A 68,014-nucleotide genomic window follows, 5' to 3' on the forward strand; every position below is an offset into this window, starting at 1 on the left:
CAGTTGTGGGCCCCCAGTCGAGGCTGGGGCTTCTCAAGCACCCTGCAGCTGCCTGGGGTGGAGCCGTCCTGGTGCCTACAGCAGCAGAGGAGGAGCACAGCACACTGACACCCCATGGGCAGCCAAGGCAGAGGCAGTCACTGAAAATAGTGGAGTTTCTGAGGTTGTATGGGCTGGCCTTTCCCATCCCTCACCTCTGGGCCTGGAGTGTGAGAAGGTGGCATCTCTTCTGCCCTGATGCCAAAGGAGAGGGGTGTGGAGGAGAGGGCCTGGCATTCTCTGGATGGCCACATTGGGACTGCAGGGGGGTGCATTGGAGGGCCTGTGAGGACCTTGGGTCCTGGTGCTGGGGTTTTGCACCCAGAGGATGGGAAGCCTGATTTGGGGCTGCTGTCCACAGCTTGTTCTCAGCTGCAGAATGTGTGGTTGAAGGTGAAGCCAGGCTTTCCATGGCAGTACACAAAGAACAGCTGGCTATCAGATATGCCTCCTGAGAAGCAGTTTGGACAGATTTGATCTTTGCAGTCTCTGGCATAGCGCTCTTGAAAAGAGAGCTTAGGAGCTGGGGTGTAGGTAGGTAGGTGACTGTTCCCCATCTGTTGACCCTAATGCATCTCAGCAGCATGGAAGTGCCCAGGCTCTACCATCAGGTGAAGAGGAAAGAGAGGTGTTTGTTTTCTGAGCTGTGACTAAATTGCCAATGGTGTGCCAACAGACTATGAAGTCTGTTGTTGAAGAAAGACCAAAGCCAATTGCATTCATGCATCAGGTGATGGCTTTCTGTGCATATGCTAACATGGAACCAGGTGAGCCCAATGTGCCCCTTTTTCCTGGATGTTTCCAGAGTTTTGCTTTCATGCCTTGTCCAGATGCAGGAGACAGTAGCAACTATTAGGCTGCTCCAATGTCTTCTCAAAGCTACGCAGAGGCTGCTCCGTCACACTGCCCTAGGATGCCATGTACCCTGGGCCCTCCCCTGCCCTTAGGCCCTGGGATGGGCCCATAGACTGATGGATGAAGTGCGAAAATGATGAAACCTGCTGCTCACTTGAGCTTTGCCTGTCCAGGTCAGGAACGACCTCAGGTTTTAGGTGTATTTCCATGCCTGCACACAGAGCTCCTACTCTGTTTTTGAGCTTGTTGAGGTGCTGGTCCTATGTTCTTTTACAAATAGGTCTCAGGAGTGGCATTACCTTTTTGTGTTCTTTTAGTACAACCCGAGGATGTTTTCAGAACACCTACTAGCTCTGTGCATCACTTACCATGTCCTTCTTCCAACACAGGAATATGGGCTGTGTGGCAAAATACTGAAATCTTTTTGGAATAGATGCCCAGTCAACATCAATAACAATGTCTTCTCTGAAAGTAATGATTCCTAATTTATTATGTTTGCCCATGACCTCAGGGGTGGATGTTGGTGATATGGCAGTAAAGGTTGAACCATCCTACCACTATTCCAACAACTTTTTTTGCCATGAGAATGATGGCGGAAGAGGGACACTCTGATAGAATGGAATCTGACATTAAAGTGTGCCTGATATAAAGTTCCTCCATGTAGAAAAAGATTAATCCACTGATACTCATCAAAGCCTCCTGAATGTTCCTGGAGATGGAACAGTGGACACGAGCACAGTGAGATGAGGGGTGGTGCATTTCAGCAATGGCAACTGCAACATGAATGGCAAGCTTTGTTTTATATGGCCACACACAGCTGTCATACCACAAAATAAGAGCATTTCAATCAACTCATCCATAGGAATTGGCTAATGGTGGTGAGAATGCTGAAAAATAATGTTTTGTAGCTGAGAACTCATTCTATCAAACTGTTATCACGTTCTCTGTATAAGCTGTAGTTTCCATGGAAATAAATAGAAGGCATTACTTTTGGAACAAAGTACATAAAAATAATAGAAGCAGAAGAATGGCCATTAATGCTATTTCCATGTTCATCTTATTCAGAAAGAGAAAAATAATAATAATAATAATAATAATAATAATAATAATAATAATAATTCTACAGATAATTTTATAATGACACAGAAGAAAAATACTTGACATATATTCTTAAATCAAGTACAAAAGTGCAGCATACTGCTGGCTTATTTCTCTGGCAGTCCCTGAAAAAGAATGAAATATGATCATTTTCACCAGAAAGTCAGTACTCTGGGAAAAGCAGAAATACAGGTGTCATGTGCTGATAAATGACTTCTCTGCAGCTGAATATTTTCCTTTAATGTTATAAGACTTGCATAAGAGCCCCTCTCACTTATTATAAGACCTTGGAGAAAGCTCTGTTTTCACAGCCAGCTTTCATACATGAATCACATCTGCCTTCCTTGCTATAAATGCTGTCATCTATTCACTCTTTTTCAGTGTTAAAAAATGTTATGCTTTTATAAAGAATACAGCTTTTATTTTAATAAAAAAAGATTCATGTTGCAATAACACTTTATGTGAAAAAGCAATATTTGAAATGCATAATTCAAATATATTGAAGGTTGTCTCCTGTGATTTCTACTAAAATAGCTGACTGACTTTCTGTCCCTGGCATCCAATAACCCTTCCAATGGTCAGCAACTAAATACATTTGTTGTGTGCCACTGTAATGAAGCCCACAATTAAAACTGTTTCCAGATAAACCAATTAAAAATTACATTACTCCGTGAATCATTTCTAAGGAAAATAAAATAAAATGAAAATCAGTCTTAAAGTGTACTAATTAGACATTCACTTGGTGTATCCTACAAAAACATAATTCCGGAAAGAACACAAGTCTATTGCCAACACTTATGAAGAAATGCTCTAGAAGGAATACTTGGCACAAGGGGAAATGATAAGGTTCATTAATTGGGAGAGAGGATTAAGCTTTCATGGACAGTACAGATGTAGAGGTGACTTAATTATTTAAAAGGTTATAAAAAGAACTCAATCTCTATTATACCCAATTCGTTTCCTTTTAAATTTGCCAGAAGGTACGACAAGGAAGAGATATTGAATCTTACAGAAAAGTCCTAACCCATGAGGTGAAGTCTATTCTTCAGATCGTGAGAGGAAGGATCACAAGTAACAGTGAGATAATGTATGTGCATCTCAGAAAAACTCTCCCAGTATCCTTCAGAAAGTAGAAATTTCACTTTTTTTTTAGTTTACAATGGCTAACAACAGAAGGTACAATGTACAATTTTAATTTATTGGAAACTTCAGAGTATAATCACACGTGCACATATCCCAAAGATCTCCTTGTTTTCAGTAACATTTCTGTAAGTGAGAAAATGGCATTCTCTCCTCACATAGCTTCTCTGAATTTTTAACATGAATTCTGGGCAAGAGCTTTATAGATCTTGTATTTATTCCTATTTCCAATATTGACATGACTCCAGTTTTTAAATCATCAAAGTAGAATTTTCGGTGCTGCCTTTCTGAAATTTCAACTGATTATTTTTTCCCCTCCAAGTTTTTCTTATCTCAGCTTGAATTATAGGCTTTATACTATTTGTCCTCACCACCACAGCTCCGCGTCTCCACATCTGCCTTGTACAGTAATCTTTACAACACTCTGTCACGCACTGCGTTGCCTTGAGTACATGTATTAACGTGAAGTTCCCTGACATTTTCCAGTTCCCTCTCCAAATTCACTACTCCTTTCCAGAGTAGGATTCCTACATCTGTATTTTCCCCATCCCTCCTGTAGACAGATAAACAACCACTTCTCACTACATCCAACTACACGGTCATCACTAACGTACAGTCCGTATCTCACAAGAAACAATGAGATTAATCACCCAAGGCATCTAATAAAGGTCACTTCGGAAAATGAGACTTGAGCTCTTGGAAAATGTTTTATGTGTGCAGGCTAACCACAGTACTGCAAGCAGTGTCACACTTATCTTTCATAATTAGCAAGAGCTGTGGAGCACAGTATTGATAACACAAACTTCTTGACCATCTTTTGTTTCTGCAAAAAGAAAAAGAAAAAAAAAAAGAGAAAAAAATCAAGCTGCTTTTCTTGCTAATTTATAGCCCTTGCTTCAATCATCCTTTACTAAAAAAGAAATGAAATCACTGGATCATTTTGAGGCAGGTGTTGCTGCATGCAAAAGGATAACTTCATAAACATCTAATTATACCACTGAATAGCTGGTATTTTGAATACTCATATTAAGGCAGAAAAACAAATCTGAAATCCCAGGAGCTTTTATCATCTAATAAGGCCAGTATATTTTCAAGCATCTTCTCTTATATGTGCTCATACATGAATATGTGCCAACATGCACTTGTATAAATCCTTCCTTGGTGAAGGGAAAGCGAATCTAAAATTTTCCATCCGTTTTTCTCTGCCAGCTGGCTGGGTGAGCTGAGGACAGCAGCGAACATATAAGGATTTTTAATATTTTAGAGACATGTCACTTTGAGGAAAAACTTTTCGGAGCAGTATTCTGAGAATCAAAAATGAGATAGACCCTCGTGCATCCAGCAATCAGAGCAAGAGCACAGCAGATCAGCACATTGCCCATTAGCTCCAGTGAATCCCTTACCAGGAACATGAAAATCTTCCCCATGCATTTGTTTACATGCAGTCATGAGCGGTCCTTTTAAAGTATGATTAGGAGGTAAGTAATGCTAGTCCACAGGACCAATATGATCAGAAGATTTCATCCAAACTATGAAGAGCACGCTGTCAAGGGAGATCACAGCAAAGACCTTGAGGCTAGTTCAGACCACCCTCAATCCTAAAACAATGACACTGAATCCTTGTTGTACGACATCCCAAGCAAAGAAGCACAGACTGATTCCAAATCTGACATGTCACAGCACTGATCCACAAAGACTCGGATCCCAGCCACACCACATCAAGTACAACATTCACTCGTGTAGTGCAAGCATGCTGAGAAAAGTCTGGTATATAGGACACCAGAAGAACTAAGCCTCTTAAGTGAATCAGAAGAGGAAAATCAGCACCTGGCTTCCTGAGCTGCTGGGTGCAGGTTTCAAGGCTAACAGGGTACCAGCTGGTTTGTCTAGGACTATTTCTTAGGATGTGTCCACCTTTTGGCACAGAGTGGATGGCAGCTGGAAGAGACAGACTGCGTGACCGGAAGTCAAAAGGTTAATAGTCTGGGTGACACTGGCTGTCAGGTGAGGTCATGCTTTGTGCTACTTGTTGAATTAATTGTAGACTGTTCTCAAGGCTCTCCTTTCCCATTAAATCAGATGGCTTTCAAATAGCTTTCAGCAAATTCCTCAGAGAACGTTCATATCCACTGGTAAAGCAAATCATATTCAGTGTTCTTCCAAGATTTACTTATGCTCTGTTGTGCTGAGCAGAGTTACCATTTCTGATTTTAAAAGTTCTTTACTTTGGCCAACAGAGTCTCAACAGACTACACATATGAAGCAATAACGTTACAGCTTCTGGACTTCCAACAGAAACTCAAAATGAAGTCCTAACGCCAGATTGTGCAGTACATGACCAGCCTGCCCCAAAGACTATTTGAAGCTTTAGGTCAGTGTAAAAAAGAGTAAGAGTTACAGCCAGGGAACACTAATTTTCTTGTTTACTACCTGCTTACACCATTTGACCTATGCTGTTTTAAAGCAGCTCAGGACCCCTGTATGAAATTGCACTTTGTTTCAAAGGGTATGGATACAGAGCTTGCTCACCGAAAGCCAGTTAAACCAGTTACTGTGAAATGCTATTGAGAAGGAAGCCTTAGAGCTTTACCTTTTTCAGACTTTCTAAATCTAAGTGTAGGCTATTGTGAATATGGTGAGGGGTGCCTCCAAGACAGCAGACATCTGGGAAAAAGAGTACATAGGAAATAAATAGTTTCAGTACTGAGGTGTCTTACAGCTTTGGATCACATTCAGCTCACAGGTACTCAGCTGAACTAATAAGCATGCCTCAGCTAGGTTAGTTAAGCATGAATGAAATTTTCCATTAAAATACAGACAGAAACATCATTAGCTGTTTGCCAGTCTATCCCAAGAAAGGAATGTTTTCATAAGGTTCACTCCAAAGCTCTGCAGCCTATGCCTTTTTCTTAGCACTCACAAATTGTGTATCAAACATCTTGGGCTTTGCTGGTTTGGTTTTCCATAGAAGACAGACACTTGATGTCAAAAAGAATCATCTTTTTCCTGAGGAAGACAAAACCCAGGTGTGGTGAATGAGAACAATGCAGGTCAGGCTCATTCTGTCCTTCCACCTCCATTATCAACTAAAGCCAACGCAGAAATGAGATTTATTCCTACTCCACATCAGACCCTTAAAAAGGTTCAAATTCATCATATGTACACTAATATATATTGAGAGAGATGTAAATAATCTCCAGGAAAATAAGTAAATGTTCATTTACTTACCTGCCGCCCAAATTGCGTATGTAATTGTGGAAGCACTGTGGTTAATACTGTCACTCCCCGCATCTCTCCATGTATGTAGTTGTATGCACAGTTGCATGATATGCACTTTTGCCAACTGTTTGTGCATTTTTTGCAAACCTTCTCTATAAAATTCAAGATCGCCATTCAGCAAGACAGAACAAGGCAAGGCGGGTGTCTGCGGGAGGAAATCCCTAGGTACTGCCAGACAACTGCTAATAAGGCAAAGGATTAACAACAATGTCAGGCATTTCATTACTTACTTCTTTTACATGGACCCTTATTACTTAAAGCAAATTAAAAGAAAATCCTACACACTAAAGAGCTGGTTCAATATACCTGTGAATACCAAACGCTGTGAATATCAGATGCTACTCCTATCCATAGGGGTAAAACAAATCTCTTTCAAAAGTCAAGAGCAGGCTGATGACAGAGAGCTGAAGTTGCCTGGCACTGTGAAAGGATTTTGAAAGATTAAATTAAATTTGTAGGTTTTGAAATTGGGTGGGAACTACAAATGGGAGCTCTCATGTGACAACATATCTGGGCAGAGATAACACTGACATCCATTGTTCAGGGAACAGAGAAGAGCTGAGATAAATTATTTCCTTTAAAAATGCCTTTAGAATCTTTCCAAAAGCCAAGCATTCCTCTAAAGTCTCTACTGCTTTGCTTATTCACATCTGTCTTCTGCTTATTACATTAATTTGCAGGATCTAGCCTTTGCAGCCTGTTCTTAGTCCACGGCACAGAGGATTACCTGGTTTCTGCTTTCAGCTTCTGTAGTTTTGCAATACAATCAAAGCAGAGAAGTTGTTTCATCAGCATCAACACAATCTGTGTTGCTGTAAGTGTCCCTAAGGATCATTATTCAGACTCCCAAACCTCCTGAAGCCACGCAGATCAAAAGGCAGAGTAGGAAGGGAGGAGTAAGTTGAAGGTCATTTAGCTCAAAATTGGGAAAATTTTCTTTAAAAAACAAAAAGCAGACTTGCTTTATCTTTTTCACCCTTTCATTTCACAACTGCTACATTAACTGGCAGAATTCTTTTCTAGGCAAGGCTGTTACGAAATTTCTGCAGTGTTTCGCAGTGGATGGTGTGGAAACTGCAACAAAGAATCTATTCTAATTTTCATGTCAGAAATATAATTAAATGCAACCTAAAAGCGAAGAGAGTCTTATTTCTGTACAAGTGCAATAACATACCCTCCCCATTAAACGAGACATCAAGTTTAACTCCTTTCCATCAGTACAAAAACAAACGCCAATGCTGTTTTATTTCTGTAGTTATAAAGCCAAGATAGAGATGAAATTCCAGACGATAAAATGAAATCGTATGGACTATTTCATTTCCTAGAGGAAAGATTTTCATACAGTACATTTCCACTCGTTTCCATCTTCTTCCGCTCTGCAGTACCTTCTCTGTGCTCAATAGGTAGTTAAGCCTTAACTATAAGCCCATCAACAGTACAAAGTATCAGCTAGAATAGTTTGCGGACAAAAAAGTCAATGTACTATGCCTTCATCTCTCTCCCCGGGGCTGCTAAATGTTCACATACTTCTTCAGTAACCAACTCAGCCCCATAATAATAAAATTAAAACTTGTTTCTAAATCTCTAAGTCCAGGTGGTTTTGTTTGTTTTGGGGTTTGATTAATTTTTTTTCCAGCAGCATTTTAATCTTTTTTTTCATTTCTTTGAGATGCTGTAAATATTCCATAAATATCAAGTTGAAAAGCATGAGGTCTTTAAAGAGTTTTTCTGCTGCCACTGCTGATCTAAGTTCCAGTGCAGTGGATTTGGATTTCTGGAAGTCAGTTAGCCAGAGACAAGCTGTCCTTGTCCCTCTTCACAGTTTGCCAGTCAGATAAGACTATGAAAAATTATTCTTTCCTTTTTAATTTTGAGGGTCCTCTTTCCAGTAACAAGTCAAAGAATAATGATGGTACACAGAGCTGTCAGACCAAAGTCTGTGCTGGGAGACCTCAAGAGGAGAGACTGCACTTACGTGTGCGATACATGGAAGAATCATCCAGCTATCCCAGCTACTCCTCCTTGACCAAACAGCTGACAACCCAGCATCCGCCACCTGTAGTTTTCTTGTCCTACACAGATGGAGTTAGCTCCATAGCTTCACTCCTGGAGATCAGTGCTGCAATGCTAAAAATTCAAAGCTCAAGCCCATCTTCTTAAGGAAGACCTCAAGGAGACAACAGTGATTAAGCAGTGAAAAAGCAACTGCGTGATGTACTAACACAAGTAAACCTTTAAATCATAAACGAAAGGCTATGTTAAAGTAATACTGTAGCAGCAAAAATAGGAAACAGCCTGTAGGAAGTGCCCATACTAAACCTTTCCCTCTTTGTGCACACTTCTTATGACCCATTCTGTCATTCCATGATAACCGCTGATTCTCCTGGCATGTCACAGGGCTGCATGCAAAAATCAGGTTCAGCCCTAAGCCATAGCTTTGACATGTTCAAGTAGAACGTTTTATAATGTAGATAATACCTCCTTAACATACCCCTTACCAACACATTAATCTAGGCAGTCTGGTGGTACATTAGAAAGAGCAGTTTAGCACACCTACTTAAAGAAAGCAGACTTACGTACAGCACTCCTCAGAGCAACCATATGTGACTCAATGTGTTTGATTTTAAATGCATGAAATATTGACATGCTTGGCTCCTCCAGCACCTGCTGCTGACTGAACTCCATGCAGCCGGGACATAGGAGTTATCCTCTCAACGGTAAGTAATGTAGGATGACAAGTCAGTAGTCACCAGCCAAAGAGGAGGGTGAGGTGAACAAGGGGATGAGGAAGGACAAGAGCTTCAGTCAGAAAAACAGGCAGAGCAAGAAAGGAAAAATTCAACAGAAATAAAGAAAAAGGAAGGACGGAAGGACGGACGGAAGGAAGGAAGGAAGGAAGGAAGGAAGGAAGGAAGGAAGGAAGGAAGGAAGGAAGGAAGGAAGGAAGGAAGGAAGGAAGGAAGGAAGGAAGGAAGGAAGGAAGGAAGAAAGGAAGGAAGGAAGAAAGGAAGGAAGAAGAAAAATGAAAACCTCATCCCCCCAAACAGTGTGCAAGTACTGCAATTAAACCTGCATTGTTCACAACATGGTAGGTGACACCAGAGGGTCACCCATTCTCAGCAGCACAGGCTCCAGGACTTCTTTAAAAACATTCCTCCTCGAATTCCTGTTTAGCCACGGAATAGGAACTTAAACCATTCCTATTTGCTCTGACATTGGTTCTGCTCTTCTAATTCATATAGCAGCTGTTGATCTATTAAAGGAACAGATGATTAAAAATTAAAAGAATACAAAGGTTGAATGGTGAAAATATACAAACAAGATGGTTTACACAGATATTTTATCTGTTTTTGTTGCCTCTTTTAGGGTAGGGCGGATTCATTATCTCAATTCCTGGCCTACCAAAGATATATTTATTCTTTTTAAAATTATATATATTGACTATTAATTGTAAGTAATATATTCTTCACAAGGTTTTGAAAGTAACATTTGCTTTTCGTTCCCATGGCTCACACTTGATTGTACTGGCAGGAAGTCAAGACTCACAAAGCAGCCTCCTGTCTAATCAAAATTAATATACAGTAATAATTGGAAGGGCACTGGAACAAAACACTGAATGGTGCCAATAAGAAGCAAATATCACACTGAGAGCAACGTGTATGTTTTAGAAAGGGCTGGGGAAAGCAGCTTTATTCTCAGTGTCACAGAAGCAGGCTTCTTTTCAGAACAGGAGCATGAAAAATGGTTGCCATGTCCTTCCCTCCCAGGCTGCTGACTCACACAGGAGGTGTCAGTGAGGCAGGCAGTAAACACACATGGAGGGCGGGGGAGGGTGGGGGAGTCTACATCTAGGGTAGTGAGAAATGAAGAGCTCTATGTATGCATGCACATGCATGGAGGTGCTCTAGGAAATTAAAATCATTTTCTACTACTTTAAAGGTTGTTTTGAACTTGTGCACACATGAGGAATGGAGACTGACAGCTCTGGACAGCGAGCAGCTCTGTCTCTGAGGGGAGAGAGGGCAGCTCCAGCTGAGAGGATGCTCCATGGGCCAGAACTGGTCCATGCTCAGGGTGGGCTGCCCGCTTGCAGCAGGAGTGGTGTCACCAAAGCCAGAAACACTGCCAGGTGCAGCAGCCTTGGTTTTGAGCCACTTCCAATTACAATGAAGGATTAGCTGCCTCTGCTTAAAAAGGAAGAGATTCTCGCTGAAGAAATGGGAAGATGCCTCTAAGTTCCTGGCAGGTGACATCCCAAATGATAGATTGTATTTTACATTAATCAAACTTTGTAAGAAAGCTCATGAAAGTATCTCGATCATCCTCCCTTTCCAATATTGCATTTCCTGTTCAGATCCTAAAGAAGTAATGACTTTGTAAAGCAAGACAGCTAATGCAGGAGTAACTGCTGCACAGATGTGCCCAAGGCATCCGCCCATGAAAAATACAGAAACAAAAAGCTCAAGGGGAAGACTATTAATAAACACAGCACTCCCAATAAAGGTGCCAAAACTGCTGTGGGTTTGTTTTGTTTTTCCAACAAGCTAACGACATTAGTCAGGAGCTCTTGATGGAGACTTAGCAGATATTTCCAAAGTTGGATAACCCAACAGGCCCATCAGTTCAGCGGTCCATGTGAAGTAACTCATCATAACAGTGCTTGCAGAGTGACCGTAGACTTGCACAACACTAACTTGCCACCCACAGCTGCAGGTTGGGAAGAATAACAGGTGGACGAATGAAATTCAATGACAAAGCAGTAAAAAGGGATATGTGAAGTACAGCAGTCCATGTTCAAGTTTTTTTTAAAAGGCTTTTTGGTTAAAAAAAATCCACGAAAGCTGCTATAACATTTCACTGAGTAGCTGGGAACTTTCATTCCAAACATTTTGTGAATCGCTACTAAATGGTTCACTTGTTAAACAAAGTAGAACGAACACAACCACGTATTTCAAATGCCCAAAACCAAAAGGAGACTTCTAGTAGGACCTTGCAACCCCCGGTATGAAAAGATTAGCTCGTCTCTTACTAAACTACACTACACTAGGACTCAAGGGTGATGAATCAAACACAGGACATTAATATAGCAGTTCAAGAAAGAGCTGCAGTACTTCTTACAGCCAACATAACACAGGCTTCTAGTTCAGCCCTTAAGAAAACAAATTTCCTCCTGTCATCACCAATTTTTCTGCTCCTTCCTGATTTTTAATAAAGTTGTAATTCTCTCAAACATACAGAATTTCTCCTCACTTTATGAAAACAAGCCAGCAGATGAATGAGACATCATCACTGCCCTTGCCAGAGGAAAGACTGAAGAGTGAGCTCAACTTATTTGCCACTACAGAATTTGCACAAAGATTACAAGTGGTCCAGCTGTGGGAAAGCCACAAGTCCAATTTCTGCTAGATTACAGTGACTCCTATCACAGCCTTAAGGAGAAATCTGTATGAAACTTGACTTTGTTCATTCAGTTCCTCAAATAACAGTTTGTTACCAGGTAGGAGTGCCCTATCAGAAAGCAAGATTCTCAGAACTGTGATGGAGGCTGTCAGCATGCCCACGCTTCCACCCACCCACAAAACACCCTCAACTCTCAAGGCTTCTGAGTTCTCAAGCAGCATCTACATGCTAATCTGTGAAAAACTGGTCCCTTTTTGGATCATTAGCTACATGATATTCCCCCAGTAGCAAACAAACAAACAAACAACCCCCACAAACAAACAAAATCCCCACAACCAATACAAAATATCCTTTTACCTGAATGAAGGCACAAACGTGTTCATAGCAGACAGTGAAGTCAAAGGAAGCAAGCTGGTCTGTCTCAATATCATCCACAACATTAACAACTTACTTCAGTTATAATGAACCTTCTTCAATTAAACTGCTGCATTTGTTTCCAAGGAGATTTCACTGTGCAGATACGAAGAGTGAAAACACCATTTTTTGACCTGATATGAGACAAAAAAGCTAAAACCCAAAATGGAAAGCTATTTAAAATACAGACAGATAGATATAAATTATTTGTTAATCCTCGGTCAGTTCCATTCAATTTCTCGAACTTTACAAAAACATTTCCCCTTGACTCCTTCTATTTCTCCAAACAAAGAATTTGAGGTCCCTTAAAATAATGTGTTTTTACCACGAAAACTGACTGCAATTTAGGTTATGGAAGGGCTAGCTTAATATAATTATTATACTAATTAGTTTGTAACCTTTAGCTAACTGTTTTCAGTCCCCTATTAATTCAAGTTCTGATTATTTAACAGATGTTCCACTGCAACAAAAATTATTATAAGCTCTTACGTGTTCAAATGTTAAATGCAAACTATGGGTTTGCAAATTTGACTTCAGTAAAAACTACACTTATGTTTTCCATTCCACATTCTCAGAACGTTCAGGTTGACCTGGCAATGGCAAAACTCCCCAAGATACCACAGTCAATGCCATTAAGTTCACAGCTGGTATTTGGAGTACATGATGATATGAGTGTCAAAAAAAGCATGCAAAGCAACTGAATGATGCAAAAGGTGTGCAAAAGGCCTGCTTTTCTGCTGGTTTTGCAAGGGTTAATAAGGACCAAAAATCCAGTATGGCAGAGACAAGGAAATACAGGCAAGACTCCATCTCACAGTCATCTCCAATGATCATTAAATTACATTGTTCTGCAATCTAGGAGACCAAAGCAAAATAAGCCTTTACACAGTAACTGTTTCTTCTCTTTACATGTTCTTAATTTAATAGCAAACAAACAAGGGGTGGTAGAAGATGTAGGGCAAGGAGTAATTACAACAACAACAAATAGGTTTAGGCGCTTACAAATGCAGGATAAGGCATACATATCACTTCTCAATTACTATTCTAATTAAAACAGTAAGTGAATACAACTGGACATGATGCACTAATTAAAGCACTTGCATGCAGTGTTGACCTCAAACACATACACTGGCATTGTTCACAAATAACTGGGGCTCAATAATATATCGAAAGATTATTAAGGCTTTTAGATAAGCCTCATTACATTTAATGAGAGCAGCGTGTAAGAGACAGCAGGATTGTAATGAAAAAACATATGCTTTATCTGCACATCACACAGCCACTGCTACATAGCTGCTTTTTCCTTTTTGCCATAATTTACTGCTAAAGCCAAGCCATCTCCCTCCTCACAGCATCCACCCAATCCTAAAGCACTATGTTCCTTTAACATGGCAAAAACAACAGCTACAAGAGAATTACGCTTCAGAGAACAGCAAGCATGACTTGGGTGTAACTGGCCCTAGTATGATGAAGTGGTTTGCTCATAGCTGCAGTGCACCTCACACTCCTGATGGAGACTCAGGCACAGGCCCTGATGGTGAGCAGTGCAGACACAGGGAGAGGAAAGATGGACTGCATTTCAGGAGCATTATACACTGGATGAAGTCCTTATGCAGTCATACCAGAAACAAGAAACTTCAGCCGACTTTCAAGCTATTTTCTATTCCTGTATTTAAAATCACTGTCATAGTCATTTAACAGTGGTACCTAGAGCTGTCAAACAGTTTGCCTGCAAATGTTCATTTTGTCCAAATGCATTTTTCCACAGGAAAATGTCAAATCTAGAAATAACCTCCCACCTTCAAACAAGCAAAATCTCTTTTCATCCAAGAAGCATTTTTAAATAAAGAATTTAGCTTTGCATCAGAGCAAATATCATTTTGTTTGCAGTTTTGTAAGCCAAGGAAGCACTGCTATCATTTAAGCATTTTCAGTTAAAACTTAATTCCTCATTAAAAGAAGGACAGGGAAAAAAACAACATATAATTCCAAGCGGAGGGGAGATATTTGGATATTTTTCTCCATTTCATCATTTAACAACTACCTCTTCTTTTCACTTCTCAGAGAAATACACATTATTTTTTCAGCCTGTTTAAATCAATACTCAGAAGTTTCCCCAATTCAACATAAGTCAATTTGAGAATCATAAACCAGTAATAATAATAATAAAAAAAGAGTAATAGAAGACAAAAGAGACTTCAAGAAACAGCTGTAATATTGCAGTCCAAAGATTAAATAAGCATCTTACACAGAGTTTGTCATGTTCCATTGGTTTTAGGATTATTTCTTATATATATATATATATATATATATAAAAGACTTCTTATATATATATATATATATATAAATAGATAGATGATAGATAGATAGATAGATAGATAGATAGATAGATAGATAGATAGATAGATAGATAGATAGATAGATAGATAGATAGATGAGCATAAATAACAGGTTTACATGACAGATCATCAGCAACTATAGTTCCACAGTAGAGGCAGCATTCTGGATATATTATTTTCTCTAGGCTCTAGAGAAGTTTCATAGCACACAGTTCTTCGGTGTAGCTGTTCTTCTCTATGGAAGATCGAGGCTCTAGCTTTCAGGATTTCAGAATGGGCGGAAATGGTGAGGAAGACAGAGGCCAAGGGCCCTACTTCATCCTCCTGTGTCTGCATGCCTCACTGCTTAAGTGCTGAAAGATTATTCAATATATGGCTGACACTCTGGGCAAATGCTGCACAAATTCTTCAACAAAATAGTTAAAGAACAAGAAATTCTGCTCATTCCTTTGCCTCACTATTTGTGCTCCTCGCTGTGACTATTCAAGAACACTCTTCCCAATTTCTAATTTTATACATGCAGGAACATATCTGCACTTGAGGCAAACTCAAGAGAAAGGTTAGAAGAGTTCATCCAGGTCAAATATGGAGAGATACTAAATACAAGAGCATTATTATAATTAAAAGTATAAGAAAAGAGAATGCTATACAGGAATAGACTTTTATTTAAAAATCATAGATGTATATGATGTACATCATGCATAACATTGATCAGAATGATTTGTGCTTCACTCATTTTATATATACATATCATTATTATCTTTACTGTTATTTAATTCTCTCTCCCATCACACTGGGAGGAGGGGAAGTGAGCAAAAGGCTGTGTGGTGTTTACATGCTTGCCAGGTTAAACCACAACACAAATCAAACAGAATAAAAAGATAGAAATAAAATTCTAATAGGTGTAGGGTGCTGCTTTGTCATTTAAATTGTGATCCATTTCGTAGAGGTTTAATACTTACAAACATTCTGCAAAATGTCTTAAAATGAATTTCAGATACATTATTTGAGGGGGGAAAAAAACAACTTAGATGTTCTAATTGCATCTTCATTCATCCCTCTCAGAACCAAAACAGAAAACACGTACACATTCTCTTGAGGAATCATAATTCAATTAGTGGTGCTGGCAGTGGGGGGGGGGGGGGAAATGAAAGCTGAATTGTTCTCAGACCTTGAGCAACAACAGGAAATCTTCACATGGAAGGATAGGTGATACTGGGATACACTGTCACTAAAAATAATTGGAGATGTAGAAAAGGCAACAGAAAGCAGAATCCACATTAGCTTACATTTTCAAAGGCAATTAGAGATTAAAGTGCCTAAGGAGGAATAGGCTACATACACTTTATTTAATGAATGAAGATACAAAATAAATAAATAAATAATAATAATAAAGCATGTCACATTGGACATCTAAAGAGGGAAGAAATACAAATGTTCCTTCTCTTGGAAAATTTAAGTTGGGATTCTAGGCCAGTGGAAAAGAATTAGAATATGTAGTAAAGATAGATGATGAGGGGAAATAGTGAGGAGCAGGAATCATTTGTGTTTTACTGAGCTGATGTGGTACCTCCAAAGGACACTGGGAAGGCCAAGCAACTTGAAACAAAACAATGCTGAAGTCCCCGCTACAGGCTCTCACCGCACATCAGTACTGAAGTACAGAAATAACAGTTAAACCTCAAGCACTTTGCATTCTCATTCTTAATTGCATTTACATGTCTGCTGTTTGATCATACCACAACATTCAAAAATATTAAGGAAGATAGGTAGAGTGATGCCTTGAAGTACAATGAAATAATACTTTGAACAGTTATCTTTATGACTGTCATTACCGAATCATGGCCCATGCAGGCATGATTCTTGAAGCACACTGAAATGTGCTTCATGGTGTATGTTGGGAAGGTTCCCACTCAGCTGTACAGCTTCATGGACACATGGCTTTTATTTTTTTCCTCATAAAAGGGAAAATGAAATATACAGTAAAAGTAGCCAAAGAAAGCTCAGCTCTTTCTAAATGCTGTGTGCAAAAAGCTTAAAAACAATTATCAACTCCGCACCCTTCCCTTGTGCCGGTCCCCCCACCCACTATCTGAATGTACTTGATAATTCACCTCTGTGGGGTTGATTGACCATTTCCCCCAAGAAAGAGCAACTAAAATACCCTGAGTAGTAAATTTCCTTTCTTTTTTCATACTGATTGAAAAAGAATGGCCAGCTCAGTTTTATATTTATACTTGTTTTTTTCCATCTTCATTAATGCATTCAGAAAATTCAAGTAAGTCTGATATACTGTAACAACTTCTTGTTATTACTGTCTCTCCATTTATGAAAAACAAAATTGTTATTCAAGGAATTAATACCAATATCCATCAAGGCAAACAAAAGCAAGCCTCACCAACTACAAAAAGGGGGCAGATGACAATCAGAGTTGAACAGCAAGGGTCTCTAATCAAGAACTGAGTGAAATAATCAGAAAGAACCAAGGATTTACTGAACCTGAGGGCTACTGAAGAATATGGCAGATGTGTAGTTAACTATGTCAGTTCACACAGCAAGGAAGTGCACCAATTCCATCGCTGCTTACTCCTTCTCTGCTCACCTGTTGAATTCTCTTGTCTTCTGTCTCCAGATGCTGGCTTAAAACTCCTCCTTTTCTCTCAGATACCCGGTCAGTCTTGTTTGGGATCTTTAGAAGGCATTTTCTCCACTTCAAATGGAATAAAATTCAGGAGAATCCCTGCTTACCAACCAAACCAAAGCACTTAACAAAGAGATCAAGACATCTAAACTTAAGAAAAGATGTCCTCCCGTTCTGCTGTCATACTTACATGTTCAGAATGTGACATAACCTGAAGTACTACAGTCCCAGTACTGTTAACCTGCTGAGGACTCCTCCACAGAGTTCTGATTTCAGGTTCTCTTCTAGGTATTCAAAATGCTCCATTATTTGATCTGCGTATGTTCAGTTTCAGCTTCTTTCTTGCTTTCATGAGAGGTCACAAATTATATTTAGAAATCATTCTCAATAACAAATTTAAAAGTATTAACGACACTATTTGACAGAGGAACATATAGTCACTGCTGTTTACCATACACAGCACAAAGTCAGTCTTAAACAGCCCATCAAAGTACTCAGTAAGAAGCAAAGATCATTCTCCACAATTCTGACCATACAGTGAAGCATTCTAAGGGCAACATCAAGAAAGTCATAGAGAGTACACAGTTTCAGCTGAAATCAGTTATGGATGAGCAAAATTTCACAGGAAAATGATGCCTAAAATCAAGAAGTTATCATCAGCCAACTGCTTAGAGGACTGGCCTGAAATAGCAAGCATCGTTACAGAAAATTAAAACAGGTAATACAAAGATATTTAAACATCTGGTGGAAGCTGGTGAATTAAATTATCATCCAAGATCTTTTCTAGTAATAATTGATACTGTCCAATTTTCTCATCAATTCCTCCAAAACAGCCTAAGGAGAACAACTCAGAAATGTCAAGAAGTGACCCTTGGATAAATCCAGTCCACTTTTTCAAACAAGTTTTCATTTAAAGCCTTACTCTGAGACAGCATTTCTGACATCAGAGAGCACCAAAACTCTTCTCCTGCCTTTGATGCTCCCTTTTGTACCTTCTCGTTTTAATGCTTGGTTCCACTACTTGCCATCACTTGATAAAAATCAATATGAATTTAAATTGGCAGAAACTGGCCTAATATTGTGCAAAGTGAAGAGTTGTAATAGCTGGGCTAAGTGTGAAGTTCTCTATAATCAGGGCAAAATAAAATTGCTGTTCTCCCTTCCCTCTCCCGCCCCACAAAAATATTGCAGTAGTTGTTCTTTAATCAAAAATATTTCTCTTCTGTTTAAAAATTATTTAATTTTTAAAGATTTGCTCATTTTTAAGGAGACTTACAGCCTGAAGACATAAATGGAAAAGAGAAATCAGTACAGTATTGAATTCTTTCTGAACGCTACTGCTTTGTTTACGCTTCTTAATTTATCTTCATCTCTGACTAGATGGATGGGAATGTCACAAGCTATCTATAACAAGTATTTTAAGCCTTCTAAATAGCGGCTGCCTTCAAACAGGATTTTAAAGGGTATTCACTGAACTCTGCTCAGTTCCAACAGGCTGATACTGCAAGCTACTGAATCTTTCCTACTGATCTTTCCTAAACCAACGCAAGCTGCAGGTGCAAAGACCATCTCAAGACCTTGTCCAATAGTCTTCAGTGTGAGAATATAAGACAACAGTCTATCACAGAAAAAAAGTCCACCTAGCATCATAGTTTTGCTCCAACTTGAAATAAGATGTTAATTTGTACATCTCAAAGCTATGGATGATCAATCAATCCTTTAAAAACTGGTCTTGGGTTCCGCCAGCCATGGGTCTAAATATAACCTATGGCACTCCAAGCTCACCATTACTCAACAATACAGTTTGAGGATTTTTTTCTTAGCTTTTGAATGCTATCCCTATGGGCACAGGGCAGACACTTCTCTGCTTCTCAGGAGAGGTGGAGAAGGACTTATGTGCTTTGTGACTCCCCTTCCAATAAATTATTCTCCATACTAATGTTGAAAGAAGCGCTTTGGTAGAGGTAGAATCTCTTTCCCACCCCTCCACCCCCCTTCTATTCTGTGTGTGTCTCTGATCAGCATGATGGTATCTTTGGGCTTTTCAGCACATCTCAAGAAATGTCTGGACAGTGTTCTCAGATAAATGGCTTGATTATTGGGCAGTCCCTTCCAACTCAGGATATTCAAGGATTCTATGAAACTGATGATGTTTTCAATTTAATTCTTAAATACAAGAGTACACGTTATAAATTCAAAATGAACTGAAGTCACAAAGAGTTTTTCCTTCATGAGAATTTAGGATTATTCCACTCCTGCAGGTCCTTCTGCGTGAATTAAGTCAGCCAAGAACAAACATACTGAAGCTTAAAGGTGCAACTTTAAAAACCTATTCTTAAAAGTCTCAACTGACTTAGAACCATCAGTGAACCAGTACAGTACAGATCTAGTTCAGACACATCCCCACCATTCCCACACATACAAGATTATGCTGTTCACTTTTCCTCAAAGATGCCACTATCTCAAAACATTTCCACTTCTTTATCAGCTACAATTTATACAACAAACTTTGCTAAATATCTCCATTTGCATCTGACCTATTTGCAGAACTCTAGTCACACCATCACTAAATATTCTGTTTATTCACGTTGTACGTTTGAAACTTAGCAATGTTATCATTTTATGTGTAATTGCCCTAGGAGGCCTTGCTTCTACAGGTAGTATGAGGAGGTTACTGTGACAGTATGAAAGGTACCATTTGAGCTGTAAAATTCGTTATCATTACTGTCTCAATTCTACACAGAGACAGAAAAAACTATGATCTCTGTGTTGCCCTTTTGGGAAGTGGGATCGGGTATAAGAAATATTTTTTCATGCAGAGGAAGCTTCTTACATTAAACATTTATAGCACAGTAACCAAGAAGTCCATGTGCGTGTATGCATGGCATTGGGATATTTGTTCAGAACTTAAATCAGCAGTTGCCCTTCTCCATCTTACTCTAAAGCTAAGGAAAATTGCTTTTGTCAATAAAACAGGGATTTCAGATTGGTTTTGCAGAAGGAAACATTTTAACGTAGGCAGCAGATCTCTTCATAAGAGCAACTATAAATCTCTGCTACCTGCAAGCAATAATTACTACAGCTTAACTTTTTAGATTCTCTTATGATAAAAAATTGAGCAAAGGCACATTACTATGCTCTACAGACTTGTCCTGTATTTATCTTCAAATAAACAATTTACCCAACTGCTTGGTAGCCAGCCACTGCTACAAAGACAACAAACAGTAAAATTAAGTTATCTGCAGCTCCCTGAGGTTATACCAGAATCCCTTTTGTGCTCGGCTCACACATCACAGGATAGCTGTTACCTACACAAGTAGTATATTTACTTCTAATAAAAAACTGAGAAGGAAAGCACCAGGCCTGTGTTGGAGAGCCACAGCTGAGCTAGTAAGAGTGGCTGCAGTTCAAACCAAATCATAGTATCCTCTTTTCATCATCTTCCTTCTCAAAATAGAGCACCAGCTGCAGGGCTGGGATGAGGTAGAGAACAACATCCACTTTATATATCACAATAAACAGTGGAGATGAGGGGGGTGAGAAGGGATAAGAAAACGAAGAAAGGGTTTTGCTCACTGAGCAAAAGGGGCACACTCATCTATCCCAGCATCGTTTTTTGCAAGCTCCACTGTGACTGAGCACTGGAATGCAAGTCCTTTTTCTTGCTTGCTCCTTCTTTCCCTCTTATAAATAGGAGGAGGAGAAATGACTCTTTTCTCCCCTCTTCCAAGGGAAAATTTCCTGTCTCCTGAAACAGAACTCAGAGGCCCCATCCCTGTTCCCACATCTCTTCTCTCTCCGCTGCAGCTTAGAAAGACCTGTAGCTGCCTGAAGTCCCTTGGGCTCTGCCTTCCTGAGCTCAGAAATGCTTCTGGAATACATTAGTCACCCACCAAGAAGGCTAACGCCACTGCTTGATGTTCCAGGCCAGGTGGCATGAGAGAACAACCTGTATTACCCAAGCCCATAGCAGCAGGTAATTGATATCACTGAACAACCTCAACTACATTAATAGGAAAGAGTAACTTCAAGGACAATCTGAGGTCAGAAAATATAGGGAGAAACCAGATAGAAGAAACCAGAGCAAGTCTTTTCTTTGGTTTAACAACATACAAGAGCTCTTTCCATTTTCAGACTTCTCATTGACAGTGGTTTGTTCAGACTGCCTTCTGTCACCTACCATGCAGTACCTTCAATTCATTCCCATCTTAAATTTCACCAATTACACATAAATTCTCCACTCCTCATCCTTCAAGTTCAATGGCATATGCTCTTTTCCCTCTGAAGTTTATCCTCTCCTAATTAAATCTGCTCTTTTTAATCTCCCTGAGACAAAGAATTTTAATAGCAGCAGCAATGCTGTTACCATACTGGTTGCACACCACAAGTTTTTTCCATTTAACAGCGTGCTACAAGCTCTGCAGTGCATGGAGTGTCTGTAATTTTGTCTTTGTAGTTGGCCACATGCAACAGCTATTCCTCAGGTACTGCTTCCAAACACCATAAAAACAAATGCCATCAACAGAGAACTCTCAAACACTGTATTCAAATCAGCCTCTAATGTGCTGGCACTAGAGTGTCTCTGAGAAAACATCTCTATTTGCTTGTATCATACTTGACTAAGGGAGATACTTTCGATTAAAAATGACATTGAGTGACGGAACCAAAACCAAACCAGGGAATTCAGTTATATCTGAGCAGCCCAGAACAAACTGTTTAAGTCACCAGAACCATTTTCCTACTGCATTCTTAACGCAGAAAAAGAGAAACCGCCCTCAGTGCAAACTGCCTTGGAAAAAAAAAAAAGAAGTTATGACAAAATGTTTAAACCACCTCAGAATACGATGGTTCACTTCGCTAAGCAAAACATGGCAGCTTAATCCAAATTAGGTTCGTGTGGTGAGGAAGAAGAGAAAGAAAGGAACTGGAGCATCAGAAAACAAGAAAAAAAAAAAAAAAAGGACAAAAAAAGAAAACACAACACCACATCTAGAAAAGTGTCCTTTTTATTCATCTTAAATTAAAAGTATACAACATATAAATTCAATTAGCAACCTGAAGCACCCATTACATGCAGATATTATCAATATTGGACTTGCTGTCACTTCCGTATGTCTACTTGGCCTTACTTTCACTCTTCCTTAGTTCACATCTTCTCTGGAAAGAGTCTCTGGATAACAGACCTAGAGAGGACTGGTTTTAGCCCTGAAACAATTTAGGTTCCCATAAAACAAATCCTTTACATCAGTTAGATGCTGTCCTGGATATCCTGCTTATCTATTATCCTCTAAATACCAAAGGCTTTGCAAAGGAGATGACAGAAGTTCACGGCTAGGGCTTATCTCTAAAGTCGGTTTCAGATGCCAGTTCAAGGTCTTGACTTTAATCTTCAAAGCAATTAACAGATGAGCCTCTGCTACACTGGAGACCAAATTGCTATCTATAAATTTCCTAAACAGTTTTGCTTCTTTGGGATGATGCTGATCACAAAGCCCAGACAAAGCTACATGAGAGCTGGAGCAAAGCATTTTCTGTCACAGCAATCTGGCTGCAAAACAAGTCTCCATCAGAGAATTCAGAGCTTCACTCTCCCTTCTTAACTGCCTTAAGCCTATTCCTAAAAAGAATGAAAGAAAAAGCCTCCCAACTTAGCAGTGGCAGACACCAGTAGCTCTCCCCAGCTACACGAAAATATTTTCCCAACCGTATCTCCAAATTAATTAGCAAAAAAAAACCACATTGTGAATTTTTATTCAAAAGGGATAAGAGATTTCTATGGCGTTCAGAAGAGTATTAGCTATTGCTATCACTGCAGAAGAGGACAGAAGCTGAAATCTCAGCTAGCCAGATTTGTATGTTATACGCTAACGTGAGCATTTTCCTTTCTGTTAGCCTTGCAACCTATAGTTTGGAAAACACTATGCTGAGAACTACCTTCATAAAACACATACATTATAACTAAATTTCCTCTTCAAAACAGACTCAGACTACCTCAGCAAGAATAATACATCACTTAATAGCACTCTCCCTCCACCTCAAACACATCTTCCTCCCTGTGCAAAAATGCACATATACTAGATGAATTAATAAGAAAGGAATAACTGTCTTTAAATGTGAGGTTCTGTCCTTTGTGGTTCTTGTATGGGGTGCAGGGAAAAGACAGACACCTGCAGTCCCTGAAAAAGCTGCTGAAATAATGACCACTGACAGTGGGTAGCTGAGTGCACGCACATGGGTGAAAGTTTGAAACTGAACTCCAGAACTCTCAAGCAGGAGGCTGCTACTTGCAAGCTGCAACCACACTTATGATTCATAGAATATCCCGAGTTTGAATGGACCCACAAAGATCACAGAGTCCAACTCTGGCCTCCATAAAGCACCACCCAAACCCTGTGCATGAGAGCACTATGCTCTCATCCTGGAACCCCAGGATCATTTATATCTTTATATCTTTCTCTGACTGTTTCTGGGTATTTTAGAAGTTGCACTGCTGAATAGTAGAAATAGAGATAAAATAGATTTGAGTTATATCCCAATTTGAATCCATGGAAAAAAAAGATAAATCAGGATATGATGAGTCTATTTGTTACAATATATTTGCAACATATCTTGTCTGACTAAACCTAAGCTCTGGGATTAATGTGACCAATAGACCTTTTTACTACCCATCGTTGCCTCCAGCAATTAAGCCTTACTTCCTGTATTTCACTGTCTTTCAATTCCAAACAGAAAGCAACTAACTCTTCTCCTTTGCATTTTTCACTCACTCTTCTACTCTCACCCATGCTTCATGAGAGATGATAATGATGTCCTTTTAGTCATTCTTTCACTTATTTAGTAGTGAAATCTCATAATTTTGTCTCTCAAATGAAGTAGAAGCAATGGTTCTAATATCAATTTAATGGTTGTATGGGAACTGTTGAGTCAGCCTAAATTGATCACCTGAGGCAATGACTGGGGCAGCTGTGGGAGCACAGGTAAAGACAATTCAGCTGTGTGACCAGAAGGGGTTGGAGCCTGGCTGCACCTCTCCTAAGCCCCATTTAAGGGCTGTCTGCCACTGGGGGAGGATCTCTTTCTGGAGATTGTTTGCTTTGGAGTTTCCCTGCATGCCTAGGACATGGGCAAAGCATTTTCATTTAGTTTTTATTATCTCTTTCCACCATGATAATCTTTCTAGTTATACGATCTATAAAATACTAGCCTCACCACACCACTCTGTATATTTGGTGACTGTGCACTGGTTTTCTGTAAAAATCAAGCTCAAGATCCTTTAGTTGTTTAAATACACAAATAAATAATAACATACTGTTGATTTCAAGAGACAGCTTCACTTATAAAGTCTTTTAAGTGGCGCTTCCTGATTCATACTGCTATCAATCATGAGTTGTACTATGGTAGTGCTGATCCTGCCCTGTGGGAATGCTTTCAATATACTATGAAGTCTGAAGATCACATTAGAGGTGCAATAAATTGCCAAAATATGAGCATTATCTTATTGACAGGCAAATGCACGTGGCAACTTGTTTGGTATCAAGTTAGTTCAAATTTTATCTTTGCTTTGGAGTTCACCTAGGAGAACAATTCACAAATAAGCTCATGAAAAAATTACTCTCAAAAAAATCCCCTACTGAAATAATCATTTATAATACACCACACCTAAAGCATGGTATCCTTTCACCTCATGCAGGCTTACAGTCTTGATGGCAGTCAGACAGGCATTTAAGCAGGTGCCTGGAAGTTTGGAGTTGGGATTTGACCAGAACACTATAAAATACAATTTAAAACAATTTCTCGTGTCACCACCATGCCCATAAGCAAAAACAATAATATCACCATTTTTGTGTCCTTTTGCTTCCTTCCTAGGGTGTCTGGCAGCTAGCCCCCTGCATCCTTACTACTCAGCTCCTTGGTTGTGGCTTTGAAGAAACCATACATTTCATACATCACTCTGGGAAATAAACTACATCCAGAAATGTCATCTAAAAGCTGAGGGTTTAACTACTGCCTTTAACTGTCCTTATTCCACAGCTAAAAATGTCTTAATGAAAACAAAAAGTTACTGTATTAAAAATACATTTTCTTCAAAAGAAGAGGGAATTGAGATGCCATCTGCACTACTTCTGGCTGCCGTTCAGCTCCTTAAAATGAATGCCAAATTAACAGCAGCACTTCCCCCTCCCTGCTTCCTTTTCCATCTCATAGCTTGCTTTAAGGTTCATCCAGAATCCTTGGGAAAACAAAGAATATCACCTCTGCAAAAACTTGAGCAGGGTTTGGTTTTTTTTCTTTGCTTAATCTCTATGCCTGTTACAGCTTCCCCACGATGTTCCCAAGATCTTGACTTCCCTGCAGGCAGGTCGTTGGCCAGATCAGGTTGGGCAGATATTCCTGCTGGATTCTGCTATAATGCTGCTTGCAGTTTCTGATCTCAGGCACAATTATTTGGTGCTTGGGCATCTCCTGGCACTGGTCTCCATGCATTTACCTCACCTCCAGGATCTTCCTTCACTTCCTAGATATGTCTTTCAGTCAAGATCTTCACGTTCTCTCTGGGCCTCTTTTTTCTCTCTGGAACCAGCTCTTCTTTCTGGAAACCAGGCCTCCATCTTCTCCAGACCAGGTAGTCTGTGTGCAGAAATGGGATACACAGTGAGCCTATTAACTGGTTGGCGTATCTCTCTGTTTTATTAGTTCCAGGATTCAGGATGTGTTACTTGCACTTGGTCCAGGTGTTATCAGATTTCCAAGCAGTGCTATCAGAACCTAAAGATTCTTTAGAGCTGGAAAGAGGAAAAAATCCTACCAACAGTCCAGACTGAGGTACAACACAGTCACAAGAGACTGGTATTGGCCTGGGAGGATGTTTCACCACTAGGCAAAGCATTGTTTCTATCAGTTTCCATGTTCAGCATCCCAAGCTACAACATTTTGACTTGCATCAGTTCTGTCCATTTGTGATTACTGCAGTCTAGAGCAGGAACAAACCAAGCACAGCATGAGCTTGTAAAACCCATCAATCCCAAGCACCAACTCAGTGGTATCTTCTAATACAACTGAATTAGTTCTATCTGCAAGCACAGAGGTATAAATTTCAAGTTGCCATCTTCCCTTCTTTAAGTGAAAGAAGCCTCCAAGGAGCAATGAAGCCCTCAAATAAACAAAGGCTGAAACACAAACATCATTTAACAGCTTGTTTTGCTGCATGCCTCATGGACTAGCACAGTTCCTGGTGACTTGGTTATCTATCACCCATGGTTGTTACAGTGCTTCACAAAACAGCCAGCTCTTACACAGACTCATAGAATGTAAGATGCCATTCAACATTATCAGCATTTCAGATCAGTTACATGTTAACAATTCATATGTAAAATGATCATAATTCTCCTCATTACACTCTTTCTTGATAGTTTTGGCTAAGAATTGGCGTGAAGGCACTTGGACACAGAGAGTGGGATATTTTTAAGTTCTATGAACATACCTTTTGACAGTGTGTCACTGCAGCTGACTAGTAACACTTCAGCCATGCATACGCATGTTGAGCATTCAAGACATTGGACTTGGTTAAGCTTACAGAAAGGCTGGTGTTGTAGGTGCCTGTAGTTAAAAGCCATCCACAAAACACAAGCTGGTAAACTGGGTACCACCCTTCTCTACAAACAATGCAGAAGTGGGACAGCTGAAGAGCAATGGAATCTATAAGAGACAAACTGTGGTTTGACTCGATTGTCTCCAGGATTTAATAAGTCTTTATCTTATTTTCCATACTCCATTCCATACCTACACTCTCTCAGGCAGTCACACCCCAGTATCTCTCTCCTATTTTTAAACACAGTTGTGAAAAATATCTTAGTCAGCCTACACTCAGAAGGAAAAAAAAAACATGAATGAATAACCTACCATACAGCTTGAGAATTTCAGTGCTACTTGGCAGTCACATATACAGATGGAATAAGAGCTCCTTTAAGTCCCTGTTTACATTATCTAGCAAGAACTCTGATAACTCAAACATTAGAGAACTCACATTACAGAGTTCCTGTTCTAGAGAAAGCTATATTAACTGTTGGAGTATGAAAACTGATCAAAATTCTGAATTTAAAAAAAAAGAAAGAAAAAACAGAATAAAACCCAACAGTTTTCACCCCTGGGAACACATGAAATTGCAGTTCTGAACAGAATACTGTGCTGAACTTCCAGAAGCACTACATCACAACCTCCAATTATTTCTTCTGCGTTTTGTCGAGATCTTCATTATTTCATGACAAATAAGCAGTACTGTATAATTATATATTACTATTATTGATGCCAGTATATGGATAATCCATTATTTTCAAAGTCCTCTAGGGTAATTTCTGATTAGTACTCAATTTTCTCTATTAAATGGTTTGACAAAAGAGCATGTAAAATAAAATAAAATGTTCCTATACTCATAGCAACAGACGTGAAATATTTAAGCTGAAATATACCTCTTAAAAATTATTTTTATGAGTTCAATAATTTTTCTGTGGGAAGTTTTAGATTTCTTTTTTTTTTTTTTCCCCTCACTCCTTATGAAAAGGAATAAAATTGGGTGTTAAAAATAAGTTCTAACTCTTGATGTCCACACATGCTTCCGCAAGGTTAATACCTAAATAGTTCTGACAGCTGTATTCATCAGCCAGCAAGCAAGCAAAGCCAGGACACAGCCACAGTGTACACAAGTGAGCCTTATCAGTGGGCACTGGTCCCTGCTATGTAGGAGGGATTCTGCCAACACAAGGCCTAAGAGGAAGACACCAGCTCCACGTTTGCCCACACATTGCAAGATCTCCCCTCCTTCCAGCCACCTTCCACTAAAAGCATTTTTCATTATAAACTGAGGAACAAAGAGAAGAAGGGAAAAAAACAAAAAACAAAAAGGAGAGTGCAGTTAATATCTTCAGCTGAAGCCCTTCTGCTTGCTTTGTGCTGCATTACCTCAGCATGAACCAAATCCTGCCTATCCCTGGCCCGTTCTCTGCAAATGAGGCACAAAACCCAGAGGTGGTTAATGAATATGCTGCAATTTTTTTTTCCCCAGAATCAGCACAATGTTGCCTGGCACAGGTGCACTTTAACAATGATAAATCTGGAAAGTTCACATTGATTAATTACTCTGATTTTCACATTCACCCATCTTACACAAAGAAAAGGCAAATCAAGCTGTTGGAAGCATCCCTCTCCCCACCTCCCTGATATTTTATGCTACCTTTTTCTCCTTTTTTTTTTTTTTTTTTTTAAAGAAACAAACAATAAAATCCTGTTTTCAGCACCTATTTTTAGCTGTAGCATTTTGGAACATACAAGCAGAATTGGATTCTCTTAAAACACTGTTCTGAAAGCAGAAAAGAAGAATTTAGGAAAGCTTCTAGAACAGTTAACAAGTTTAACAGTTATTTCTTTATGTATGGTGAATGTGCCACCAGCCCACCCTCAGAATATCCAAGCACTTTCCACCCAATAAAGACAAGTATTACCAACTTTCCTAATCGTATGTATAGAACCAGGGACTTTTCAGGTATCAGGTCAACAAACAGCTTGAGGAGTGATTGCTAGATACCCTGCAAGAAAGCAACACCTTTTCAGAAGTAAAGGGGCTTCTGATGTTTCTTCAAAGGGATCAGATTCAAATGAGCTCCACAATAGACCCGATCCACCACCAGATCCTCCCCTACAAAATTCTCTGCACCATTCCACTTGTTTTGATGGTTAAAGCACAGCTGCTTAACATATAAAGAGCAAACTGCACTAGAACCTACTGTGCCTTGCAAAGGCTATCAGAGATCTACCAAGTTATTTAGATATTAAAAGTTTCTACCTTCAAAAAGGAGAGTAATATGATAAATTTTCAGGATTCCTAGAGTTCTAGGAAGAAAAGATCTTTGCATAAATAAATAGACCAGCTGCCTAAGGGATACCAAGCAAGTTCAAAACTGTTACATGCTCTACCATTATTTCCACAAAATAGGACTTTTGGGACTTCGGCAAAGAATTGTTCAAACACTGCTGTCAAAACTTAATCCTGCAAATCCACATCCCACATATCACAGGAGTATAAAAATCAGACCTTTTGATTCAACTGTTAACAACTCCAAGGCCATCTACAACCAGATCTGAAGTGATGCTGTCATCTTCTATGTAACAAGGTAACACTTCTCTCCTGCATGGAGCAAAACATGACAAGAACAGATTGATTACTCTTCTCAAGTTCAAAATAAACAGTACACCAGAGAAAGGCATGTGACTAAATAAAAATAATAAAACAGAAAGCATACTTAACTACTTAACGTTACATGCCTCAATTAAGTATCCTTAGTTAACTGTGGTTTTTGCATCCACTGAATCATCCGAGCCAGCCAGCAGCCATCAGCAATTCAACTACAGACAGCTGATGAATCTGACAGTATCATTTTTATTAGCATAGATATCCAACTAGCAGTATCAGAGCATTCTTCTTGTAGCACAACTGGTCCAACTTGGTAATTCGGAGGAGTGTATTTTGCTTTCCACATCACCACTGCCAGAAGAGAAAGCGAGATAGACAACTACCTGATTTTACAAAATTACAGGAAATAAATGAATTAAATCTCTGAGAGTGCATAGACTGTACAGCCCAGACATTCTGTATTCACTCTAATTAGTTTCTTTGGAGCAGATTGCTTTCAATAAGCTCAAGAAAATTGAGCTTGATTCACTGGAGACAATCTGGGTTCAGTTGTTAACCTTTTAGCCTTTAAATATGGAAGTTTCTTTAAAATTTACAACATTAACAAGTACACTCATCAATAGAAATCAAGGTAGCATCAAGATACGATTTTCTTCTTAATACCAATTCAAAATTGAAAAAAAAATAGTTGTATTTTTTTTACCAATTAACAAAATCAGAATCTGACTGAACAAGACCGGAGAAGAGACCTCAAGTATTTATATGCTACAACCATTCCCAAATTTGGATAGAATCAGCAATACTATTAAACAAGTGCAGACTTATCCACATGCCCCAGGGATGCTGCTGGCCAGTACTTAGTGGGGGATGGAGGCATGACAGACAGACATCCCATTCCTATGCCAGCTGATGTGATTAGGGCTGGCCAGCCTGCCCATTCCTGCAGAGGCTGCATCTGTTCACGAGCGTTCTTGCATTAACAGTCATATTCCTGCTTACCAGCTCCAAGCTCCTTTCTAACTGAGGTAAGCCAAGTCCTGATAATTATCAAGCACCTACAGTTGCCTCAAATGACACTACAAATAGGGAAAATATTCCTGTCACAGAGGTCATAGGGCTGCCAGAATCACGAATAACAATATACCAATACAGTAAATTGTACTAACCGTTTCAGAATTGTTTGCTTTTGAATCAATTCCATTATAACAACACGCAAGAAGAAAAAAAGCAAACAGGAAACCAAGAAGTCCTGCTGACTCAGATGCAGTCAAGCAGGCTTAAGTTTCCCTTTGGGGGAACTAGAATCTTTTGCCTTAGTTCAGAGCAAAGGTATCAAAAGTATCAAACCAAAATTTTAACCTTAATGCAGAAAACTTTATGAAGGAAGTTTAAACTGCATAAAGAAAACAGCAACTTCCTGATGATGCTGAAATTGATTTTGTTCTATATTTGGTGGTTTTCATCCAATAAAATTAAATTGACTTATATTTTCCTCTTCTGTACTCAAAGATTTTAGTCTTTTTAGTCTCCCACAGCCCATTGTGAGCAAAATGAGCTATTAAAATCAATGTTATGGTCATCTATTAGTCAGCTAATAACAGGAGCAAGCAATTATCCAAGGTAAGGAACGTAGCTCATAAAGGAGAAAGTAAAACCTTGCCTATGATTAGATAGTAACAGGCTGCAAAAATATTATTTTACAGATGCCAAGAAATAGAGCTTCACTCTAAAAAAAAGTTAAGCACCTTAATGTTACCCATAGAAGAGAAGCCATTAGTTGCATTACTTACAAGCTTAGAAATGGAAGAGATGTGGAAGGAGTGTTATCTCTAATAGTGATTAGGTTCATGGGATAACAGGAGGGTTCCTCTACTACTTTTAATATTGTCCAATAATTCACAGTTCTAATGTTTTTCTAACTGTCTGATAGAAGTATTCACCTCATTAATCCAGCAGGAAACTAACGCAATAAATGCGACGACTGGTGTTCTTCTCTGCCAGTGAGCTCAGTTAGTTTATTACAGGGTCAGAAAAGCTCAAGAGCTGATGCAAGGAATATGCAAGCCCACCACAGCAGGACCCACAAGATGAGTGGAAAAGGAGGAACCTCCCTTTAGTAGTCCCCAGCCACTGCATCATCCCTGCCATACTGCCTAACCACACTCCTGCAACTTCAGAGTAAGGATGGTTTCATCTCCAAAAAGTTTAATGTCTAGAGAGCACTAAAAATATTTGTGCAGTCCAGCAACAAATCCAGACACTGTGTAGGGACCACAAAATATCTGATCAGAGAAGCACTGCTGAAAATCAGAATTCTAATAAATTCTTCTAATTCCTGAAAATAGCTGTCCTCAGGATCAAATAGAATTACATGATAATTCAGGTGAAGATAATGTAGGAATTTTTGCCAGCTTGGTAGATGAGCTGTCCAATGGAATCCAAACATATCATAAGTAACAAGTGAAACTGTGTGTTTTCCATACACTTTGTGGTATTACGCTATTCTTTAGGGATGAGGAAATAGCTCACCCTGACATGCAAATAAGCAAGTGCCACACAATGGTGAAAGCAATGAGAAAATGAAGGCAAGTAATTTACAAGTGATTTAAATGGATTAGGAGCAGACTCCTAACATGTAATCACCAAAACAGACCTCTCTCAATCAAGAGCTGTGACATGAGTCACTTAATCGACACTATCTCAAAAGCAAGGAGAGGGGTTTGAAGCAGAACAGTCCTTCATAGGTGCAGTGATAGTTTTCTCTAGAAAGGATGCTAATATGCAGCTTCAAACAGTAAAGCAGAATCCCACTATAGAAAACAGACAGACAGCATTATTTTCAGTCCTTCTTATTATGAACATATTTCCAAACACACTAGAGAAGAAGGGGAGAGAAGGCTCCTATTAACTGACAGCTTGCTAACAGTAAAGTAATAAAAACCAGATACTAGTGATGAAAAATACTTTGGAAAGCAGGAAGAAGACTGACACTGTTTGGAAAACTAGATTTTATTATTATTATTATTATTTTCCTTAAGTGAAAAGCCTGATTTTTGTGTTTTTAAGAACGCTTGCTGCCCTCGGCTACCAGCTAAATACAAACATCATCTCATTCCAACAACATTTTCCAAGCAGGAAGCACCCACATATCAGCAGACATAAGGCAGATTCTTTGGCAATCTGTACAAAGCAGAAACAACAACAATAAAAAAAGAAGAAAACAACCTTGAAATCACCTTTAAAGGTAAGAACTGCCAGCAACATAATGGGAAAATCTAAAAAAGAACTGGGATATCATTAACTCATTAAGGTTTGACATTTGGCACATCTTGTGCTTTCCTTTGTAAAGTAACTTTTCTCAACAACCTAGAAAAAACTGAAGCGAGTGAATGTTACACTGAGATCATCAATTTTCTCTCCTGATTTCTGAGTATTTAGATATGAAAAGCCTATTCTGCACTAATACGAGCTTTCACTTCAGTGCTACACAAGCGCCCAAGAACACTGTCATGACTTAAATGCTATTGTCTCAGAGGAAGTGTCAAAGACCTTGACCCATTCCAGCCAAAGCATGCTCTCAAGACAGGGCTTTTAAAATATGAAAGAAAGATGTCTGGATCCTCCATACATGCTTGTCTATGGCAGTTAAGGGTGGAACAACATATTTTTTTAGTAGCTGACAATTAGGCCACAGACTCTGCCTCCTGCTGTTTCTCACTATTTCCCCTGTCTTAAAAAGAAAACAACACATGTATTTTCAAAATATATCCTTCTGAATTGAAGTGAGGTCATCACGCTAGGCCTGCAGGCAGCCTGAGAAAAATAGTGACCCAGTAAGCTACAAGCCCTCATACCGATTTTTTCAACTCTGGTCTACAATGGAAAGTTACGCAGCTGTTTATGACAGCTATCCAGTGTCAAACATCACTTGACATTCAAAGCGATGCTGTAAAACTTTGCCAACTCCTAAAATATTCCACCTTGAAGATGAACACCGTGCAAGTCTGATCGCAATCAAGGTGGAAATACATCTAGCAAGCATAAGAAGAACATTATTAGAAATACAAACTTCTTCCTTCTAAGGGGACAACTAGGAAACCCTCAGGATCCCTCTGAGTACATCCAAGAGGTAGTTCTGAGTTTTCAGGACATCATTTTCCTGCACAGATTGACAATGCAGAGCAGTTACAATATGAACAATAAATAATTCATATTTGTTATCCATTTGGCACAAAAGCTGCTGCGTGGACATTGTAATGCTTCTGGCTGCACTTACAGACAGAAATACCCATTCCTTTAGGTAACTTTAAGTGTTCAGCATGTTTGTGGATCACAACATCCAGAGTTAAACATGAAATATCAGAAGTTACTTCTGGGGGACTGAGTCATTCCTCCCACTCCCTCATCACAGCAGGATCCAGGGGAAGATTTTGGTGGCAAATTGGTGAAATCAATCAGCTGACTGATGGCACATGCGAGCCTCATGTAGTTGCCTCAGCCTCCTGTTCCTGTGGGAGTCACCAGGTGGCACCGTGACACAGGTTTACAGCATCTCTTTTCCAGCACCTGAGTACAAAGCTCTACTGCCCTGCTATGGGATGTTACTCCTCCAGAGAGGCTTGTAACAGGTGAAAGAAAATCTTCCTACTTAGGTTTCCCTAAAACAGATCAACTTCACAGGTAAAGTTGTCTTTTAAAATGGCTGAAATTCCTGCAACGTCTGTATTTACTTCCATCTTATTTTAATAAAAAATGAAAATCCTATACAGATTTTCCTTCTTAATTCGCTAAGACTTAAATGCTAATCACAATTACTGAAAAGCATTATAAGTTGGACCTGACTAAGGGAGCTGTCTGAATACCTTACACACGATCCAGGCTTGATCCAGGCTTGATCCAGGAATGGAAGAATTATTCACTGAGCCAAACTGAACAAAAATATTATCGAGTAAAGCTCACAGGTTTTCAAGAGCAATTTACTGACCTACACTAATGCTGTGGGCTTTGCTGACCCATCTATCAAGCAAGACCCAGAAACAAGTTTTTCCCAAAATTTTTTGGCAGGCAACAAGTGACAGAGTAGGAGGTGATTAATACTGGCAGAGGTAGAAAGAGTTGGGTTTCTGTAGGCAATAAATAAATAAATGTCTGAATTAAGAAACTGCTATCCCAGAAGTATGATATTTCAAGATGGCATCTAATAACCAGGGGATTATAAAGCCTCAGTGAACTGCCATACATTAGATCATGAAATGAGCATCTCCTTCCAAATGCAAGTTAGATATTTTCCTTCAAGAACAAATATCAAACACAATAAACATGCCTGCATAAGAGTTGGACTCCCCTTCCAAGTCATTCCATTTGAATTCAGCCATATAAAGAAACTTCCTATTCTTTTCAGGGGCAACAATCAATATTGCCTGTTTCAATTAATCAAAAGCTGAATCAAATGGAAAAGTTTCACTGGTGTTGACTGACAACTGATGACTTTCTTATTCCTCAGACACTCCATAGAGGAAGCGAGATATAGGAAAGCCAGTCTTCTTTATTCTTACTTTATTCTTTTCTGGAAAAAAAGCTTCCTTTAAAATTGTTTATTTGAACAGAATTATATATGCTATTAATAATAATCATGTCATTCAGAAGAACCAGAATAATGCCATAGAACTAGGGAAAATGAAAACAGATTATTTGAAATCCAAACACATGAAGAAAGTCATTAAAGTAAAAATATCTCCTAGCAAAATCTCTGTTTTTATTAAAGGCATAGAAATAGAAGTGCACAGCTTAAAATATTGTATCACCACCAGTTAATTTATCATGTAGTACTTTAAATAAGAAGATAAACAAATGAGATTTAAAGAGCAATACTTTGAAGAAGCTGATGTGGCCTTAAAAGTCTATCTTCTATCATTACATTTTTCCTTTAATAAAATTCAGGATGGTGGAAATAGTTTGATTTTTCAAAACATGAGATTGTAAGTGCACTTACATATCAATATTTGTGTTCAAGCATACCTCAGTTCCTCTGCTTTCTTACTTAACCAAGAGTATTCATGTAGTTCAACCAAATATAAATTATTTTGGCTTTTAAAAGGAGATTGCCTAAGCTCAGTAGTGAGCATCTGCTTCACATGAGACTTCCTAAAAAGAAAAATATTCCTAAAGAAAAGAGCGACTTGATTATCTTCCCACCTTATTACTATGGATGCAGCTCTATTTAGACTTGAACAAAGCAAAATGAAGATTTGTGTGCCTCCGGTGGCGCAGCGGTAGAATTCCCGTTTGCAACACCAGGGGGCCCGGGTTCGAATCCCCCCCTGTGGAGCAGGGGGTAGAAGTGCCGCTCTGCTACACAAAGGGCTCGAATCCCGGGAGTTGGACTCGATGATCTCTAAGGTCCCTTCCAACTCGCACAATACTATGATACTATGATGATACTATGATAGCAGCTTAGTTTAGAATATCACATTGAATAGGGAAAAAAAAGACAGCACTAAACTTACCTCATTTTTAGTTGTTCTTTTTTTCTTAAGTGAAGGTAAACAGCTTAGGCATTTCTGACGGCATTTCTGAGGGCATTTCTGCCCATTTCTCAGAAAAAGCAGAAACAATGGCAGATAGATGTTTGATCATTGCATTTTAAGAAATAATTATAAGCTATATTGAAATGAGGTCTCTATGTGCTTTTGGATTTGTTTGGTTTTAGTTTTTTGAGTATTCTTTTAGGTTTCTGTACTGAGTTGTCTATTCCAGATAACATGAGAGCCAGCTAAATGGCTGGATGCTTGGCATTGCAAGAAATAAGCCTTGCTCCGAGAACCTCTAAGATCATGAGACACAGTAATCAACAAAGCACACCGTTCTTGCTTGAGGGACTTGGAATGTTTTTCTAAAATTGTATCATCATCATCATCTGAAAAGACACGACAGTCTTCATTCACATTGGCAATATATATATTTTGAACAATCCCTCCAGAGGGACAGAGATCTTCTGGGACAAGCTGCTGTTCAGTTTGAGCAGTAGCATCAAAGCTAAAATCCTTGATGGGAGATAAGAATTCTCTCACAATGATCTCTAGGACTTGAGCTTTCTCTGGGTCTGTGCTAATCAGGCCTAAACTCGTGTTCTCAAGCTGCAGGAAAAAAATCAGTCCCTAGAAAGGAAGATACAAAACAACTCCTTTAGGGATCCCTATATCCTGGAGTCATTTTCTTTGCTCCCCTCCCATTTCTCAAAAAGAAAATAATCGATTTATCATTACATATCCAATCTAATAAAAGAAATACCCATCAGAAAAACTAAGCAATGAGGTTCCTGTCCTCATGTTGGGGAAGCTATTGCCAAATTCAATTTGGCAGGAGCCTTCCAGGCAGGTAGCTGTGTGACTACATTTGGCTTCAGGGCCAAAACACATTAACACCAACAGAGCACAGAGCACCAAGGCATTTAGCCTCCAAGATTAAGTTTCCATTTTCCCTTGTTTTTACCTGAGAAGAAAAAAAATATTGACAAGAGAAATCTTCCAGACAGACAGCCATACCAAAACATTTCATTTAGGGTTGTTTTGAGACTGAGTTCATAACAGAATTTATTTTGTCACAAAGGACTCCAAGCTTTATATAGGACCTAAAATATGCCGCGGGGAAGAAAAAAAGACAAGAGTCAAAAATTATTAAAAGTTTAGATTTCACTTTCTGCCAACAGTGAGTCCATTTAGCAGAGAAGAGTAACTCAAAGATAACGTAGAATTGAACATGGGACAAAACAAATACCTGTAGTGGAAGGCTCTCTGCCTGACGGGCAACTGTACAGGAAGATCTAAGATCCAGAAACAAACCCATTTTGGACAAGGAATAAAGCCCAAATGCTAAGTAGAGCACATTTGCCACAAACATTTCAGACTACAAATGCAGTGCCTCTGGTTTTGTCTGCGCTCAACATGCCTGTACATCAGTCCTCTTTCTGGCATTGGCTCATTGTGTTTTGATCATGGTTTATTTCTATACCCACCGCTGTCCGCTGCTATTGTCCCCTCCCCCAAATCCTGGTGAAGGACTGAGACAATACACATTCACTGACAAAGAACTGAAAATTATCAGTCTTGAAAACAGTATTGGTGACATTTTCTCTGGCATATTACAATGCCAATGGAAAGCATGCTGTTCTGGTAAATACAGAAGGAAAGGACATTTTAACAGCTGCTCTTTTTTATTTTTGAATTTTCACCTCAAGCAGTGCTCTGGCATTTGCATTTAGCATCAAGCACTGGCAATTAACCTGAATGAGGCTACCTTCCCTCTGGTAGCAGACAGAGAGGCAAGAATCACTTCATGTCAATGGAACCAAACATTTGGAGAACAGCTTTTAATCAAGATCGATACCTATAATGAGAAAAGGGCTTAAAAACTAGCAAAGCAATAACGCACATATTAGCTTTTTGATTGAACATGCTGATAACCTCAGAAAAAACAATTACACCAGCCAACCTGGAAAAAACATAATGGGACTGCGGCCCTCACAAGGGAGCTGATTCAACCAGTCCCAAATCTGCACGAAGGCAGACACCAAAATACTTACGCATGCCCAGCTACATCATTGTTCTTTCTCCCAATGCATTTCAGAGGCTTATTCTCCAAAACATCGCTAAAATTTTTTCTTCTTCCCTCTTTAAGGCATAATTGACTTCTCTAGACAATATACTTTTATGGTAACCATTTCCTTTTGTAGGCAAGTGAATAACTACTGTGTTTTCATTTCTAATGTATAATTTCAGACCAATAATCCTTCTGGGAAGCTTTTTAATAAGACACAAGATTCCAGAGGAAGAGAAAGCAGTAACATGAATGGCCTACCCTTATTCCTACTGTTGTACTGTTTTAGCTACAGTAGGAGACATTTAATGCCCTCTGGGTTTAATAACTTATTTTACAATTTCCTACTAACGTGTACCAAGTAATACAGCTATGTCAGGATCATTAGAAATTATTAATTAACAGGGCTACTTGAACTGCCAAAGTTGATCTGAACCACAGATCCCAACTCAGTTCTCTCCCAAGGCATAAATCAAATCTTAAATATGCAACGTCCCTGCTTTTGCACTTTTCCCCCACAATTCCTTGATCACATAAGATTCCTACTGTTTGAAGTCTCTCTTGGCTCCAACTGGGAAGAAAGGAAAACACACAGTTCTTCACAGCTCATCTTATTGAGTTAAATGCCATGAAGTCAAGTAAAAGCCAGCAAGGTGTTCCAATAATCTTCTGCCAAATTTTTTCATGGAAGTAAGTAGCTTCCCAGGAAATGTTTTGATTTTCTGAGAAAAAAAAAAAACTTAACTAGAAAATACACAACTCATCTCGTAAATACAGTGAAAACAATTGCAGTTCCATTAATTTCTGTCTGCAGCATTTGGCTAGTCAACATTAGAGATGCACATTCCACGCAACCCAGTGGTGACAATCACCTCAGAAGCATGACATCAGACAGCCACACATGCCTCAGAGATTTAGGATGGGACTTGACAACTTGGGAACAAGACAGCAATCCAGGCCTTAATCTCTTCTCAGGACTTGCTCATGCACACAATTTCAGTTCCTTCCCATATTTTACTCCCCACTACTCTCGCTTCCTTGTTTAAACAGGGCTCCTTCCACATACATGCTACACCTGAGTATATACTGAGCAGTATCTACGATGCTTCTTAGAACTGAATTACACTTCTCTTGATATGTTTGTCACATGAAGCACTCTTGCAGACATTCAGACAGGTAAAAGATAAGAGGTACAGGCAAGCCTTACGTTATTACAGTCATGATTACCTCAAAGGCAATTAGTTTGCTATTAAGCAAGCAGTTTTCAAGGAGCTAACATTTCACTCTGAGCAATATCACTAACAAATCTCACCTTCACTGTTTTCACATGACCTTTGGAAATTTAGTTAGGAAAGTTTAAGGAGGTAATGATGATAGAGATGCAGAAGGCTGTCCTTGGCACCCAGCTACAGCTCGAACTTGATTCAGTGCCCACATTGTGACCAAGGGGCTGGAGCTGAGCTCTGACTCCATGAATATCCCTTTCTGCCACCTTCACCAGCAGCCAGATCAGATATCATAGTTAACAACAAACAGAAGCAACAGTTTCTCAGGCTTTTTCCACCATTTTAAGTTTTTGCTCAAGTGCAAAACAAGTGAGAACAGAAGGAAGTGTGATAAAGTCAGTGATCTTAACAGATACTAGGAAAAGAAAAAAGCCAACAACCAAGAATAACAACAACAACACCATGCCGTTTTCTTTTAAAGAATATGCTCATAACCACTTAGTTTTAGAGAAGTACATGCCCACACAATGTTTCATGATTGTCCTGTGCACCAGTAATCTAAAGAATCTTACAAGAAGTAGTGTAATACTTTTTAACTAAATAGAGAATTCAACAGATAAGTAACATAGCAAGGTTATATTCAGACTTAGAAGAAACACACATATCAAAGCTCAAAAATATCTCATGTTCTCCAGCACTTCAGAAGTGGTCTGGGATAGTTCTGCTTACAGCCACAGGTCTGAACTGCTCATTAAAATTATTACTACAAACTATATAGCAGGATTTACGCTGTTAGTTTAATTTATCATTCTCAAGTTACGTACAGATTTCACTGAAATTGGCAAAGAAATAACACAAGCGCAAAAATCACAATGAAGTTTGGTTCTGTTGACTTCTCGGTATTTATTGCATGAAGAGGTAAATATTGACAAAGATTAAGGAAGATTAGAGAAAGGTTTGCAAGTCAATACGTGCTTGAAGGAAGAGAACACCTGGTATTTATTCAAGTTAAGTAAGTTATCTAAAGAATTTTCTGTACTTTTTGTGTGGCAAGGTCAGTGCTGCCTTACAAAGGACCATTCTTTGTTATCTAGCAGCTCATTTGCCTGTAACCAATGTTTTCTATGTTTTGGAAAGAAAAATAACAATATCCTCCCTCTAGATGCTTACAGAACATCAGCCTCTTCTTGCCTCCAAGCCAAACAGCATGTGTTCCCATGTCTGTATTTCTGCTGGCACTGTTACTATCACAAGTGCTGAGGAATTCTTAGTTTTTAAGCAAATGCTAATTTTCATCCAAAACTAACAATTTTGGTACACCTCTACAGGCAAGAATATATATATATATATATACATTTTCAACAAAGAACAAAAATATAAGATTATTTTTCTATCTTCAGCAATAATAAATAATAAAAAATTATTATATTATGGGAAAAAAAAGAAAAGAAAAAAAAAAAAAGCAACATTAAAAAAACTCCTCTCCATTTCCTTCAGCCATGAACTTCATGCATTAATCTCACCTCTAGTCCTAAGTTACCAGAAATGTCATAATGTCATGTTTCTGCTTTGAAAGAGTTTTGTTTATCCCTTACAGCTAAAAGCTACCTTTTGTGCAGTTAGAACAGGTGAATTGTCAGTAATGGCCAAGAACAGATCCACAAGTATGGGCTTAACTGCTAAACAAGGACCAAATTTGCATGAACACCACACTAAAAACACAAACACCAGAAAGCAGCATTTATGAACATTAATACAGAGGCTGTCATCAAATATATTAATGAATTTCACATGTATTTGAGGTGACTAAAAACAAGGTAGCTAAATAGGGGATACTAAAAGATTTCAAGATTTGTCATCAATATAGAGTTACAAGAACAGAGAAGATACTTACCTGTCTTATCTTTACTAATCACAATTATGAAACCTAAGTAAGGGAAATCACCAACATTTGACCTATCTTTGGCTTCTGCCAAATTTTGTTTACCAATCCTTGCCAGGAACATCACTCACTACAGGGTAAGGACAGTGGGTTCAAGAAAGGATTCTTGAGCCTTTTCTTACGAACAATATTTCAACTATAATAAAACACTGAGAAATGACAAGATGAATTTCAAGTAAAGATAAGGTTATAGCATCAAGCTTCAACAGCTTATTGTAAGAAAAAAAGCAATAGACTTCCACCTAAAAATAATACAAGCAGGACATAAAAACAAGGTATTTTTTCAAACTAGGAAGAATTTAACTGAAGAAAATTTTAAGGGTCCCTTTTGAAATAATTTTTGCATTACTTTCAGGACAGCTACCAAAGAAGCAAACAAACTGTGTAGGTATAGGGTGTATATAAGCACTCTTCTTCTACTGCTGACATTGTTAGGGGCAGCTCTACCCCGCTAGAATAGAATGGAAGTCTTTTTGGGTTAGTTGTTGATTTGTTGTCAGCTAAGTTTTTGTTTACTTTTTTCTTATTTTTAAATGAGAATAGATTCAAGCCAGGTGCCTGCTTTTCCCTGGTGCTTTCCCCCGGTTCTTCTCCTTCCACTGATTGCTGTGACCTGAAAAGAGGAAGTCCTGTCACTGGGAAAGTGACAGAACTGAAAACATGAGCATCCTCATCAACTACTATACTATACATATATATACATCAACTCACCTACTATACATATATTGGATGACATGACACTTCACAGGTTAAATAAAGCTATTAAACAACAAAATAATTTTGTGCACAATTATGCGTGGCCCAAATTGTTTATTCCTTCTGGAATGAAGTTTGAGTGTAGGTTGCTATGTATGAAACAATACCACACTTTGAGCTTCACAACACACCTATTTAAGATCGTAAAGGGTTGAAGAGGAGTTCCAGGACATCAGACAAACTTCACATATCAAAAGTAATTTAACTAAAGGTCAAAAGAACCTTTCTTTCAGAGCTTTATAACTAAAGCTCACAAGTTTTGCCTATATCTTCAACACAATGACCTCAGACTATCTTAGAATAACAACATATATATGTGCCTAGACCTATGATGGCTACGTGAACAATTTCAACAAGGTTTTGGTTTGAGTCTCTTTGAAACTGTTTATCCTGTGAAGTAATTTGGTTCCTCCACTGATAAGCTTATGGAGAAAGTGTCACTGTTAAAATAGACACTTGCCATAAAATAAAATGCTTTTATTGTAACTCATATTATTCAAGTTGGCACCAAAATACTGATTAAGAACAAAACAAAAGAGCTCACTAGACAACATGCTAGATGAAAATGTCAGGACACGTTCCAAAAGCAGCAAGTGAAGCAAACGCTTGGTGAGGAACCTTTTTCAGACACACGTATTTAGACTACTCAGTGAATTTTCTCTTACAGTAGTCACATCACATTGGATGTTGTTAAAATATACTACAAAACCATCATGCATGACAAAACGGAACAGAAGTCCACTGAAATTGCTACAGTTCAACTAATGAAGAGTGTGTGTACAACTTCCCAGCTCTACTGTTCTCAGCAGAAATTCATCTGCTATAACCCCTTACCATCATCCCAGCAGGAATCTACCCTTCCTTCTTTCTTTATAATACCACCAACCCATCCACTTTACCCAGACACACTACGTATCTCTCTTCATCCTCCACGTAATAGCATTAACTTACATCCCTCAAACAGGAGAGACTTGCACCAGCCTACTTTAATAGTCTGCCAACCTACTTCAGGCAACACAACTGCCATGTCCCAGCTTCTCTGGTCTCATTTCAGCCACTAAAACACAGGCAAGCTGTAAAAACCTGAGCCACTTCAATATATTTCCTTTTCTTTTTGCTCTCTGCCTGAGCTCTGCATACTGAAGAGGCAGCTAACAGCCACCAGCAATCAGCTGTGCACCACCTGCTTCTCTAATCTCTCAACTATCTTCTTTGGATTAAGAAGAAATTTGATGCACCCTCAACCCGGTCTGGAATGAAAAGATGGCTGGAGACGTCACAGGAACATGAAAGAGTCACCACTGTTCCCACAGGCAAGTAATCAGACTCTCAAGCCCTGGTACAGCCATCATGTTTCCACCTCAGAGAACCACCCAATCCCCGTCAGATACCCTTTGCAAACTCAAGTGGAACAAGTAGGATGTCCTAGAACTTCAAAATCCCAGAAGGATGGAGATTTACCAGCTAAGTACACAAGTCTGCTAAAACAGAATACAGACATAGTGAGCAACAGGGTTTAATTCAGTTTAGTAATTATTCCACCTGTGGCCTAGGGTATTAATTCTGATAGATGAAGTCTTACAGAACAAAGTCATTACAGATGCCTTAGAGGTGAATGCCTACAAAGTAAATGGCAACTGTAAATCCATCAGTATCTAATTGTTGCAGTCTATATTGCAGTGTCTTTTTCAGCCTGACTTCTGTTCGTGTCAGGTTTCCTTTCTTCCCCCTCAGTCAAAGATTTACTTTTCCCAATAATTAAATTAAATTAGATAAATTTGAGCCTAACTGAAACTAATTTTGTATAATATCCCAAACCATTTGCATGAGGCTTCTAAAATTCTCCAAGCTATTTCTCTAGGCAGTGGGGTAGCTAATTATCTACTTCTCCAAGCAGCCTTCGAGGCATCACAGATCATTTGTTTAGAAGACGGAACAATTTCATTCCTTTGGAAGAAAAAAAAAAAAAAAAGTGCCCATTACAATCTTAATGCATCATGAAAATTCCATGTTTCCACAGAGATTAAATAATTCATCCTCCCTGGAATACATTTGATCATATAATAACAGGCAGACATGATCATTATGCCTTGAATATCATCATTTAGGAAATCAATTCCTGAACTTTTGGGATATGCAAATCCAATTGAGTCTTGAACTGTGAAGCTCTCAAAATGAACTCAGACTTTTGTCACCATACAAATAGTCACCTTTTGGTTGAGCCAATTTATCTTGTAATCTCTCACATAAAATTGTTTCCATCTAGCCTAGTAAGACACCTTTTTCCACAACCAGCTGGTTTACAGAAGATAAACTAAATTACTTCAGTACTCTAATTGTGACCACTGTTCAGAAAGAGTAAGGGATTACAAAGAAAAGCTGAATACAAAATTGCTGTTCACAGATAGTCTCTCTCCATATGTCCCTGGAATGAAGAGTTAGCCACTCAAAGTCAACCCACATTTTACTCCCTTGCAAACACAGCAAATTCTGACCAGTGTTGCCTGTACTGCTCATTCCAGCATGTGCATGGGCTAGGCTCCTATCTGCCCACACGTCTGCATCCTAGTAAAGCTCACAGAAACTCAAAACATCCAGATCTCTCTTGACTATTCCACTGTGGAGAATTTCAACTCCACAACAAAAGAATGAAAGCAATGTGATGTGTTACTGAAGACAAGACACACACATTCACAAACACAGTGTCTCAAGTTCGCAAATATAAAATTATTTGTACAAGTTTAAGACTACAGTTCTTAACATTACTTGACAACTGAAGTTTTCAATTTTCATGTTATTATATTGTTTCTGCAATCTACAATTAAGCACAACTCCAACTAAAGTTTGTATACAATATCTCAGAACATATCAGAGAACCCTCAACCCACAGGTAGCCAAGGACTGCTGGCTGAGGTCAGTACCCCCTTCAAGACTTACGTACGCTAGGAAAAACAGAACCATTTGGTATTGATGCAGAGGAGTTAGTTACACTTTAGAACACACCCACTGTGTGCTCTAAAAAAACAAATGTACTTGTTTTGAAACCAAACTAAAAGCACACTATTAAAGCCTATTTTGAGGGGAAGAGCATTCACACCCAACACAGGACAAGAGAAATTTCACACAGCAATTCTCATCAGTATTTTACCCTTCCCTTCCATGTCTGCAATACCCCAAGAAAGAGCTCAGGAGAAGCCTATTCATAACACAAGACATGAGGGATTCATATCATGAAGCCACAGTGCCAATTTCTCTTCGTGCCTCTCGTTAGCAAGAGATTAAACCACAAACGATTCACCAAGGAACATTACCACATTACATTTACAACCCAACAAAAACAATTTCAGTTCCCTGGAGGGCTCGGTTACAACCCTTCAATTAAGCCACAATCCCAGTCTCACATCACATCTGCTTAAATGACTTCTGAAGACGGACACAAGTCAACACACAACTCTCTGGTGCTCAATTCTTTCCCCTAAGTCTCAAATTCAAGCACTAGCCACGATATGTGAAGTACAGATCTTAAGAGTGATGTCTATAGATAATGCAACTTTGAAGTTCAATGGTCTTAAGAGCTGAATAAATCTTCTGGTGTCAAATAATTCCTAAAACATCCCAGAAAGCTATTGGAATAGTTAAAAATCCTTGCTCAAACTCACTTATTACATCTAAAATTAGATACCACTTGACTGGAATAGGCTTCAGAAAAGTAAGATGTGAACAAAACAGTGTAAGCACATTTAGATTTCTTCGAACTACTCTGATCTAAAACGTAGGTTGTATGGCTCTCATTGTCAAGCTTTTTATAAGGTTTCCAATATTATATGAAAAATAGCAAGAACTACAAATACCAGAAATATTTGTAATTCTTAACACCTTCAGTGCTAATAAGTTTTATTCCGTAAGATAATTATTTAATGAACTTTAGCTTAGTGTAATACTTAGTCTAATAGCATGTCCAGGAATCATCTAAAATAATAAGTGTCAAAGCGGGTGACAGATAATCACTACAGGAAAGTTCATACACAAAGAAAATTAAGTGTAAAATATAAGATATGGATAAAATAGTATTGTTACTCTATGTCCTTATGGGCGTAATGAAAACAACATGTGAAATACCTATTTGATCGATAAGGAAAATTAGAATAAGGGAGTGATCATAAAAGATGCATCTTAAATCAGGAAGAAAAGGAAATACTTAATGTATCAGACTTCAGGTAGTCCGCTGCCAAGTAGAAAGTTTCTTTAGAAACAGTACAGTAAGGATAGTAATTAAAGTAATATTTGCAAGTACGGTTTCCAAACCGTTGTAACAAAAAAGATGCATAATTTACTTGCACTGAATATTTTTTGCAATGCAGATGTCAGATTTGTGCCACACTGAATTTATTCACTACCCTTTTTTTAAACCTAGACTTATACATTTTCCATGAAGTTATTTAAATACCACCCCAAGATGCAATGTTAGCTCTGTGTCTGCAAAGATTTTTTTTTTTTTTTAAAGTGTGAAACAATTAACATATTCATTAGGGAGTAGAATAACTGCAGACTTCAGGTGAAACACTAACATAAGTATAACCAGAACTAAATTGCATCAAAAGGTGCTAAATCCTGTGCGTGTGAGTGCTATAGCATCACTAAGACTTACATAAACAGCCAAGTGTTCTCAAGTCCCCAGGAGCTTTACAGCCAAGACAAGTCTGATTTCTTCGTGAGGACATCATCCAAAAGGGAGCCACCGTGAGGGCACAGAACTGAAGAATAAATGAGAAGAAAGAAGGGAAGAGTTTCCAGATAGTAACTTCTGACACATACAGAACAGTTGTTTTGCAAACTGTATACAAATTTCTTGATTAACTGCAGTTTCCTCCAATCCTACCTTGTAAAATAAACTATGAAATCCATGCACAATAAACCTCCGAATGCTACATGCTTACTGGAAAAGCAGTCTTGATTATATAGTGTTTCCCACAGTAGAGACATGGCATCCAGAATAACAGTGTGGGAAAGAACAGCACATTAGAACACATCTGATCTGTTCATCTGATGTATTCTATCAGATGTCTTCTTCCCCCTTCCCCATTTAAAAAGCAATCAATGCAACTTCTGTCTGTCAGTCTCACTACTGCATAGCATCCTAGCTACTGAACAGGAAAATTTCAGTACAGCAATTCTGTCAAGTTTAGAGCAGAGAATTAAATGATTTTAATTTTGCTGTTACCATTGAAGTCTTCCTTTATTTGTGATTATGTGCCTTGTCTTTACTGGAGTCTTCTTGACTGTAGTTTCTTCTAATGAGGAAAAAAAAAAAATAAAAAAAAAAAAAAGTCTTATTAACTGAACAGCAATAGCACAAAATTCGTAACAACTTGACACAATAACTTGACACAGTAAAATTAGATCATAAACATTTTTAATTCAAATTGTTCACAGTTTTCCAGGGAGCACAGGACAGAATGCTAGTAGCTTTTTGAGATGTGCTTCCATCACCATCCCTGGAACTGCTTTCATTTCAATAAACTGAATTTTTCCAATGAGCTACAAATATCTCAAAACAGACAGTCTTCTCCTCTAGACCTAACTTAACCCATTAGCAAACTTGATGAGTACATTCTTAGTTTTCTCCTAGGTTTTGGTGAGCAGTGAAAACAAAAAATAAGATCAATGTCAAAACCAGACCCTGAGAACCTCCACCAATAACTTCCCTCACATCTTATAGTTTCTTTCAACACAGTTTCTCATCTCGAGTCACTCCCAACAAGATATTTGTACTAAGCACCCTCCCCTGCAGCTCAGCTAGCGCTTCCCCTGTATAGCATCAGATGCTGCTGAAGTTGGGTCCAGTAAAATCTTTTCTTTGCTCACAAGACAAGCACCGTGGCTATGAGAGAGATAGAGGGCACATCACAGGAGGTGTTGGCAGGAAGAAAATTAAAAGCCATCATACCTGACCCTTGTGGGACCTTACCTAGAAGGTTATATACAGCTTTTTTATTTAGCCAAAAGTGGAGGAAAAAAAAAACAAAACAAAACCAACACATTTTGTCCAAAATGAGAGCTCTGTATCATGAGAGGAATAACATTTTGGAATAGAGTTATAGTTGGAAGGAGGGAATAAAAAATAATTTTATGTTGAACAGCGTCATTTGTAGGACACACAATCCAGCTCCTGTCACAGCTAAGAGCAGAAGGCTCACTAGCCCAGTTTCTTCTACTAGTTGCACTCATTCTTTTCAGAGTACCTCAGTGCTAACTTCACATCCAATGCAAGTCAAGAGAATAAGGGGCTCATTTGGTGGTCTACTGCAGACAGGACAAAAGAGGAGAAGAGAGATGGGGAGGAGGCTTAACTGGGGCACAACAGGATATTTTGGAGTGTCAAGAGTTTGTTATATTGTCATTCTCATGAATGCATTTAACTTAAGTTAAAGTAACGCAGAATTACTCTAAACAACCAGGTAGGTTAAAGTCATTTGAACAGGTGCAGCACTCAGAATGTTCCCAATGTTTTGTGGAAGGTGGTTCTCTCTTATATCTCGAATTCCTCCCCTGAAACTACATGAAGTAATTAATTAACAAATAGACTACAGCTTCGATTCAATCATTCAAAAATAAGTTGATAAAAATCATTTCCTTAACTCCAGTATAAGTATTCTGTTGACCTTATACTCCTCTTTACTTCTTTCTATTATGATACTTATGGAAAGAAAAAAGGAGAGAAAGGTTGAGGTTTAGCCTGTCAGTATATCCCACTTCTACACATCAGTATCTCTACTAACACACGGTATGGCTGCTATAAGCTTAGAATGGAAACACGCAACACTTGACAAAGAATATTCCCACACCAACTTCACGTTCCCTCTGCTTGAGTAAAAGCAAAATAACAGACAGACCTTGGAACAAACATCCTACAGACACTGTTCCGGACCTGCATGAAATCAAGTCATCAAAAAGAAAAGAAAAAAAAAAAAAAAAAAAAAAAAAAGGAAAACAAAACCAACATGTTTTACGTTAAAATAAACCACTCACTCTTCCTTTTAGAAGAGTCAACCTCATGGGCTCATTGGTCAGTGCACTCGCCCAGAATGCCAGTCAGCCACACCAAAATCCCTGCTTTACCTGATTTAGTACCAGCTCAGTGCTCAAGGAAGCATCCAATCAAGTCATTCCATTTCAGGTAGTGTTTAGTTATTTGCGTTGAATAAAAAAAGCAGACGCCCAAGTAAACATCCAACAGAGCTCTCACTTCTGTTGTGGGTGGTCAGAGTACAAATTGGTGCACAAGGATAGAAGAGTTCACTAAGTAAGTGGCTATCAACTGTTCTGCCTCTGTCACGTTGGCTGAAAAAAACATCACAAAGAAAATTTCCTTAGAATGGAAATACCATTAAAGGCGCCAATTTCCAATGGAAACAGTTCATACAACTACTGTCAACCAAATCTGGAAAAAAACAGCTACAGTATTAGGAAAACTGCCATTTAAATCTTGGCCAGCTGTTGTTTAACAGTAGTGAGTACCTGAACCATACCTAACTCACTTCTTGAAGACTGCAGAAACAACAGACATTACTGACAACACTATTTAGTCAGTATGTGACTAAAGACAAGCAATGGTTCTGTTTTAAACCAGAATCTTTGATCAAAACAACACAATTAAACACAAGAGAAAGCCCATCAGTATCTACTACAGACTTGCAAACCTAAAGTAGCACTGACAGGTCAGATTTATTGAAGAAATTTGTCAGAAAGCAAGATGTGAAGAGTCCTGGAGCTGCTCCTCACATAACAGACTTTCCTTCATAAATTAATCCCCACCCCCCACCCCAAGAAACGAAATTATCTAGTCTACATACATTTGCCATAGAACAAATGAACACAGGCAAACATTGGCATCTGAGTCACTGCACAAGAGGCTGGCTCCCTTGTTTGGAAGCATCAAAGCAACAATGCTGTAGAACACTGGGGGAAAGGCTTGTTATGTTTCACAAAACCTACTAGCCCAGAGACAACAAGCATTAAGCTGTTTGACATGAACAAGAAACAATCTTTAATAAAGTAAGGCTTGCTTGCTTTCTCCTAACAAAACAACTAGTTACCTTTTCCAGAGACAAATTAGGAGATTTCATGGAGAGACATAGCAAGACAAGTTTGAATACTTTCATTTTCTTTAAATATGCAGAGTCAGGGGACTCACTTCAATACCTAGCAGTGACCAAGTCAGTTCAAATATTCCCATCTTTATACGTATTCTTGTAAAATACTTATTTTCCTGCATTAGAAGGCTGAAAGAATCATTAAGGATCACTATATGAAGCCCTGCTGTTTGTTAATAAAGATTCTTATGAGAGAATTAAGTACACTACTGTGCAGAAGCCAAGTTCAACTCCTTTTACTCTCTATGGCATACTTGGAGAAATAACATTATTTCCTCCCCCCATCTTTCTAGCACAATTAATCTTCCAATAATACAAAAAAGAGAGTACTTACCCTGCTTTTTCCTCTCCGGAAAGAAGCACAAAACAGAAAACTTACTAAAATATCAGCTTTTAACTTCTTTTGAAAGATTGTTACAAATTTTATCGGGTTCCACCTAATTGTCACTCACTACAGCACATTCCCAGCTAACACGCTGAGAAAAGCTTACAAAAACAAAGCCACAAGAAACAATTTGCAACAACTGACAAGAGAAATCGACTAACGAAATTCTGCTCATCTCATCTCCGAGACAAATTTAATTGCTGGTGGTGTCACGGAATAAAAGGAAATACAAGGATGAAAAATGATTTCCCTGTTTGGGAACAGGCTGGACGCTAGCGCGGGAGATCTACGTTCATTTCTCTTTCTGCTTGTATACTTTCTGATACAACTTGCAGGAAAACTATTATTTGGGTTGGGGCAGCAACGCAGTGAAGCAAAGGTTTGTTGTGTTGGGTCCCACGTGCCACTCTTTGAAATTCCCATTGTTTATAAAAAAAGATAATTAAATACACCAATCTCCAAAGCATATTCTGAATATTAATTAGCCAACAAATTTGGAGCACTTCGGGAATGAAAAGTGGCGTGCATATTCACTTCTTTGCACATACAAAAAGCATTCATTTTTAGATCTGTAGGAAAAAGAATGCATTAAGATGTGGAATCCCAATTATTAAGCCTTTCTGCTACAGCAGGTTTTCAGAGTTATTTCAAGAAACAAAAACCATAGATTGTTAGTGTAGCTATTACAGAAGACTGCAGCTCCAGAGGTCAGAAATAAAGTACAGAAGCTGTTAAAAATAGCGAGTGAAGACAAATTAAGTTTGGAATAATAATTGGGAAACTTTTCTGGGTCTGTACAGAAGAGCAAGTTTATCAGTTTTCTAACCGGAATAACACATGATTCAAGAGAAGTCTAATTCAGCATATTCAATTCTAAAGTGAACAAATTAAACTATAATTAACACTCTTCACTGAGTTATGATTGTTATGTGCCTGAAATGGTTATGAGCACATCAGCTCCTTCAACTATTTCTCTATATAAAACACCATCACAGAAGTATTGAGATGGTAAGGGACCTCTGGCAATACAGTCCAACCCAACTGGCTGACAAGGGTTAACAAGAGCAAACTGCTCAGGACTGTGGATGGATTTTAAGAAATCTGAAGTTTGGAAATGCCTCAGCTTCCCTGGGCAATCTGTTCCAGGGTATGACCAAAATCATTATGAAGTTGTTTTTTTTCTTATATTGAAGCAGAATTTCTTGTATTTCAGTTCATGCCCACTGTGTTTTGTCCTTTCACTGGGCACCACTGGAACAAGTCTTTCTCCATCTCTTTTAATCCTTTCCATCAGATACCTATACACATTGATAAATTATCCTCCCCGTCTCCTTGTGTCTCATCTTTTACAGAATAAATAGTCCCAGCTCTTCCAGTCTCTCCTCATATGAAAGGTGCTTCAATACCTTATTCATCTTTCTTGAACATGCCTAGGGAACAGCCTTCCAGATGCAGACTTTCTAGAGCAGAGCTAAAAGAGAAAAAAATAAGCTCCTGTGAAACTCTGGCCACAACCTTCCTACTGCAGCCAAATATACTGTTAGCTGCCTTTGCCACAAACAATGCAGGCTGTATTGCTGCATAACATCAACTACCAATGTGTTCATACAAATGGGGCTGTTCTTCCCCAGATACAGGACTTCCTCTTGTTAAACTTCAATAAATTCTTCCCTGCCCTTCTCAGTTCTCCAGACTGCTAAAGTCCCTCTGAATAGTAGCACAACCACGTGGTCTATTAGTCAGTACACTGAGTCCACAACATCTGAGAGCTTGGTAAGAGTGCACTAACAGACAGCACCACCCAGTACAACACAGTTCAGTCCCCAAAAACATCCACCAAGTGCCTACAAAGTTTAACAGATGTTAGTTATTCACAGGGAGAAATGCCCTTCCACCCCTTCCTTACTTCATACACATTCCATACCAGATGCTATTTCGAACACTGCAAATCTGCTGCCATCAATTACATAGAATGTTTTTTGGAAGGTTCCACTGCCACATCCACAACAATAGAACCCACCTCTGATGTGTCAGGCCACCATTTAAAAATAAAATAAATAAATAAATAAAAAGCAGGCATTGCTTTTCAGACAAAACTTCATATTACTGATGTTCGCTACACTGCTCCACAGATAAGACTCCAAAAACCTTGGTCCCTGTGAGGCTGAAGTCTCTGTCCTCCCCAAAACATAACTGAGCAATGCTGAATCAAACTCACAGCACCAACAACCAATGAAACCTCTAAATGTGCCATCTGCACCAGAGGCCTTCACTAAAAGAGACAAAGGCAGAAAAATCTAAGAAATGGCTAAGAGGGGACACCTGTCCCTGTTAGCCAACTAGACAGCTTAACAGCTGCCACAACTGCTTACCAGCTGGATAATAAGCATGAAAGCAAAACACCACAAACATCCAAGAGAAAGGGCACAATGGGATCACCTGGTTCCGCGTTAGCACAGGCACAGCAAGCCATCACCAGCCAAGTCAATACAACAGGCTGTGGTCTTGGTTCAGCTACAGTCTCTACATGCTTTTGGCACATTACTTGCAATTCAGGCACAACACAGGAAAGAAACACCTCCCTCTCCCCTTCACCTGAAGGTAGAGCCTGAGCACTTCTATGTTGCTTGAGGTACACTGGGGACAACTGATGGGGAATAGCCACCTACACACCTGTGCCCCTGCCCCTACACTCTCTTCTCAAGAACACTATACTAGAGACTGCAGAGATCAAATCTGTCCAAACTATTTCACAGGAGACATGACTGATAGCCAGCTGTTCGTGCACTGCCATGGAGGGCCTGGCTTCCCTTTCAGCCACTCATTCCGTGGCCAAAGAGAGAAAAGGCTGAGGACAGCAAACCCTGTTCAGAGCTCCCCTCCTCCAGGTGCAAAACCCCAGCACCAGGCCCCAAGAACCTCACAGGCCCTCCAATGCACCCCCCTGCAGTCCCAATGTGGCTGCCCAGAGGATGCCAGGCCCTCTCCTCCACACCCCTCTCCTTTGGCGTCAGGGCATAAGAGATGCCACCTTCTTACGCTCCAGGGCCAGATGTGAAGGACAGGAAAGGACAGACCATACAATCACAGAAACTCCACTGTTTTTAATGACTACATCTCCTTCGGATGCCTGTGGGGTGTCAATATGCTTAGCCACACCCACCCTCCCCCTCTGCTGCTGTAGGCACCAGGACGGCTCCACCCCAGGCAGCTGCAGGGTGCTTGAGAACCCCCTGCCCCAACAGACCCTCTCGCTACATTCTTGCCACTGCCTCCCAGAAATGGCCGTAGGCCCCAACTGCCAGCCGCCATGTTTGGGCCAGCACGTGGCACTCCGAATCCTGTCGCCATGACCACCAAACTGCCCTCAACCGCAGTCCCTGAGCTGACAGAGCCAGAGGCAGCAGCAAATCTCACTGTCCCAGAGATACTTTTTATTTCTTGTTACTTCTGAGGGCGGGATGGAGCAGCCACCTTCTAAGAAGAGGCGGCTGCTGGAAGAGGCAGATAACATCGAGCCCATGGAGGTGGACCCGCCTGGCAGCAAGAGCCCATGGAGGTGGATCCACCTGTCAAAGATGAGCTGATGGAAGTGGATCCACCTCCATCAGAGCAGACTGGCCATCTCTCCATCGCTGCCAGGCCAACCAGGAAGAGGTCGCGCCCCAAATTTCACCGCAGGGGTGCCGGGATCCGTCCACCTCCTGCAAAACGGCCGCCTCGACGCTGGCGCTGATCCTTCCGTCCTGTAAGTTTGCCCTTACCCAGGACAGCCCCAGCTCACGGCCATCCTGCAGGTTCATGTAGAGCCTCCATTTCCTGGTCATTCTTTTCACAGCCAAGGCTCCTATGAGCCCTTCCTTTCCCATTCCCCTCCCTCATCCCTTCCCAAGTTCTCTCATCAATTCTTCATCAAGTCCTGAAGAAGAGGGCAGGTCAGGGACTGCCATCCTCAGAGCTGCTGTGCCAGGGCAGTGAGATGAGTCCAGTAGAGGGACCTCAACTGCCAGGGGCCTCGAACACTGCAGGGGCACAAGGATCTCGTAAGTTTACCCTTAACCGGGAGGGAGAGCCCAACTCGGAGCCATTCGATGGGCTAACACAGAGCCTCCATTTCATGATCACCCTCCTCTTCACAGAGCAAGGCTCCCATGAGCCCATCCTTCACATCCTCCTCCCTCATCCCTAACCAGGGCAGGAGGAGAAGTCAAAGAAGGGAACAGAGACGGCTCCTACTTTGATTCAGATAGGAAGAAGTGCTGAAATTCAGCAAGAAGATCCAATCCAGGTGCTGCACTTGGACTTCTCTTTCAGGACTGGACCATCACCATTTTAAAATAAAAATTCAAAATAATAATAAAAATTCAAAAGCACAAAACTGAATAAACAATCTTCTATTTTTAAAAAGCAAAGCAATGATTGTCTCTCTGCTTTAGCAACCTCAGAGTTTACACGTAGGTTCCTACATCCCCTCCTTGCCTCCCACACACAGAATGTACCACGCAGCAGGACACGCTGCCCTCACTGCCAGCCCAAGGAACAACCACCGCACTGCACACATCGCTGAGGCTGTCCCCTTGCCCTGCCTCAGCACCACATGGTACAGGGTGGGGATATTTCACACACACATCATCAAGAAAGCGGTCAAGAGCCCCTTTTTACTGTAGTAAAAGTAGTCCTACACAATCCCAAAGCTCGTATTTCATTTCCTCTCGTCAGTTAACTGGATAGTCAATGCGGATGCTTGGACTGAAACCCAAGAATGAGCGCTCATCAGGACAAACACATAAGTAAAGCAAAACATTTTAGTTCACGTTCATGACATATTACTTTACATCACCAAATCTGCAATAAAAATAATGTAGACCTAGATAATAAGTCATCAGCCCACACAGTAATATAGGAGGCATTACTTTCAGAGTAGCCCATAGTACCACATACACACTAATGTTTAACAGGGTTCAGTAAACACAAGATCAGACAGTTAAAAGGCAAAGGACAATTAACTTTTAACCCCACTTCACTCTGCACTACCTTTGCCTACCATTTCATGCATGGCATACTGACAGCTCCTGGAAAGAAAAACAAAAGCATGGTGCTATCATTTTCATTCAGTCTACTGCAAGACAAACAAGGCACCACAAGCAGTTCTTATCACTAAAGATTCAAGAAAAAAGAAGACCAAAGCTTCATCATTGAGGAGGATGACTGAAAAGCTTTCCTTTTTTCACGTTATTCTTTTGATATTCTAGACCTCCAAAGTACATGTAACTGCCAAAGGGGATGAGTCTTTTTACTGAAAAGCATATAGAGTATGGTTGTTGTTTTCTAAACTAGGAGGGTTTCATTCCAGATCTTTCTGAAATATGGCTGTTACAGTGGCAGCCTTCTCATCACATGGAATACTATATACAGAAACATATATGTACGTATATATATCAACAATACAAAAATATAACAGTTGTTGTTGACACTATGTAGGTAGAACCTTGGTAAGGAAATGGACTGGATTTCTGCAGAGCTCTCAGACCAGGATTTCACTAGCGTACAGTTACTGAACACCAACAAAATCACATCTCCTGAACTATATTCAAAGGGAAGGGAGGACTTTCAACAGCTTTTACAAGTAAGAAAATACTGCAGTGGGAACCCACTCGAGTTTTGCTTAGAAGTTAATTTACAGAGATACATTTAGAGATAAATACTTATGGCCAAGACATTAAAAAGAACAGGTTCCTCCAAATAAGTTTCTGCATTCACGTTTAGGAATCAATTTTAATGCTTTGCACTGCAACTCAAACAACGGACTTCATGTGCTGCACTGGTGTAACATCAAATAAACTCAGATGCAGGTCTGAATTTAGTGGTCTCGTTTTAGGATCCTGGAATTAAAAACAGAACGTTTCAAATGAAGTTGAAACTGCTTCATTTAGTAATTCTTTCTATTAATTGAGTATTCTTCCACTGATAAACTTCTTTTAAAAAGAAATTGCTCATGGATCAAGCAAGGATCAGCAACATTCCTAATAAAAATTAACGTCAAAAAGATGTTCTGAATTTCAATCAGCAATGAGCAATCAAACTTACTGCTTTCCAAATATCATTTGCTTCTGCTTGGATTGCAAAAAACATCAAGAGAAAACAAAACAAGATCAAAGGCAGAGTCCACACTGCAACAAAACTGGAAATAGCAACAGAAATCTCAGAAGAAACAGAAGTCAAGCAATAAAAAGCAACAAGCAGGTAACTTGGAAAGTGTTTACAATTAAGGCTTTTTTGTGCATCAGCACAAATACCTTATTGCTGTTTCCCCCCCCTCCCCCCTCCCCCCAGTCACATTATTTGGTGAAAGAAATGAGCCTGGATTCAAAGCAGCTCACATCAGGTGTGTCAAAAAACCAGAGGAGAAAACAAATAACTGTTTTGATGGCGTTGCCATCAGGAGTCTTACAGCTATAAGCAATTTGCTTTGTTCATTTTTATACCTGAAGTTAATGCTGTTGTCACCATTCAGGAGAAAACACACCAATTACCTCCCTTCCCTCCTCCCTATCCCAGTGCTCTGGGATCTCTGAGTGCACACTGAATGGCCAGCTTGCTTACAGTGAATTAGAACAGCAGCAGTATTCCCATCAAGTCAGTGGGTGTTGAGCCATGAAGTGAGACAGAACCTGGTAGCACTAAGGCAGAGGCTGTTAAATTAGGGGGGAAAAAGGCTGGGGTAGAAGGAGCCACTGGGCTTAGAGAAGCCTGTTACAGAACCTCGGAAGGAAGACTCTGCAGCATTCCAATACAAGCAGGCTTTGCAGCCCAAATGCTCTTCAGATCACACAAGCCAGCACCACAGAGGCAGCAGCCTGAACAAAAGCAGCGGGCAGCACATGGATTTCATTGCAGTTCTGCAGTCTCTTTTTCCTTTGAGCAACTGCTGTAAAGAATAACTATCAGGTCAGCAGCCAGAGGTACAGGGCTGCTGATGAAAGCAATGAGTGCTATCTGTGCCCGAAAGCCTCACCAGCCCCCATCTGTGCTGCTGAGGTTACAGAATGAGCTGGGAACCTGCACTACAGCTGGGTAGGACGTGCTGGGCGATGCAGCAGGCACAGGGTTAAATACAAAGGGGAAGATACACAGAAATTGAAAGCCCTCCTTTTCAGGAGGCTCACACACACCCTCCAGAAGCCTTCAGACTGCTCTGCAGCCACACATCAAATGGTCAACTTTGGTTTTCTTTTTCATTCAGAGATGACAATTAACAGATGTTTAAAGTGATGGCTTCAAAGCTCGACTTAATTATTATTTTATGTCTGAACAGTTTCAGGGCTCACTTTTTAATTGCTGCATCTAATGGGGGTGGGAAGGTAGACCAAAAACAGTACGCTTTGAGACACTGAAGTCTGTGCAGTTCCCAGTATTTTGCTATTCATTTCCATAGTGGGAAACTAATTTGTGCACCCCACTCTGCTGTGCAAATTCAGAATCGTGTTCTTGAACACCGTACACTGAACAGATTCATCTTTCACTTTAAAACTCTTTACTCACTGCTGGCTCACCTGACACCCCTGGGGATGCTGAAGCCTGCAAACCAGCTGGAGTTGGGCCTAACATCCTGCCCTGCAGAACAACATGACGCCCCTCACACCCTGCTGGAAATTGCTCAAACTGGGGAGAATCTGACCACATCAGAGAATTCATAGGACCAATTTCTTGCATGCCTTATTACAGAATACATATCACAATGCAAATTGGCCTGAACGGACTTTCAAGGCATTGCAAGTGAGAAAAGGAGTAAAATTCGTATGTTAAGAGAAAGGCTAACTGCTGTCCTTCACAAATCATAGAATGATAGAATGGCCTGGGTTTAAAAGGACCACAATGATCATCCAGTTCCAGCCCCCCTTGCTATGTGCAGGGTCGCCAACCACCAGACCAGGCTGCCCAGAGCCACATCCAGCCTGGTATTGAATGCCTCCAGAAATGGGGCATCCACAACTTCCTTGGGCAACCTGTTCCAGTGTGTCACCACCCTCTGGGTGAAAAACTTCCTCCTAATACTTAAATTAAACCTCCTCTGTCTCAGTTTGAAACCAGTCCCCCTTGTCTAGTCACTGTTCACCCTCGTAAACAGCCGTTCCCCTCCTCTATATGCTCCCTTCAAGTACTGGAAGGCCACAATGAGGTTTTCCTAGAGCCTTCTCTCTTCCAAGCTAAACAAGCCCAGTTCCCTCAACCTTTCCTCACAGGAGAGGTGCTCCAGCCCTCTGATCATTTCACTGAGGATAAGGACAAGGCCTAAATTCTAAACACCTTCTTTACATCTGCCTTTAAAAGGCAGATCAGTTGTCCTCAGTGCACTTTACGCCCTGATCTGGAAGTCTGGGATGGAACACAGAATACATCCCTGGTGACTCAGGTGGAGACAGTTAGAGAACTCCTCCTCCATCTGGACTGTGTTCTTGTGGAAACAGTGGTAATGGGAGAATGGTTACACTAGATGATCTTGTTGGTCCTTCCCAACCTTGTGATTCTATGATTTTATAGTGGTCCTCCTCTAGACCCACTCCAAGAGTTCCACGTCCTTCCTGTGCTAGAGGTCTCAAGCCTGGACGCAGTACTGCAGATGGGGCCTCACAAGAGCTGAGTAGAGGGTGACAAACACCTCCCTCTACCTGCTGGCCAACCCTTTTTTAATGCACCCCAGAACACAGTTGGTCTTCCAGGCTGCAAGCGTACACTACTGGCTCGTGTCCAGCTTCTAGTCCACCAGGACTCCCAAGTCCTTCTCCACAGGGCTGCTCTCAAGGAAATCTTCCCCCAGTTCATATAAATACCTGGGATTGCCCCAACCCAAGTGCAGCACCCTCAACTTGGCCTTATTGAACCTCATTATGTTTTCATGGGCCCTCTTCTCCAGCCTGTCCAGGTCCCTCTGGATGGCTTCCCTTCATTCTAATGCACAAAGCACAAACTCATGTAAGTGCCTGAGAAGGACTGAACGGGACAAGGTTTCCCAGGGTGCAGAAATGATCGAGGAACACAAGTCGCCCTGCACTTTTCAGAGTGCCCATGATTCAGCTTTCAGATCAATGAAGCATCAGCCAAGCCCGTGGCACAAGGACTGCAGGCCCAGTAGTGCTGGACTAGCTCTGAACTAGACACTTTGACATGCCATGGCAGCCATTTCTGGGGCTGCTTTTTTTTTTTCAGGTGCTGACCACAGGCAGTTTTTAGTGATTCGTGTTTCACCTTTTAACAGTAGGATAACTGAGGGTCTGTTTCTCACAATCAGCAAGCTGGGTTCAGCTATATGCGGCAAATGCTATTCAGAACTCAGAACCAGTATTAGTGATAAAATAGGGGGTACCTCCTCTCTTTGTTCTATTTGACCACATAGGTCTTCTCATTCCAAGCACCTCCATACAAGAAAAGAGTTGAAAGAACCGGAGTGCACCATACTCAGAAGCATGTGTAGCTTTTAGCTTTCTCAGACAAGGAAGAAAACCAAATGAAAACACCACACAAAGTGCTCAAATTTTAAGCACAGTCAACAATGGCCAGCATCTACCCCATATTTATCATGTTTAGATATCGCTGAGTCGTCACATCCTTTGTGCCAACTCCTCTATAAGCAATAACCCTTAACATCCTAATTTGCCTCCACTTCTTCTAACCTTCTATTTCCAGTTCTCTCAGAGCAGGAGGAAGCTCCCACATTCCTGTATTTCTTTGAAAGGTTAAATGCAAGGTAAAGCATAGCTGCAGTTCCACAGCACCACAGGGGGGGAAACAAGAAGAACGAATGAAAATAAGAGCTGGGAATAAGTGGAAATCCCTTAATCTAGTTTACCTTGTTTCATCTTTTCTCCTGACACCCACGAAGAAAGTGATCACCTCGGGAGGAAGGGAAAATAATAGTTCAATAATCCCAGTTTATTCCTGGGACTGAGAATGAGTCCCTAAGCTGTCTCTTGTCATTTGGGTGCCATTAGACCACAGCCAGCCAACCTGTGACTAATTTAAGAAGTGCAGGTGTGGCAATCATCAAACAGCAGGCAGCAAGCAAGATGGGCTCACTGCTCTGGAAAGACCTTGCAAAACAAATGTGCACTGTTTCAAGCCGTATAACGTGGTGGAAAGAAAAAGACTGCACAAGGCTGATGGTCACCTCTCTCCTACCTAGCCAGCTCCTGGGTCTCAAGGGAGACAGTTCTCTTCCCTTCTTCTTGCCGTTGTTTTAAGATCTGAGTGTTGACCTGAAGTTAACAGACAAACGATGCTCCGGTTATTCAGCTTCAACCCTGACCCTGGGGCTTGGGAATTTTGTGTGCATATGCCCATCACCAATTAAAAAGTAAAGCTGAAAATAACGATTCAAAGACAACAAGAGCCCCTTTTTATGCAAAATAAAATTGTGAAGCAACTTAAATTACTGGAAATATTTAGACAATAGTGGACCACCATACACATTCCAGCTGAAAATATTCTGCTTTAGGACTAGTGAACTATTATGATAATGCAAGGAAGACTCTTCATTTACAGTTTTCAGATACCAAGTGTCACCTACTGACATCTGCAGTGTATTTCTCCTGGAACCTTTATTATTGCTGCTGTAATCTCCTATGCAGGTGAGATGTTGCTTTCCTGCCCCAACCCCCTGGAAAGCATCTGCTTCTTACACTGCACCAGCAACACAAAGTACTGCACAGTGCCCCCAGTGCTGATCCCAGTGCTGGTATTAAAATAACATGTGACCTCACAAAGGTAAGATTTCTATCAATTAATATCCCAATAATTTAATCCATTATCATCTGCAAGACTGAAGTTCCTGTATCTTTACGTGTTCAGTTTTGGCCATCGCTGTTCTTAAAGTCAAGACTGTCACAACAAGATGTCTCTAGGATCTAGGTTTTGAGGTACTACTGTGGTACTAAGAGACCCAGGATAATAATTGCCTCCATCTTTGTATTGGTTTTGGTATCTGTAGTTAACTTACGACCCTAGTCTTGAACTCCGCTTGCCAACTTGAAGTCAGTCCACATAAAATCCTGAGGAAACAGCTATCAATTCAGTGCAGAAGGTCTGACTATGCTGACAACAGTAAGCATAAGAAAGAGCTCTTATGATACTCTATAACTACTGTAACACTTTTATATTCGATCACATTATTCCTTGGCTAGAGGGAGAGGCCACTCAGAATTGCTTAAGTGTCACTATTTCAGGACTTGCATTGCTCAATCTCTCAGATAATATTCCCATGCAGAAAGTCTGCATGTAAAAAAAAGCCATATAGATATGTATGTACATACACACACAGGAATGCTAGCTTATCAAACATCAATGTTATAAAACTTTTTAAAAGCACAGCAGAAGCTTGTCAATCAAATGGCTGGAAGAGAGAGATCTTGATATTTCCTCCCACCTCTCTTAAATATAAGCATGAATATATTACTTTGAGACAAAAATAATAATGCCTTTCTTGGCTCATGTTTTATGCAAAGATCAGTTTTGGTAGATGAGAGTTATCTTGTGAAATAATTAGGTTCTCTTCCTGGCTTTTGGACTTAAATAACCTTTTGTATAAGTACAAGTTGCTTAACCTCACTACAGCTGCCTTAAAACTCCAGAAGAGGGGAAAAACAAACAAAAAAACCCATCAACATTCAACTTCAGAACAATTTCAGGAAGCCTCAGGTAGAAATCCTACGTACATACATTTGTTTGATGTTCAGTTTGATGTCACTGGCACAAACAAGGCACAGTCGTGTGTGGGCTCTGGAAACAACTGATGCGGCTGATGTACCTGTTTACCAGTTGGCTACTTCTATTTCTGCTGCTCCTCAGTAATTAACCACATGGCTATTCCTCATATACCAAGCAGTGACATTTTAAACCAAGCAAGAGGAGGTTGCACTGAAGTGGATCTGCAGAGCCCACGTTGCAGCAGCACTGCTTCAGGGACAATAGCAAAGAGGCATCAATCACTACAGCCGTTTCTGAAGTTCTCATGCGCTTATGCTCTTTGATCAGATACAAAATACAACACACCAGCAAGCAAGCATTTTTCCTTTTTTTTTTTTCCCTGCAATGTCAATGTTCATAAAAACGCAGTAAGAAAGACAGTGCATCTTTTTACACTATTAAACAAGGATTCATGTTTTTACTCATACTCATTTCCACTGGGACAGAAAAAAAAAAAAAAAAAGAAACAAAACAACGTTCTTAGCCATTAACACAAGCTTTTTTTCAGTGTGTTCTCATGCCATTAGGGGATATTTTTAAATTTTACTTATTTATTTTCTAGAAGCACTTGGACTTGAGTAAACAATCCCTTGCTGTGAGCTTTCTAACAGGAGAAGTTGAGTATCTGCAAATTCTCTCTCTCTCCTGTGCCCCTTACGCCCACATTTGAAGAAGAGGCAGGTTCTACAGCACAGCAGAATCCTTTCCCCCAGGCTGCTGCTGACCCCTGCAGATATGACCATTCTCTGTCATTAAATGGGAAGCTGAACCTCTGCAGCCACTCCTCTCCCACAGATGACTCTCTGTCAGGCTGCCAATGGCGTGTGCTCAGCACCAACCCTGACTGCACATTTCAGTGCAAGCTGAATCCCATTCTCCATTTCAGCACATTACTAGAAGGAAAAAATGGTGGACTATATGAATAAAGAAAATATAAAAAGGTATCTTCAGCAGAGAGCATCTTTTAGTGCAGTATTCTGCAGGACCACCATAAAAATACATACCAGCATCACTTGGCACAAAGAAGCTTTACAGATAGCAGAAAGACAAAGAATAAGCTCTCAACATCTTTTGCTTCTCTGGCAGAATACACAAGTTTAAACAGATGATATCGGCCCAAACTTTTAAAGAGGCTAACTGGCTTAATTACTCTGATATTTTTGTCAGTATTTCCAATTGTTTTCATTACTACAAGAGACAGTATGACTTCTCTCCCTGCTGCAATATATCAAGGGCAGAATGAGGGTAGATAACAGCAAGATAAGTGGAAATGGTTTTAAGTTGAGGGAGGGAAGATTTAGATTGGATGTCAGGGGGAAGTTCTTTACTATGAGAGTGGTGAGGTGCTGGAACAGGCTGCCCAGAGAGGTTACGGATGCCCCATCCCTGGAGCTTTTCAAGGCCAGCTTGGATGGGGCCCTGGGCAGCCTGGTCTAGCATTACATGCGGAGGCTGGTGGCTCTGCCTATAGCTGGGGGGTTGGAGATTCATGATCCTCGAGGTCCCTTCCAACCCAGGCCATTCTGTGATTCTGTGAGAAATGCCCAACGCTGCTTAACCCTCTAGCTTTAGAGTTTCTACAATTTATTGTTAACAAAACCTGTTGCTGATATCCTGGCACCACACAAACATACCCAAAAATCACCTAATGAAAATCTTCATTTTCTACTTCCTACAAGAAACCATGAAAGGAAAATGGGAAGAGTATCAGTTGCTGCCTTCTTCACAGATCTGGGTAACTTTACATCCACTCATGTCCCTTCTCTTCAAATACTACGCCACAAGTGTTAAGAAGGTGCTCAGTGTCATGGAATGCAATGCAAGCCATGCACTGGTTCTATACATAAGCAAAGCTGATGGCATACAGCTCAGAGGCCAGCCTTCCCATGAGGCTTCAATTCCAGAGAGCTGTCCCAGATAAACAGCTGCTAATCTCTGATCATGTCACACAAGGGGAAGTCTACCTGAACTCTGTCACTGCAGGCAAGTGATGTCCCTGAAAATCAGATTATCTCCTGTCAAAGCCACATGCAACCCAAAAGAGCCAAAAAATCAAAATAAGGCAAACAGAGTTTTTTAATTGTGTTTTGGATTTGTTTTTGTGTTTAAAAACTAAATTCTCCTCCCCCCAGTAATCAGAGGAATAAAACCAGTATCCTCTCTCCAAGACTCCTCAGAGCTAACTGCTCAGCTCTTTCACATTTACCCTTATGTAAGAATAGGTCGTTGAAAGAGTTGGAGGGACTTAATGCTGGAGCTCTGAGTTTCCCTGCAGAGGAAGAAAATGGAGTCTCTGTGACCAGTTCATATGCCCAGCAAGGCAGAAGTGACAGAAGGTGGCTGTCTGCCTGTGCCCGTAGCAACTGCTGCATCCTCCATGGAGCAGCAGCACTGCAGGCATTGGAGCGCTGCTGAGCAAGAACCGATTCTGCAGCTCTAAGGCCAAACAAAAAGTGTGTGGAAAGGAGATATTGTTTTGGTTTTAATATATATATGATTTGTAGAAGGATTACAGTAAGGTAGATGAAAGGATGCTCAGTGAAATGGAAAGCATCTGTTGGCAAAGCAAAGTTACTATATATGTGAAAGATTTGCTTTATTGGTGCATTACAGAACCATTTTACTTATTGCTGTTCTCTACATTTTACCTAGGCCAAAATTAATAAAAAAGCCACAAGCTGTTTTGAAACAAAGAGTTCAAAAGCACATTAAAAACAAACAAAAAAAAAAAAGTTCCACTTTTCAAAGTGAATTGTTTTAATCATCCTCATAATGTGAGTAATTTTTCCTCATCAAAGCCATTGCTACGTTCTGTCCTGGTTTCACAAGACCGGTTCTCACTCTCACTCAGTACCAAATGCACTGACCATGTGCCACACAAAAGGCAAAGGGTGCACACAACCCATGTGGGTTTTTTTGTCCTTGTTTTTTTATGATGCTTTTTTGTGTTCCAGCGTTTGCATTTTTTCTATGTGTGGAGAGGGCTTTTTTCCTTCTCTTTTAAGTATCTCCTTTTCCTCCTCCATAGGAGCTAATGGAGTCCACCTTGGCACACAAACAGCCTTTCTCTTCTGAGACAAAAGCTTCTCTTCTGCTCCTGCCGTGGTTTTTCGAAGCTCTCCCTGGATCCTCTGATGTACCCTTGGCAAAGCGCTCAGCTCAGCGGGAGCCAGGTCTGTACGTGCAGCCCCTGCTGCACAGCAGCTGCTCCATGGCACAGCAGCCAGCTGGGCCGGAGCACCAGTTCCAGCTCGTTCCTGGTTTTGCCAAAGGTTAGCAGAGTCGCAAGCAGATCAAAGTGGAAATAATGGAAGGTACTATGCCAAGTGTAGCTTAAACAATAAGCAAGTTAGTAAACAGCTCCAGCCATTTGCATCAGAAATGAAATGCGTCTCATCCCTACCCTCTCTTTAGATTAAGAAAGAAAGGGAAAAAAAAAGCCACCAGGGTGAGAGGGAGGAGAATGTTGAAGATCTGCCTCCTCAGGTGGAATTACTTTCATGAACTCTGTGTGAAAGAAATAAAATAAATAAAAAGAGCATTTAAATTGGCCTCTAGAAACCACAGGACCGTGACGGTCTGCACCCATCACAAATCTGGTCACAGATTGCTGCTGGTTTGCCATATCTCCGCCTGCAGAGAAGCCTCTGCTGCGGTACAGCAGATGAACGCACAGCGCTGCAGGATGGGCAGGAATCCAGCACTGGACAGGGCGGGGACAGAACATTTTAATTTCACTCATGCACGTTGGCTTTGGAAATATTTGTATGGAAATAATTATTGTTTTATTTAAGAGAGCGGCTTCATAATTACAACTCTGAAAACAATGCGGTTCTTCTACAGTGAATCAGAAAAACGTGCGTGTGAATCAAGCTGCATTTATAGAATAGCCAGACATGTTTCTGAAAAGGAAAGCGAACGGAGATTATTTGTGGGATTTTAAAAATGCTCTGCACAGAAGCAGCAAAAAAAAAGAAGAAAAAAAGAAAAAAAAATCATGTACTTTGTGTAACAATAATAATGAGCTCTTATGTAATTCAGCATAGAAACCCTGCACAGAAACTGTAACAACAAATTAATTGGAGATCTTTGTGGTCTGAGAGGAGCTACAGAAAGGTTTAATTCTGCAGAGGTTCTGGCCATCTCAGAAATCCCTCTATGACACACACACAACATGGGGCTGGTGGGAGCACCCTGCCTTGTTCTGATCCCACACCAAGACAAAAATCAAGAAGTTCCTATCGCTATCCTTGGGGAATATATCCGGGTATGTGGAGAAATCGAGTGTGTCATCCACCATCCTCCTGAGGAGACCACAACCACAGCAGACACCACACACCTGCTACACAAGTTAAAAGTACCGCCGTGTGCCTTCTTTTAGAGGGAGACAGAGAACAGCACAGCGGGAGCTCTTTACAGCAGGACTACTTGTAAGTCTAGACTCTGATCACAAGCAAGTACTGCACGACAGGGTAGAAATCACAGGCATCACCCGAAGTCCTTCCAGAAAAGGTACTCCTAACTTTATGCAGCGCTCTGGTAGAACAACTGAAGGACCACTTGCAGTCAGCCGAGATGCAGAAACTTCTATAATGCAAACTACCTCCCTCAGAGCAAATGCCTTTTGCACCTCCATCCAGATTCCTTCAAGGGTACATTTGATCTAACAGATGACAATTTATTTTCCTCCGGCACTATACCTAAAACCTGGTGCATCTGGGAGCAGCAGAAAGAGATGGGAGTGAAAAGAGATGGGCCAGCCCTGAATCATAGCTAATAAGCCCTAATGGACCAGAGAGCTGGTCTAGATAAGTACACAGAGAATGTGAGCATAGTGGTGTTGTCTCAGCTTTTTCTACCACTTCGCCTATCCCAGCCTACTGCTATTCCAGCTAATGGAATAGCTGTCTGCCTACTCAAATCTCAAATCCATACATTAATGCAAACCAGCCAAGTGATCATTAGCCCCAGAATGGGACTCAGTCTGGAGCGCCACGAACGCTGAGCACAGGAATAACTCCCTCCCTCACTTCGCATGTCATGCTTCCCTGTCATAGTTTCATATAATAACCCATTTCTTTGAACATTTTCCCATTCTTACAGTCGCACGGTGTTTCCTGTTCTGTAGTGGAAACAGTTTTGTTCACACAACATCAGTATCACCCTGTTTTTGGCGCAAGCATCAACTCATTTGGTGATGGGTTGGCTCGATCCTTAAAATATTTTCTATTTTCAGATATAGAACATTCCTCCTATGCTGAGGAGAATATGTGACAACCACCTGAGCTCTCCTTTTGCCAGAAGTAAGAAAAAAGGACTCCACAGTACAGTTACCCCCATCCTCAGCAGTATTGATGCAGGAAGTAAAAGACCTTGCCAGGCAACCACTGACTGCTCCCTTCCTTTTTCTGGTCAAAGGTAGTATTTGCCAGCAAATTCATGAACTTTCAACAACCTTATTGCTGCTGAACCGGAGACCACTGGAACCATCATGGCACAAAGGTTTGGACTCATTGACTCAAAATTAATCTTCGCATTTCATCTTATATCAGCTGGCTGGGCAGTGTTAGAGGGTTCAACCAGCCTGACACTCTTCAAGATCATGACAAAAGCCACACTGCTCTATTTCTATCTCTCACAGCAGCGGGGATCTTTCTCACTTACCAATTTGTAATTATGATTTCTTAGCTCAGTCCCTGTGCTTACACACCAGCCCCAAACTCAAAAAAGCCTGTCAGTGAACATTCAGTCATTTGGTCTATGACTAAACAATCCAAGGGGCTGGTTTATTTTTGTGCATCATGACGTGGTAGGCTTGCCCATTTGAAA

At 40.1% G+C, this 68,014-nt stretch overlaps 1 long non-coding RNA gene across 1 annotated transcript; it reads right to left on the minus strand.

The window, feature by feature from the left end:
* Positions 1-22,194: 22,194 nt before the first annotated feature.
* LOC140248244 (uncharacterized) lies at positions 22,195-50,842 on the minus strand. The gene is made up of 6 exons (XR_011902813.1): positions 50,396-50,842; positions 49,028-49,249; positions 47,130-47,199; positions 46,557-46,662; positions 29,291-29,383; positions 22,195-25,833 (listed from the first exon to the last, which is right to left on the minus strand). It is a non-coding gene; the product is annotated as an uncharacterized lncRNA (long non-coding RNA).
* Between the last annotated feature and the right edge of the window lie 17,172 nt (positions 50,843-68,014).

The sequence above is a fragment of the Excalfactoria chinensis genome, chromosome 2, assembly GCF_039878825.1.
Source record: "Excalfactoria chinensis isolate bCotChi1 chromosome 2, bCotChi1.hap2, whole genome shotgun sequence".
NCBI lineage: Eukaryota > Metazoa > Chordata > Aves > Galliformes > Phasianidae > Excalfactoria > Excalfactoria chinensis.